The sequence below is a fragment of the Scyliorhinus canicula genome, chromosome 3, assembly GCF_902713615.1.
Source record: "Scyliorhinus canicula chromosome 3, sScyCan1.1, whole genome shotgun sequence".
In the NCBI taxonomy this organism is placed as follows: Eukaryota; Metazoa; Chordata; class Chondrichthyes; order Carcharhiniformes; family Scyliorhinidae; genus Scyliorhinus; species Scyliorhinus canicula.
Window position 1 is genome coordinate 228,126,514 of NC_052148.1, and position 71,353 is coordinate 228,197,866.

The window sequence follows — 71,353 nt, forward strand, 5'->3', positions numbered from 1 at the left end:
GAGAGCAGGAAGCAGGTGCGAGCAGGAAGCAGGAGAGAGGAGGAAGCAGGGGAGAGGAGGAAGTGGGGCTTGGGGCTCCATCTCTGCCCTGTCTCATTGTCCCTTCCACAGGATAACGTAGAATATACAGCACAGAAACAGGCCATCCAGCCCAGCAAAACCAAGCCAGTCTTTCTGCTCCAGTTGAGCCTTTTCCCACCTTTTCCCATCTAAATCTATCATTGCAATTCTCTTTTTCCTCCTTCCACAGTATCCCCTGAAATAAATCGATCATTTGCTTCAACCATTCCCTGTTGTAGTGTGTTCGACAATCTCATCGCCCTTCATTAGTAGTTTCTTCTGAATTCTTTACTGCTCTAACGTCCAGGGAGGTAATCTAACTTGACCAGCTGTATTTCTGCCTTGTTCGTCTTCTTCATGGACAGTGTTCATTATAAAATTAATTTTCACTTTAATATCACCTACATTGAATATGTCAATGTGTTCATTACAAAACCTTCCATTCATTTTAGTTGGAATTAAGAGTTAATTTTGACCACCTGGCTTTGAAAAAGAAAGTAAAGATTCTAATTGAAGTGCTCCGATAGATGTAATTAACAAATAAACACATTTCCAGTTTAATTTTACCATACATTGTTTCATCAATAATAAGCTTTGTTGTAAATCCACACATCCGGAGAAATTCCAAAATGAGCCAACTCCTCCGAGTGAGTCACAGATTTCTGGCTATAAATACAGCATGTGAGCCTCAGTAGGTCAGTCACAGGCAGCAGCAGCAGCACAGCAGCAAGAAGATAAAAGATCACCAAACAAGTAAAGCACAATGAACAGCAAAGATACTCTCGTCGTTCTCGCTCTCCTGGCACTGGGAGTGTTATCCATACAAGGTAAGAAATCTCTAGTTTCACAGCATCTATACAGCATCTATAATGATATGGCTCCTTTTCCCTGCTGACTCTGCTGCATATTGTAGATGACATTGTACAGCAAGAGGAATTCTTCTCAGTATTTATTGAAACATATGGCAATTGTTCAATGTTTGTGTGACTCTTTAGACAGAAGACTTCAGCAGAGTTGGGAGTATATGTAATTAGAATGAATGGGATAGATTTTATCATGGGCTTCCGAACACAAATATCAAGTTGCACGGCTGGTCCCAAGCTGGGACCATAATTATTCAGATTGGTTGCTTGGCTCACTGGATCAGACAGATGATTATCCTCACAGTGCGCCTCCTGTCAGCTGTTGGCAAACCTCCCCAGTGACAGGGAGCCATCCTGGCCAAACTCCCTGCTATCTCACCAATCACTACTGTCTCCGTTTCCTCTACTGGCGGCTGGTAAAATTCAGTCCAACGAGCATGTGTCAAAATCATTGGAAAATTGATGGAAGTTACTAAAATAATTTTGGCACAGGAAAAATTTGAAACTCTTCTTTCGATTAGTTTGAGTGCTACCAATTATTACAACAGGAATGCAAGCCCTCCTTTCAGCTTGGGGTGCTGATTCACTGAGGTTCCTGTTGGACTGCTTGGTATCAGAAATGTGACAGTCAGGAAGAATATTATAGAGGATATCTAGCAGTTTAGTCCCAGCAGAGAATGTGGAGCACATGAGAGGGACACCCTGTGCAAATCTGGAAATCAATCCATTTGTTTAATTTACAGCTGCATCGATTGGAAACACAGGAATGAACCTCCGCTGCCAATGTATCAAAACACATTCAAAATTCATCCACCCGAAGCACATCGAGAACATCGAAATTATACCAAGTGGTCCTCACTGCGGGAACGTTGAAATTATGTAAGTGTTTAATTCCTCTTCAGTTTCCTGTATTGTAAAAACACAGCAATTATTCTAGGTTTAAATAGGAGTTCAAGCTTCTTACAAGAGGGTGAATGGCTAATGATCAATGTCATTCTTCATTTCTTTCAGTGCCACCCTTAAAAGTACGAATCGTGTGTGTCTCCATCCTGATGCTGGCTGGGTGAAGAGAGTCATAGACAGGATGATCAAACAGTAAGTTTCATTCTGTGTATGGTGAGGGTGGGGAGGTTTCTTTTTTCACTGTACTTTTATTGAGTTTCCCACTTTCTGTTAGATCACAATATCTAATTCTGTCCAGTCAGGTGTGGTATAAGTCAGGCCTTCCTACATTTACTCGAACCCAACCTCAGCGAAATACTCTTGATCATTTTCTCATCATATCATTCAGAGTTGAACGGCTGAATTGAAAACATAGGCCCCAATGTGTCAGTGAATCAGTACACCTTGTGACTGGGCACTGACCACTAGGAGAATGCCAGGGATTGCTGGTTTGTGCTGGATTAGACAACTAGAGCAGAAAGCTCCCAGTGTTGGTTACATAGACACAAACCTAGTGAAGGAAAGCAGTCCACACGGTTCCTGCTCCTCGTCACTATCTAGTGAGTGCCCCCGTTACCACGGGTGATCTTGAAATGGGCTCAAGGCAGGTGCAGGATGGGAAATAATAGTCTCATCGTCAAACAGCTCAAGAACACTCCAGGAATGGCCACCCAAAGGAGATGCCAGAGTATATGAAACTATAGTTCCCAGATGGAACAAGATTGTCAACACAATGCTGGGCTGAAGCTGCAGTCAATGTTGAATATGTTAATAGATGACATGACTCTTCAGGGATGATCTTCAATCTGAATGTTTAACATTCTGATTCAATTAAATATATTATTACTTAATATTTCATTCAGCTTCAAGTAAATGTTGTAAATATATCCAGTTAATTTCCGACCTAACATATTTTGAAAGCTTTTTGTATTTCATATCTTTGTATGCCATAAACTTAATTTCTTCATTCTCTCATTTTCCATAGTTCCAAGAAGATGAATTAACCTCGCCGAAGAGAAGCTCAATTTTTCTTGTCAAGAGATTAGAAAACACTGGTAGAAAGTTGGGATTTTCCATCTGCCTGCCTGGCTTGGCGCAGACCCGTCACAGTCAATGAGGTTCAACTTAGCTTGAAGTGTTTCTGTTTATTGAACTGTTTTAGCACCTGGAACACTGAAGCATGAACATTTCCTTCGGTAATTAGGCCCCAGCTCTTTGGAATAATTACTTTTCATTGTTATTCAAACAAATTCTTAACACTTGCTGCCATGTAGCAGTGTTACAGGATGTAGTTACTCAATGGTATATTGTTCAGTATGACAAATTGTCAGTCAAGTGTTTGCTATTTATGTCTATTTTATTATCCAGATATCTCTAAAAATGGTTGATTTTACTACTGGGTTCCAAGAATTATGTTGCATTAATAATTAAAATGTTTATTGATTTGTGATTGTTTTCCTAATAAGAATTTGGGCAGGATTCTCCGGTCCCCCAGCCTTGTGTTTCTCGGTGGCATTCCATTCGTTGGAGGAGGGATTCTATCCTCCTGCCGCTTGTCAATTTGATTTCCCACCGGAAAGATCCATGCCGCCGGGAAATCCGCGAGTGGGAGTGCATTGTCGGGAACAGTGAATTGCAGCGGCTGGAGAATTCCAGCCTTTATCTGAAGCTTTTCTCTTTAATTTATTATTATATTATTAATATGGAATGGAAAGATTGTGGCTGTACATGTCTTGATTTATTTATTTAAAATAAACATTTTAAAAATTGGAATTGTTTTGTCTTGCTTTGCAAGTTGCCAGAATGTCCTGTTTTCTAAAGAATGTGAGAATAATGCAGCAAGCAACAAAAAGGTAGCCGTAACCATTATTGATCCGCAGGTATAGAGTTTTCTTTAAATGACCTTTATCTGTGACTGACACCTTTAAGAAGTGTCCACAGGTGACCTGTGGGGGATAGGACACATGGGTTTGCTGCATTGTTCATTCACATTCCCCGTGTGGCTTTCACTGGTGTAAAACCAACCTAAGGAGCTGATCTACTTTGAAGCTTCTGGGTAGCTTGTTAAAAAATGCAGTAGGATGAATTTCCTCCGCCTTTTCGGAATACTAGCAGGGGCTTTGGCTGAGAAAGGAACTTTGGGCGGAGGCTGCTCTCTACCTTTACAACAACAACTCGCATTATATTACACATTTGATAGAATTTTAAAAGTCCCAAGGCGTTTTCATAGCAGCAAAACATGGATATGGATCGTCGCAAGGAGATAGTTGGGCGGATGGCCAAGCGTTTTGTCACCAAGGTGGGCTCTAAGGAGGGTCTTAAGAGAGAAGAGAAAGATGGAGAGGCTCAAGGAGGCCGTCGCAGTCTGGTTATGGGTGTGTGGACATGAGTTAAGGCCTACAGTCATCAATAATGGGGAGTCCAAAACAAGGTCAGTCATTTAGTACAGAAAGGAGAATATTTCTTCACTCAAAGGATTGTGAATCTTTGGAATTCTCAACCCTAGGAAACAATGGATTCTCAGCCATTAGCCGAGTATGAGCAAGACAGAAGCCAGAGTGTCGGGCAGGCAGTGAGCGAAGGGTTATGAAGATAATGCAGGAAGGTGGAGTTGAAGCTGGTTTAGCTCACTGGGGCTGGTTTAGCTCACTGGGCTAAATCGCTGGCTTTTAAAGCAGACCAAGCAGGCCAGCAGCACGGTTCGATTCCCGTACCAGCCTCCCCGGACAGGCGCCGGAATGTGGCGACTAGGGGCTTTTCACAGTAACTTCATTGAAGCCTACTCGTGACAATAAGCGATTTTCATTTTCATTTTCAAGCTGAAGGGATCAAACATGAGTAAGGGGTATATATGCCAAATCATTGATTCCCTTTGCAGGGGACTAGCTCATTTATTTGGCTTTGACATCACGATGAAGCAGTGGAGAGACATTTTAGGGGGTTTTCCCCTTCCCCAAGCTTCCGGACGCTTTTGAGAGCACGGAAGTCACAATCCTCCAGCACCATCTCACCTGAGACGAGGAAGGGATTCCACTCCATGGATATGCAGCTAGTTTGTGACGGTACTCAGAGCCTCCTTCAGGTCAACACTCCACAACCAAGATTACTTCCCCCCCCCCACCCCCCCCCCCTCCCCATCCCCTCCCCACCCCCCTCCCACCAGCCCCGAAGATTTCCAGGGGTATGGGATTCCCGGCAATAGTCGAGGTGGTTCAAACTCCCAGTTGGAAACTCCCCTGCAATGTGAATTAGATAATGTGATTCAAAACCCAAACTTTGCATGGTTCTGGTGTGCTACATCCATAATTACCAAGATAAAATTAAAAACCACTTCTGCCTTCTGGGTAACTATTTTACAGACCTTTTCCCATCCCAGTACACCAAGATCCCAGCCTGGGGATCCTCCATGGAACACTCAACACCTCACGGGACCTCTGTAATCCAGAACTGGACCACCCCACCTACTCCAAACATTGCCCCAATCAGCCCCCCCCCCCCACCGGCCCACAGACAGTCTCCCCCAATCCACATAGCTCCTCCTGACTGCATTCCCGCCCCAACAGCCCGGTACTCACCCCCCACTGACTGACCCCCCCAAAAACCACCCCCAAATGAGACCCCCAACTGACACAACCTATTGATTGACCGAATGATCCACCAACTGACACCCCTGGCTGCAACCCCCCAACTGACTCACACCCCCCGACTGACCCCCCTGACTGACTCCCCCTGACTGACTCCGCCCCCCCGACTTACTCCCCTGACTGGCTCTCCCCTGACTGACTCCCCCTGACTGACTCCGCCCCCCCCCGACTGACTCCCCCGACTGACTCCACCCCTCACCTCCTCCCAACTGACTCCCCTGACTGCTCTCCCCTCTGGCTCACACCCACCCAGCAGAAACACCCCCAACACTTGACTGACACCCCAAGTCAGAGCCCCAACAACTGACACCCCCACCTGAGAACCTGACTGACACTCACACTGACCCTCTGACTCACCTTCTCACTGACTCCTTCCCCACTAACCCTCCCTGACTGATGCCCCCCCCAACGTACCCCCCCCGACTGATTCTCCCGACTGACCCCCACGACTGATTCTCCCAACTGACCCCCCACAACTGATTCTCCCAAACGACCCCCCCTCGACTGATTCTCCCGACTGACCCCCCACGACTGATTCTCCCAAACGACCCCCCCTCGACTGATTCTCCCGACTGACCCCTCCCCGACTGACCCCTCCCCCGACTGACCCCCCACGACTGATTCTCCCAAACGACCCCCCCTCGACTGATTCTCCCGACTGACCCCTCCCCGACTGATTCTCCCGAGTGACCCCCCCCGACTGATTCTCCCAACTGACCCCCCCGACTGCTTCTCCCGACTGACCCCCCCCCCGACTGTCCCCTCCCCCGACTGACCCCCCCTGACTGATTCTCCCGACTGACCCCTCCCCCGACTGATTATCCCGACTACTCCTTCCTAAGTGACTGCCCGCCGACTGATTCCACCCCCAACTGACTTCGCCCCCGACTCAACCCCCACCACGACTGATTCCCCCCCACCCGACTGACCCTACCCCGACTGACTTCCAGTCTTGCCCTGGCAGTCACCTCCCCGGTTGGCCCAGCCCCAACTTACTCCCCTCCCCAGAATGGCACCCCCAAGTGACTCCATCCTGACTCACCCACAGATTGACTCCCTCCTGATTGACACCCCCTGGTTGATTCCCCCCCCCCACTGACCACTCGACTGATCACCTAATCGACCCCGTCGACACCTTCGACAGACGCCCCCTGAATGAAACCTCCTGACTGACCCTCCCCCGCCATTGACATTCTCCCCCCCCCCCCCCCGGCTGATCCTGTGTCTCCCCCAGCTGACCGACCCCTACTGATCCCCCAGACTGACTCTCCCCCAAGAGACACCCTCAACTGACTCCCTCCTGATTGACCCCCAGTACTTACCGGCACTAAGGGGAGCGAATTGTTCACTGGCAAGATTCTCCATTCCGCTGGCTACGCACCCCCACCCGTGGGTTTGCTGGCAGCATCGGGTGGACACAAGGGAAATCCGATTGGCCAGCGGCAGGAACATAAAATCCCACTGCTGGCAAAGACACTCCACCAAGGGACATGTGGCTGGGGAGGGAGGGAATTCACCTCATGGACTTTGCATTCTTATTTGCATTGGCACAATTAGCAAAACCATACCACACAAAATCATCTTTACACTGCTTTGTTCGCAAGTTAAGTTTCTTCTTTGTAGACTGTTAACCAGAGACCCTGGAGCTCTGTACATAGCTAACATTAGCATTGCTCTGTCCTGCCCAGGGCTCTCCTGCGCAACAATCTCCAAATATGAGATCCTGGGCAGAAGGTGCACTGTTTATTTGTGCCTCTGGCTGTCTCTACCATGTACCAAAATGATCCATCTTCACAGTCCTCTTGCCTTGCTTGCCAGCAGCTAGAAAATGGAAGAAGCTCTTCTCCATGATTTCACACCAAAGCCCGTACATACAGGATGCATAACGTCAAGTGTTCATCAATGGCTCGTGACCTGCGCATTGCTGCCACCTCTGGCCAGAAGGCTATACACAGCCTCATGTTGTTCTCATTTTAAAGCCAGTCATGGCAGCCATTCTTAATTTAAACACCGGTAGTGGCCGTTGGGCGCTTCTCCCTCGATCGGAATCACCGCGGGAGTGCTGCGACTCATCACTCCATGACCCTCCCAGCACCCACCAGGGACACCTCCCCTCAGCCCCCCCCCCCTCCTTTTGTGCTGCCAATTTCTGCTCCTTTGGACCTGGAGACACTGGTTCCTCGCTGATGCTTTTTGTTTTGGTTGGCGATCCGTTGCAGTTTTCAGTCCAATGGCCACATTTTCTATTTTATTCTCAGAATAAAGGCGTCACCGGGCAAAGCCAACATTTATTACCCTTTCCTGGTTCCCCAAAGACATTGGGCCGGAATCTCTTTGCCCTGGGCCGGGCCGGAGAATCCCCGTGACTGGCGCGAATCGCACCACGCCGCCCCGACGCCAGGATGCGATTCTCCGATCCATTGGCGCAGACATGGTCGGCGCACCGCCAGTCAGGGCCCGCTCTACGCAGCCCCCCTGCCGATTCTCGGCCCGGGATGGGCTGAGCAGCCGTCGCAAAAAACCCGAGTTCCACTGGCGCCGTTCACAACTGTTCACAGCCGGCGGGACCTCGGTGTGGAAGGATCAGGGAGTGGCTTGTGGAGGCGGGAGGGGGGATTGACCCCGGGGGGGCCTCCAATGTGGCCTGGCCCGTGATCGGGGCCCAGCAATCGGCAGGCCAGCCTCTCTGGCTAGGGGCCTCCTTCCTTCCGCGCCAGCCCCTGTAGCCCTGCGCCATGTTGTATCGGGGGCGGCACGGAGAAGGGGGCCACTGCGCACGTGAGCATTGGCGCCGGTGGCACTGTGCATGCACGGCCCCCTGTCAGGGCCAGAATTGCTGATCCTGACGCCGTGTTGACGCTGCCGAGAAACGCAACGGCGTTTCCGATGGTCTCAACTTTTAGCCTCAGGATCACAGAATCCCGCCCATTGTATTGAACAAGACCGCTTGTGAGGTCACAGAGGCCAGTTACGAGTTAACCACAATGGTGTGAAGCTGAAGTTGAATATAAACCAGATCAGATAACACGGAACGTTTGCTTCCCTAATGAATCTATGTGGCCTACTCGATGTTCCTGTGACAATCAAACAACTTCCTCACCATTCGCACCGATAAAGGGTGAGATATCTGAGAAATTGAATCTGTTCGGGGCCCACCGATTCACGGGCAGGCCTGTGCCGTGGGGGCACTCTATTGTTCTGCACCAGAGGCCATGGTCCTCCGCCATGCCCGGTGCAAAAGTGAATCCCTCTGAGCATGCGCGGGAATGACGCCAGCACGCGCTGGTGCTCCCGCACATGCGCCGACTCGCACCAGCTGGCGGAGGCCCTTCGGCGCCGGTTGGCGTGGTGCCAAGCCCCTTTCCCGCTGGCTGGCGGGGCGCCAACCACTCTGGGGCGAGCCTAGCCCCTGAAGGTGCAGAGAACCAGGAAATGGTTCACGCCACTCCATCCCGCCGGGACCCCCCGCCCCGCTGGGTACAAGAGAATCCCACCCCTAATTTATCGAGTCCAATGACTCTTTGTCAAAGGTGTGCAGGTTAGGTGGATTGGCCTTGCTAAACTGACCCTTAGTGTACAAAGATGTGTAGGTTATATGGGGTTGCAGGGATGGAGTGTGGGGGTGGGCCTAGATGGGGTGCTCTTTCAGAGTGTCAGTGTGGATTCGATGGGCCAAGGAGCCTCCTTCTGCACTGTAGGAATTCTATGTACTTGACCTCATTCTGAGCAATATACTTGTGGCAGATGTGGCTGTCCATGACAGGATTGGTAGAAGTGATCACCACACAGACCCTAAGGGCCAAAGTGAATCTTCACACTGTTATGGGAGAGGTGTTTTCAGAACCCCAAAATGTATCATGGAGTTCAACCAACCTCTCCCTTTAATGTATTGTTGCTTTTGAAGCACACGGCTTGGTCTCCAGGTGTGGTATTACAATTATGGACACATGGGTTTTTAAACACAAAACAATGTTTATTCCATGAATTCAACTTAACCTTTTCAAATAAACATTGGATCCCTTAACACCCCTTACGTCAAAGATAACCCCGAATATAATACAACACTAAATAATCCTTCAAAATGTTCCTTCAAACCTCCAAAAGACTTAACACCTTTAAACAGAAACACATCAGGTTAAAGACATTACTATTATGATTTTAAATGACCCAAATGATTCAGAGATAGTCTTTTCTGGCAGAGATCACCGCAGATCCAGCTCACTGCAAACACAGACACACCCAAGCTCTTTTCCTCAAAAATGAACCTAAACACTGCAAATTGGCTGAGCTAAAACCCAGCTCCACCCACACTCTGACATCACTTCAGTAATATGAGCTGCTTTATTTCTTAAAGGTACATCGCTTAAACATCAATTTCTTAAAGGTACTCTCACATGACACCTCCCCCCAGAAACAAAAGAAACCATCAATTTCAAGATGGTTTCATTTTTCACTTTTGCACCATCCACTAAGAAATGTACACAGTAAATATAATTTTTCGTTTCACAAAAAAACACACACAAACAGGCATAATAATAAAGTCCATGTTTCCCGTTCTTCCTCCAACCAAAATCCTTCTCGATTGACAGTCTCTTTGAACAAGAAAGTCAATGCACGATTCATCCATTCCTCTACGCCTCGGCATTTCTCTTTAAAGTCAGATACTTTAGTTCAATCTGACCACAGATCCCCTTGCAATTCTCCAGCACAGGAGCATCGGTTATCACAGCTTTCAGGCCATCACATGCCTGTTGAAAGTCCGCTGTCCATTGAAATTTTTAACGTTTCTTTAGCAAGTCCATCAGTGGAGTAATCACGCCACAAAACTTTTGCACAAAGGTTCGATCAAATCCACTCATGCTACGAAATCACATTATTTTCCTTCGTCTTGAGGGTATTGGAAACTCCTCAAGGAAAGTGATTCGGGCTCCTCCAAATTAACTTTCGGCTAGGTTCATCACCAAACCCGTCTCCTGAAGTGGATCGAAGAACTCCATACGATGCTTTAAATGTTCTTTCCATGTCTGGAAGTTGGAAATAAAAGCAGATTGTCCCACTTTCTCACGGCAATCCTTCAAACGTGGGAAAGTGTAAGAGTCCGTTCTTGTAACTGCATTCACCTTTCGATAGTCCACACACAACCGTTGGGTACTGTCTGGTTTAGGTACCATCACTATGGGTGAGCTCCATTGGCTGCAACCCACGTTAATTATGCCATTTTTCAGCATACTCTCAATCTCTCTGTTAACCTATGCCAATTTTAAAGGATTAAGCCTATATGGATGTTGTTTGATAGGAGCAGCATTTCCCACATCTACATCATGTATAGCCATTTTAGTACTTCCCAATTTATCTCTACAAACTTGCCCATGTGATATCAATAACTCTTTCAGGTCAGTTCGTGTTTCCTCTGGAAGGTAACTTTACAATTCATCCCAATTTTTAAGAACATCCTCATTTTCCAATTTAATTTGAGGTATGTCAAATTCACAGTTAACTGGATTTGGTTTGTCACTTTGAGTTAGAATCATTAAAACTTCCCTTTTCTCTCCTTCCCTTTCAAAGTACCTTTTAAACATATTCACGTGACACATTTGGTGAGTCTTCCTTCTATCTGGTGTTTTTACCACATAATTCACCTCACTTAATTTCCTTTCAATCTGATACAGTCCACAAAACCTAGCTTTTAAAGGTTCACCTACCACTGGTAACAACACTAAAACTTTATCTCCACTGACAAAACTAGGAACTTTGGATTTCTTGTCCGCTACTCGTTTCATCACATTTTGTGCAACTTTCAAATGTTGTCTAGCCAATTCACCTGCTTTATTTAATCGTTCCCTAAAATTTGACATGTAATTCAACAGTGTAATTTCAGATTTCTCAACCACCGATTTTTCCTTAATCAATTTAAGTCGTCCTCTTACCTCATGACCAAAAATTAGTTCAAAAGGACTAAATTTGGTCGACTCATTAGGTGCATCACTAATTGCAAATGATACGATTGGAATTCCTTTATCCCAATCCTCTGCATAATGTTGACAATACGCCCTCAACATTGTCTTTAATGTCTGATGCCACCTTTCTAACTCTCCCTGCGATCCTGGATAGTACGCAGTTGATTTAAATTGTTTTATTCCTAAGATATCCATAACTTCTTTGAAAAACTGTGAATTAAAATTTGATCCTTGATCCAATTGAATTTCTGTGGGTAGTCCATATCTAGTAAAGAATTTAAGTAACTTCTCCACAGTCCTTTTAGCTGTAATATTACGGACGGGAATGGCCTCTGGAAACCTAGCAGACACATCCATTATAGTCACAAGATATTGATTCCCACTTTTTGTTTCAGGAAGCGGTCCTACGCAATCAATTAGGACCCTTGTAAAAGGTTCCTCAAATGCTGGAATGGGTATTAAGGGCGCTGCTTTTATCACTGCTTGAGGTTTCCCTATCACTTGACATTTGTGACATGATTGACAAGATTTAACTACACTTTTATGTAGCCCAGGCCAATAAAAATGTTTCTGGATTTTAGCTTGAGTTTTCCTTATTCCCAAATGACCACCCACTGGTACCTCATGTGCAACTCGCAACACCGCCTTTCTATACCCTACCGGCAATACTATTTGATGAACTTCTGCCCACTTTTCATCCGTCTGCATATGTACAGGTCTCCATTTTCTCATCAAGACATCACTTTTACAGTAATAACACTCTGGTATACTCTCAGATTCCTCTTCCGTATATGCTTTCTGATATATCCGTTTTATTTCTAAATATTTCTGTTGTAACTCCGCCAATTTTCCTGAACTAAAAATATCTGCCTCATCCTCCACCTGTTCTTGTTCTTTTTCAACCATCTGATCAAAGATCGATTCTGATAATTGCACTTCAACTTCATCTTCACTCTTTGATTTCTCCTCCTGTTTTAACCTGTGACTTTGCGACCGGGTTACTACACAATCCGGAAAAATCCCAGGATATTCATCCTTCAACCCTTCAGTTGTCTGATTTTCCACTGGCTTATCAACCACAGTAGGCATCATTCCCACCTGTGATCCAGCTATATCATTACCCAAGATAAACTGTATTTCTGGACAAGATAGTTGATCTATTACTCCTACTACCACTTCACCACTCTTCACTGGACTTTCCAACCTTACCTTATATAATGGAATGCTACTCCTCTCACCTTGAATTCCACATATCACCACCTTTTCTGGCAACATTCTTCCCAAACTACATAATTCCTCATCTCTTGCCATTAACGACTGACTAGCCCCTGTATCTCTTAAAATTGTGACTTCTTTACCTGCTCCTCCTGATACACATGAGTAATTCTTTAAAGACATCTGGCAACTTCTTAAAAATTACATATTGAACAGGCTGTACAATTGTTTGCACCTCCTTCGCTTCCCTTGGGCTTTCCTTTACCACTCCAACAAATCCCATTGTTTTATCCTGTTTTACCACATCAGCCTTCCCAGTGCTTTTCTTCAACCACCAACACTGTGACTTTACATGGCCTAGTTTATTACAGTGAAAACATTTGAAACTTTTCATCTTTTTCCACCCTCCTGGATTTCTTTTTTAATCTGAGGTACACTCTCTTTACTGTCTCCCATCAGATCACCTTTACCTTTACCACTTGAGTATTTCTCATGTCCCCAGTTTCTATCCCTCACCGGCTGAAACTGATGTCTGGTAACAGCGGGGAAGAAGCTGTTTTTGAATCTGTTTGTGCATGTTCTCAGACTTTTGTATCTCCTGCCCGATGGAAGAAGTTGGAAGTGTGAGTAAGCCGGGAGGGAGGGGTCTTTGATTATGCTGCCCGCTTTCCCAAGGCAGCGGGAGGTGTAGATGGAGTCAATGGATGGGAGGCAGGTTTGTGTGATGAACTGGGTTGGGTTCACAACTCTCTGAAGTTTCTTGCGGTTTTGAGCTGAGCACTTGCCATACCAGGCTGTGATGCAGCCCGATAGGATGCATTCTCTGGTGCACCTGTAAAAATTGGTAAGAGTCAGTATGGACATGCCGAATTTCCTTAGTTTCCTGAGAAAGTAAAGGCGCTGTTGTGCTTTCGTGGTGGTAGCGTCGACATGGGTGGACCAGGGCAGATGTTTGGTGATGTGTACACCGAGGAATGTGAAGCTGTCAACCATCTCCACCTCGGCCCCATTGATGCTGGCAGGGGTGTGTACAGTTCTTTGCTTCCTGAAGTCAATGACCAGTTCTTTAGTTTTGCTGGCATTGAGGAATTGATTGTTGTTGTTACACCACTCCACTAAGTTCCCTCCTGTAATCTGACTCGATGTTGTTCGAGATCCAACCCACTATGGTTGTGTCGTTTGCAAACATGTAAATAGAGTTGGAACCAAATTTTGCCACGCAGCCGTGTATGCATAGGAAGTATAGTAGGGGACTAAGTACGCAGCCTTGCGAGGCCCCGGTATTGAGGATTATTATGGAGGAGGTGTTGTTTATTCTTACTGATTGTGGTCTGTGGATCAGAAAGTCGAGGATCCAGTTGCAGAGTGAGGAGCCAAGTCCTAGGTTTTGGAGCTTTGATATGAGCTTGGCAGCGATTATGGTGTTGAGGGCAGAGCTGCAGTCAATAAATAGGATTCTGATGTAGGGGTCACTTGTTGTTGAGATGCTCCAGGAATGAGTGAAGGGCCAGGGAGGCGGTGTCTGCTGTGGACCGGTTGTGGCGGTAAGCAATTGCAGTGGGTCTAAGCATCCTTGGAATATGGAGTTGATGAGCTTCATGGCCAATGATAGTGTGTAAAAAAGACATTGAAGTGTCTGATCAGCAGGGTGGAACAGTGGTGCAGTGGTTAGCACTGCTGCCTCACGGCACCAAGAATTCAGGTTTGATCCCAGCCCCGGGTCACTGTTCGTGTGGAGTTTCCGCATTCTCCCCATGTCTGCATGGGTCTCATCCTCACAACCCAAGGATGTGCAGGTGGATTGGCCATGCTAAATTGCCCCTGAATTGGAAAAATTTTAAAAATGAAACAAAAAAGAAGTGTCCAATCAGCCGTGATCTTATTAAATAACAGACCAGGCACGACGGGCTGAATGACCTACTCCTGTTCCTATGTTCCAGGTTGGTTCGGCATGATTTCCCTTTCACAAAACCATGTTGACTCTGCCTGATTACCTTGAACTTATCCAAGTGGCCTCCTTTCACTTCTTTAATAATGGCTTCCAACATTTTCCCTATGACAGATGTGAAGCTAACTGGCCTGTACTTACCCCCTCTCTATCTCCCTCTCTTTTTGAATAATGGAGTTGCGTTTACTACCTTCCAATCTAATGGAACCGTCCACAAATCTTTGGAAAATTCAAACTAAATGCATCAACTATCTCACTAGCCACTTCTTTCAAGAATAATTTAATTCCTGTTTTAATTTGGTCCATGATGATCAGTGTAGAAACTGGGCCTGGGAAGTAAGGTTATCTTGCTGAGAAAAGATCAGAAATCATTGCTGAGGAACAGGACCCCTCCACCACACTCCTGATCAAACAAGCGCCCCACTCCCACTCCCATCTACAGCAGCCTCAGAGCCCCCTACCAGACCTCAACTTTCCGCCTGTGAAGCAAGCCATCTTCAGGAATAGGAGGTGCAACAGTTGCCAGCAGCCCACCCAAACAATGATCAATTTGTGGAGGAGTAAACTTAGTTGAGCTTTTGGATTCCCTTCGCTGGGACAAGTGCGATCAGCACACTATCGGATTCTCACTTTGTGCCGGGAAAACCAGTTTCTACCACTGAGCATGAAAACAATCTCAGTTTCTGCTGAAACCTGTTTGCACTGAATTCTGTGATCCTCGCCAATTAGAAGTTGTCTTTGCCATTTTAATGTAACTACTCGACCCAATGGTAAAGTGAGTGACTGTAAGTTAGAACATTTTCCAGCTAAAAAGAGGTTTATGCAATCATGCCAATAATCAACGTGTAAGCAATCTTTCCTCTAGTTTGTACATATTTTATTTCCTTTTGCTTCAGGGTGGATGTGCAAGTTGTGCGGTTTTTTTTAACATAGTGAAGGAATCTGAAGACATTATTTGAACTATTATCTTTTCCACCGAGAGGGTTTGTGTCAGCTATTGCATTACCTGTATTGTGAACCACAATGGCTCAGAGGTCGGTTTGTATTCACGATCATTAGGTGTGTCACCTGAGAAAAGAGAAATGCAAGAGCGCGGTAAAGGCAGGAAATTACGCAGTGTGGGGTTAATTTGTTATGCTTCAGAAAGGCCATGACTGATGGAAGAGGGATAAACTATAAAGTGATGAAATAACACGTGTAAGATTAAAATGTTGGCTTTTTTAGAGTAATTATCGCACTCAGGTGTCACTGGCAACACTGGTTTTGATTTACAAATGCCTACAGGTCCTCTGGTTAGTCAGCACCGAGACATTTGGCTGCACGTTCAGCCCTTTCACCTGGAGAAAATTAAACAAGCAACGCTCCCAAAATGGTGGACAATGATCCACCAGCATTACGGCTGTCACTGTGGCGACAGCAACGTTCACTGGGGGGACACCAGAGTCAGGCACTACAGGCCTATTTACCATGTTAAGCAGGGTGCTGGGGTCCAGGGTAAGACCCTGATTTGACCGGCATGTATACTCTGGTCATTGTTGGGGGTGAGGGGGCAGTGGAGGAAGGGGAGCTGAAGTGGATCCTAAAGGGGGGACTTATTTTCATTATTGTGGGACCAGGAGGTAGAGGAGTAGACACATGCCCAAACCCAGCGTGGGTCCCGCTATCCCAGTTTGCCTTGCTCGTCTTTAGTTGACTGAATTTGTTCCAGAAATCCAGGGGGCCCTCAGAGTCCATTTTGAAAGCAGCCATTAAACTCAGCCCAAGGTTTAAAGAAATAAAGGTCTTAAAAAGCTCTGAATATCACAATTGCACACAGTAACACAATGTTTGGCTGCAGCCCACTTGAAAATGGACCAGTCCCCTCAGAAGGTATATGGATAGTGGGAACTAGTGGGATACTCACACTGGTGTTGCACTGAGCGGATACACAAATACCGCTCTGCATAAAATGTCTGCAGTGGAATTCTCCGTTCTTGAGACTAAGTGTTGATGCCGGCACAGGTTTCGTGGAGATCCACGAATGCAAAACTGGCGCCGCAACTGTTAAGGGGCGAGATTCGCATGGTCCAAGATTGACACATACAGGAGGCTGACAAGCTGCAGCCGCATAGACGCACTTCACTCCCCACACACACGCCATTCCAGCCAACAAGATGGCAGCAATGATGCCGACTGGAGGCCCTGCTGGACCCGGTGGAGGAGAGGCGGTTGACTCTGTATTCCGGCCCGGGATGGAGGCTGCCAGCCCGCCGCTGACTGCCGTGCCTAGGTGCCTAGGTGCAGATTGCAGAGGCTGTCAGCGGGGTGAGCAATACTGTCCGGACGGGCCAGCAGTGCCTGAAAAAACTGCACAACCTCCTCAGGGCAGCCAGGGTGAGTAGGCAGCACTTTGCCACTGGCACTAACTCATGTCCACACACCCATAACCCGACTATCCCCCCACCCCGGAGGGCGGTGAAAGCCCCATCCTCCACCAGCTGCCGACCCCCATACCAGCCAGTATGGCCGGGTGCCCTGGCCACTGAAGCCACCAACTAACTACCCCCTGGGCTGCATGCGTTTGGACTGTCTAAGACTGTACGTTTTCTGTATCTCCCCTCCCCTCCCCACTCCACAGGGGAAGGGCAGCCATAGCCGGCGGGTGAGGGAGAAAACTGGAGGACTGTCGGACCTGCAGCCCCTCATCAGGGCAGAGCAGAGGGGCCTGGACATGGTCAGCGGCCTGGAGGAAATGGTGGTCGCCGGGGTGGAGGTCGGCCATGGGCAAGGAAGTGAGACCCAGTTGAGTCCCGGTTGCCAGTGACATGTGAGTCAACAACCCACCCCCACCCTCACCCCCACACCACGCTCATCTCCACCTGCACCCGACACCACCCTCACTCCCACCCTCAGCATTGTAGCCATGCTGGCCACGCAAAATGGACACTGAGCCAAAGTAAAATGGAAGACAGAAGGAAAAGCCTGTTTAGTGAGAGCAGACAGTCTGCTCTCAACTAATTAGCATTTTGCAAGCAGCAAACCAGTTTCTGGCCAGGTGCAAGATCTCCAAGCCAAAGGTGTTAATGGCAAAGCGCTTAGCATTCTGATGAGGCAGCCCAGATCCAGGCACGGACAATGGCAACATTTCCATCTCAATGTAACACTTAATTGGTTGCGCAGACAGGATGGCACCAGAGTAACGAATATCGAAACCACCCCCCAACACCGAGGAAGGCCCTCGCATTGGAGGATTTCGAAGGTAACCGTTTGGAAACGCTCCAATCGGTACCGAAAGGTAGAGCCCGCCTAGAAGGGGGCAAGGACATTAGAGAGGGGTATAAAGGCAAATTCCCCACATAGCCCGGTCTGTTAAACCCGTGCTCCGGCTCTGACTGACATCTTGCATCCTGACTCCAGCCGTTGAGCACCAGCCGCCGAAACCGTAAGTTCAACGCTCGCTACGCGATCCAAGCCCACTAGACTCCCAGTACCAGAACGCTTGCTGAAGGCTGCAGTACAAGACCAGGACGAAGGCCTCGTTCTCTGACCTTGCCTGTTCCTGTTAGATAAGTATTCTTTTTTTTTTTTAAATAATTTTTATTGAAATTTTTCGATACAAACATTTACCCCTATTACATTTTAAATTATAACACCACAAGTCCCCCCTGGAAAAACCTCCCCACGCCCTCCCCCGCGCGCACCCCCCCCCACCCTCCCTCCCCCCCCCCCCCCCCCCCCCTCCGCGCTATCAGTCTAGCAACCAAACCGTTTTTCCCTTTCTGCCGATGGCCTCGGGCAGTCCTTGCCCGCGACCCCCCGCTGACGTGCTCCCTTCGTTGCTATCCCCCCCCCCCCCCCCTCCCTTCCCCCCCCCCCCCTTTTTCTCCCCGGGTTGCTGCTGTTTCGGCCTCCGGTTCCTATCTCTGATCCAGAAAGTCAAGGAAGGGCTGCCACCGCCGGAAGAACCCCTGTACCGACCCTCTCAGGGCGAATTTGATTCTTTCCAATTGGATGAAGCTTGCCATGTCGTTTAACCAGGTGTTAACACTTGGTGGCCTTGTGTCCCTCCACTGAATCAAGATCCTTCTCCGAGCTACCAAGGACGCAAAGGCCAATATTCCGGCCTCCCTTGCCTCCTGTACTCCTGGCTCCACCCCAACCCCAAAAATCGCTAGCCCCCACCCTGGTTTGACCCTGGTTCCCACCACTCTCGATACCGTCCCCGCCACCCCCTCCCAGAACTCGTCCAGTGCCGGACACATCCAGAACATATGTACATGGTTCGCAGGGCTTCCCGAACACCTAACACACCTGTCCTCCCCCCCGAAGAACCGACTCATCCTAGTCCCCGTCATATGGGCTCTGTGCAGCACCTTAAATTGGATGAGGCCCAACCTTGCGCACGACGACGACGAATTGACCCTCTCTAGGGCATCCGCCCATGTCCCATCTTCTATCTGCTCTCCCAGCTCCGCTTCCCACTTGTCTTTCAGCTCCTCTATCGGTACCTCCTCCACCTCCTGCATTATTTTGTAGATGTCCGAGACCTTCCCTTCTCCGACCCAGGCCCCTGACAGCACCCTATCACTCGCCCCTCCATCGGGAAGCAAGGGGAATCCTTCCACCTGTCGTCTGGCAAATGCCTTCACCTGCAGGTATCTAAACGTGTTCCCCGGGGGGAGCTCAAATTTCTCCTCCAGCTCTCCCAGGCTCGCAAACCTCCCCTCTATGAACATGTCCCTCAGTTGCCTGATGCCCGCCCTGTGCCAGCTCTGGAATCCCCCGCCAGTGTTCCCCGGGACAAATCTGTGGTTCCCTCTCAGTGGCGCCGCCATCAGACCCCCCACTTCCCCCCTGTGTCGCCTCCACTGCCCCCAGTTTAGATAAGTATTCTGATCACTTAAGTTTAGTTATAGCTTAGTCTCTTAGTGTGCGTATGAGTATTTATTATAACTGTATAATAAATATTGATCGTTTGAACCTTACTAATCGGTGTATCGTCTTTATTACTTTGAACTTGACCTTGGAATACTTGTGACGGTGTCTATACGGCACCTGGCGACTCCAGAGCTGAATAAATACATAGAACAGAGCCTAGTAGTGTTAAGCACACGTCGAATACGGAGGCGTGTTAATACACTCCAATAAACGCGTTTTACAACCACAGTAAAACGTGCAACAGCATCACCCACACTTTCACCCCCCCACCAACGGGGACCCAGGTCGCAGGATGGGAATCACTCCCAATGTACTGTTTGGGAATCCACCTAGACGTAAGGCCAGAAAGTTAGACACCGATTACGTTGGCCAGGGGGCAAGGGCACGGTACACTCCGCGGCCCCAGCCTGGAATGCCCGTAACGGCTACAATGGATGCTGCCCTTGAGTGGGCCATCTGATGTCCCTCCGGTGGGTGGCGTCCGGGTGGAGGGTGTATGGCGGAGTGTGGGGTGCGGGGGTGGGGGCTTAGGGGTATCCATTAGGATAAGTAGAGCAACAATTTAAGAACTTTTTTTAAAATTGAGGAGGTTCAGGTTGCACGACAGGAGAATTCTCCCTGAGGATCTCCAACACATCCTGCATCCGGATCCTGGAATGAACCAATGTCTTGCATCAATAGTTCATTGATAATCATAAGGTAAGGATCTTAAAATGGCAAGATGATTTGTAGCTGTCCAATATGTTGATCGCCAAATAAAACAAGGTCATTTCTTTGCATAGTTTCAGCTCTATGCTGCAATGTACACAAGAACACCCCGAAACTTGCATATTCTATGATGTCCATGAGTCACTTCACCTCCGGCAATGGGTGCTGGCCCTTCTATCTAAAGCTTGAGGAATGAAGGCTGTATGACACTTCACCAATTTGGCCTTTCCCTCCCAGGGTTTCATGGGCACTGACCTCTCGTTCCTTCGAGCTTGGCTTTGTGCAACAGAATTTTCAAATGAGCAATCAGCTTGCAAACCCATCCGTCATAAGTGGCTGATTTTGCTTGAGGAGAAAATGAATGCACCACAGAGATATTCCCCTTCACCCTTTGAGTTGTTGCTTCATCCGCCAGTCGTATGTTTCGAAGGGGAAGAATGAATAAGTCCACAAGGGTTTATGAGCACCATCCAATGATTTAATGAAATATCTGAAAGGAACCCGCTTAAACATGGCAGGCTGACGAACTATAGTCACGTGTGTGACTCGGAGACCTTTCTGGTATGTCCTCTCAGCCAATTGTCTCAGGGGCCTTGCTACATAACTTGGCTGCTTAATGGATAGTAGATGCTCACACCGCACAGCTATACATCAGGGAGACCAGATGTCGGATTACTCATTTGATGGTGAGGAAAGCTACAATTTAGATAACTGGCTGACAAATCAAAGGCAGTGTGAGGTCAGGGGGTTAAACCCTCAGACAATGCAAAACGTGGCAAGTTCACAAAAGCATCGGGTGCCTCAGCCACTCAAATTGTCCTTCCCTGTTCCAGCGTCCTGACATTTCATGAAGAATTTCACCATCCATCCTGATGTCACACTCACAAACATCTACTGGATATGTCACAACCCAGTCTTCTACCTCAGTAGGATGGGAACACAAGCCACATCCATAATATCCATTAAACCTGGCCGTATTCTGCACGTCAGCACAAATGGGAGAATCTACACAGCAGCGATGGAAGCATCTACTATTTACCAGCACCCCCTCAAATCAACCCCTTCTTCTGACAGTCAGCTCACTTCATTGCCAGCATCATCCAGGAACATTTCATTTTTGGATTGCATTTTCTGCACCATAATCCAGCTGGAATAAGATTCCCCAGTTCTGAGTTTTGGAGGAAGCCCATCAATCTAGAGGGGAAAATCAGAAAGAACAGGAGGCAGGAAAAGAACAGAAAGCAGGAGAGAACAGAAATCAAGAGAGAGCAGGAAGCAGGAGAGAGGAGGAAGCAGGAGAGAGGAGGAAGCAGGCGAGAGGGCAGGACGCAGGAGGGAGAGCAGAAAGCAGGAGAGAGAGCAGAAAGCAGGAGGGAGCAGGAAGCAAGAGGGAGAGCAGGAAGCAGGAGATGAGAGCAGGACGCAGGAGAGAGAGCAGGAAGCAGGAGAGAGAGCAGGAAGCAGGAGATGAGAGAAGGAAGCAGGAGAGAGAGCAGGAAGCAGGAGAGAGAGCAGGAAGCAAGCGGGAGAGCAGGAAGCAGGAGAGAGAGCAGGAAGCAGGAGAGAGCAGGAAGCAGGAGGGAGAGAAGGAAGCAGGAGAGAGAGCAGGAAGCAAGAGATGAGAGCAGGAAGCAAGAGGGAGAGCAGGAAGCAGGAGAGAGAGCAGGAAGCAGGAGGGAGAGAAGGAAGCAGGAGAGAGAGCAGGAAGCAAGAGATGAGAGCAGGAAGCAAGAGGGAGAGCAGGAAGCAGGAGAGAGAGCAGGAAGCAGGAGAGAGCAGGAAGCAGGAGAGAGAGCAGGAAGCAGGAGAGAGCAGGAAGCAGGAGGGAGAGCAGGAAGCAGGAGAGAGGAGAAAGCAGGAGGGATAGCAGGAAGCAAGAGGGAGAGCAGGAAGCAGGAGAGAGAGCAGGAAGCAGGAGAGAGCAGGAAGCAGGAGATGAGAGCAGGAAGCAGGAGAGAGAGCAGGAAGCAGGAGAGAGCAGGAAGCAGAAGAGAGCAGGAAGCAGGAGGGAGAGCAGGAAGCAGGAGAGAGGAGAAAGCAGGAGGGAAAGCAGGAAGCAAGAGGGAGAGCAGGAAGCAGGAGAGAGAGCAGGAAGCAGGAGGGAGAGCAGAAAGCAGGAGAGAGCAGGAAGCAGGAGAGAGCAGGAAGCAAGAGGGATTGCAGGAAGCAAGAGGGAGAGCAGGAAGCAGGAGAGAGAGCAGGAAGCAGGAGGGAGACCAGGAAGCAGGAGAGAACAGTAAGTAAGAGGGAGAGCAGGAAGCAAGAGGGAGAGCAGGAAGCAGGAGAGAGAGCAGGAAGCAGGAGAGAGCAGGAAGCAGGAGGCAGAGCAGGAAGTAGGAGAGAGCAGGAAGCAGGAGAGAGAGCAGGAAGCAGGAGGCAGAGCAGGAAGTAGGAGAGAGAAGGAAGCAGGAGAGCAGGAAGCAAGAGGGAGAGCAGGAAGTAGGAGAGAGCAGGAAGCAGGAGAGAGAGCAGGAAGCAGGAGAGAGCAGGAAGCAGGAGAGAGAGCAGGAAGCAGGAGAGAGCAGGAAGCAGGAGAGCAGGAAGCAAGAGGGAGAGCAGGAAGTAGGAGAGAGCAGGAAGCAGGAGAGCAGGAAGCAGGAAACAGCAGGAAATAGGAAACCGCAGGAGGGCAAGCGAGAGCAGGAAGTAGGAGACAGCAGGACATAGGAAGGGGTAGGACGTAAGAGAGTGCAGGAAGCAGGAGAGAGTAGAGAGTATGTGAGAGCATGAAATAGGAGAGAACAGAAAGTATAATAGAACAGGAACTAGGATAGAGCAGAAAGTATGAATGAGCAGGAAGTGGGAGAGAGGAGGAAGTGGGAGAGACAGGAAATGTGAGAGAGTAGGAGACAGCAGGATTCAGGAAAGAACAGGAAGCAGGAGAGAGTAGGAGAGAGCAAGAAGCAAGAGAGCAGGAAGCAGTGGAGAGGAGGAAGCGGGGAGAGGAGGAAGCAGGGGAGCGGAGGAAGCAGGAGAGGAGGAAGCAGAAGAGACGAGGAAGCAGGAGAGAGGATGAAGCAGGAGGAAGCAGAAGAGAGCAGGAAGCAGGGGCGAGGAGGAAGCAAGAGAGAGGAGGAAGCAGGAGAGAGAGGAGGAAGCAGGAGAGAGAGCAGGAAGCAGGAGAGAGAGCAGGAAGCAGGAGAGAGAGGAGGAAGCAGGAAGCAGGAGGAAGCAGGAAGCAGGAGAGAGGAGGAAGCAGGAGAGAGGAGGAAGCAAAAGAGAGGATGAAGCAGGAGGAAGCAGGAGAGACGAGGAAGCAGGGGAGAGGAGGAAGCAGGAGAGAGGAGGAAGCAGAAGAGAGGAGGAAGCAGGAGAGGAGGAAGCAGGAGAGAGCAGGAAACAGGGGAGAGGAGGAAGCAGAAGAGATTAGGAAAGAGGAGAGGGCAGGAAAGAGCAGGGAGCAGGGGAGAGCAGGGAGCAGGGGAGAGCAGGGAGTAGGAGAGAGCAGGAAGCAGGGGAGAGCAGGGAGTAGGAGAGAGTAGGAAGCAGGTGCGAGCAGGAAGCAGGAGAGAGTAGGAAGCAGGTGAGAGCAGGAAGCAGGGGAGAGGAGGAAGCAGGAGAGAGGAGGAAGCAGGGGAGAGGAGGAAGTGGGGCTTAGGGCTCCATCTCTGCTCTGTCTCATTGTCCCTTCCACAGGATAACATAGAATGTACAGCGCAGAAACAGGCCATCCAGCCCAGCAAAACCAAGCCAGTCTTTCTGCTCCAGTTGAGCCTTTTCCCACCTTTTCCCATCTAAATCTATCATTGCAATTCTCTTTTTCCTCCTTCCACAGTATCCCCTGAAATAAATCGATCATTTGCTTCAACCATTCCCTGTTGTAGTGTGTTCGACAATCTCATCGCCCTTCATTAGTAGTTTCTTCTGAATTCTTTACTGCTCTAACGTCCAGGGAGGAATTCTAACTTGACCAGCTGTATTTCTGCCTTGTTCATCTTCTTCATGGACAGTGTTCATTGTAAAATTAATTTTCACTTTAATATCACCTACATTGAATGTGTCAATGTGTTCATTACAAAACCTTCCATTCATTTTAGTTGGAATTAAGAGTTAATTTTGACCACCTGGCTTTGAAAAAGAAAGTAAAGATTCTAATTGAAGTGCTCCGAAAGATGTAATTAACAAATAAACACATTTCCAGTTTAATTTTACCATACATTGTTTCATCAATAATTAGCTTTGTTGTAATTCCACACATCCGGAGAAATTCCAAAATGAGCCAACTCCTCCGAGTGAGTCACAGATTTCTGGCTATAAATACAGCATGTGAGCCTCAGTAGGTCAGTCACAGGCAGCAGCAGCAGCACAGCAGCAAGAAGATAAAAGATCACCAAACAAGTAAAGCACAATGAACAGCAAAGATACTCTCGTCGTTCTCGCTCTCCTGGCACTGGGAGTGTTATCCATACAAGGTAAGAAATCTCTAGTTTCACAGCATCTATACAGCATCTATAATGATATGGCTCCTTTTCCCTGCTGATTCTGCTGCATATTGTAGATGACATTGTACAGCAAGAGGAATTCTTCTCAATATTTATTGAAACATATGGCAATTGTTCAATGTTTGTGTGACTCTTTAGACAGAAGACTTCAGCAGAGTTGGGAGTATATGTAATTAGAATGAATGGGATAGATTTTATCATGGGCTTCCGAACACAAATATCAAGTTGCACGGCTGGACCCAAGCTGGGACCATAATTATTCAGATTGGTTGCTTGGCTCACTGGATCAGACAGATGATTTGCCTCACAGTGCGCCTCCTGTCAGCTGTTGGCAAACCTCCCCAGTGACAGGGAGCCATCCTGGCCAAACTCCCTGCTATCTCACCAATCACTACTGTCTCCGTTTCCTCTACTGGCGGCTGGTAAAATTCAGTCCAACGAGCATGTGTCAAAATCATTGGAAAATTGATGGAAGTTACTAAAATAATTTTGGCACAGGAAAAATTTGAAACTCTTTTTTCGATTAGTTTGAGTGCTGCCAATTATTACAACAGGAATGCAAGCCCTCCTTTCACCTTGGGGTGCTGATTCACTGAGGTTCCTGTTGAAGTGCTTGGTATCAGAAAGGTGACAGTCAGGAAGATTATTATAGAGGATAGCTAGCAGTTTAGTCCCAGCAGAGAATGTGGAGCACATGAGAGGGACACCCTGTGCAAATCTGGAAATCAATCCATTTGTTTAATTTACAGCTGCATCGATTGGAAACACAGGAATGAACCTCCGCTGCCAGTGTATCAAAACACATTCAAAATTCATCCACCCGAAGCACATCGAGAACATCGAAATTATACCAAGTGGTCCTCACTGCGGGAACGTTGAAATTATGTAAGTGTTTAATTCCTCTTCAGTTTCCTGTATTGTAAAAACACAGCAATTATTCTAGGTTTAAATAGGAGTTCAAGCTTCTTACAAGAGGGTGAATGGCTAATGATCAATGTCATTCTTCATTTCTTTCAGTGCCACCCTTAAAAGTACGAATCGTGTGTGTCTCCATCCTGATGCTGGCTGGGTGAAGAGAGTCATAGACAGGATGATCAAACAGTAAGTTTCATTCTGTGTAGGGTGAGGGTGGGGAGGTTTCTTTTTTCACTGTACTTTTATTGAGTTTCCCACTTTCTGTTAGATCACAATATCTAATTCTGTCCAGTCAGGTGTGGTATAAGTCAGGCCTTCCTACATTTACTCAAACCCAACCTCAGCAAAATACTCTTGATCATTTTCTCATCATGTGTCAGTGAATCAGTACACCTTGTGACTGGGCACTGACCACTAGGAGAATGCCAGGGATTGCTGGTTTGTGCTGGGTTAGACAACTAGAGCAGAAAGCTCCCAGTGTTGGTTACATAGACCCAAACCTAGTGAAGGAAAGCAGTCCACACGGTTCCTGCTCCTCGTCACTATCCAGTGAGTGCACCCGTTACCACGGGTGATCTTGAAATGGGCTCAAGGCAGGTGCAGGATGGGAAATAATAGTCTCATCGTCAAACAGCTCAAGAACACTCCAGGAATGGCCACCCAAAGGAGATGCCAGAGTATATGAAACTATAGTTCCCAGATGGAACAAGATTGTCAACACAATGCTGGGCTGAAGCTGCAGTCAATGTTGAATATGTTAGTAGATGACATGACCCTTCAGGGATGATCTTCAATCTGAATGTTTAACATTCTGATTCAATTAAATGTATTACTACTTAATATTTCATTCAGCTTCAAGTAAATGTTGTAAATATATCCAGTTAATTTCCGACCTAACATACTTTGAAAGCATTTTGTATTTCATATCTTTGTATGGCGTAAACTTAATTTCTTCATTCTCTCATTTTCCATAGTTCCAAGAAGATGAATTAACCTCGCCGAAGAGAAGCTCAATTCTTCTTGTCAAGAGATTAGAAAACACTGGTAGAAAGTTGGGATTTTCCATCTGCCTGCCTGGCTTGGCGCAGACCCGTCACAGTCAATGAGGTTCAACTTAGCTTGAAGTGTTTCTGTTTATTGAACTGTTTTAGCACCTGGAACACTGAAGCATGAACATTTCCTTCGGTAATTAGGCCCCAGCTCTTTGGAATAATTACTTTTCATTGTTATTCAACCGAATTCTTAACACTTGCTGCCATGTAGCAGTGTTACAGGATGTAGTTACTCAATGGTATATTGTTCAGTATGACAAATTGTCAGTCAAGTGTTTGCTATTTATGTCTATTTTATTATCCAGATATCTCTAAAAATGGTTGATTTTACTACTGGGTTCCAAGAATTATGTTGCATTAATAATTAAAATGTTTATTGATTTGTGATTGTTTTCCTAATAAGAATTTGGGCAGGATTCTGCGGTCCCCCAGCCTTGTGTTTCTCGGTGGCATTCCATTCGTTGGAGGAGGGATTCTATCCTCCTGCCGCTTGTCAATTTGATTTCCCACCGGAAAGATCCATGCCGCCGGGAAATCCGCGAGCGGGAGTGCATTGTCGGGAACAGTGAATTGCAGCGGCTGGAGAATTCCAGCCTTTATCTGAAGCTTTTCTCTTTAATTTATTATTATATTATTAATATGGAATGGAAAGATTGTGGCTGTACATGTCTTGATTTATTTATTTAAAATAAACATTTTAAAAATTGGAATTGTTTTGTCTTGCTTTGCAAGTTGCCAGAATGTCCTGTTTTCTAAAGAATGTGAGAATAATGCAGCAAGCAACAAAAAGATAGCTGTAACCATTATTGATCCGCAGGTATAGAGTTTTCTTTAAATGACCTTTATCTGTGACTGACACCTTTAAGAAGTGTCCACAGGTGACCTGTGGGGGACAGGACACATGGGTTTGCTGCATTGTTCATTCACATTCCCCGTGTGGCTTTCACTGGTGTAAAACCAACCTGAGGAGCTGATCTACTTTGAAGCTTCTGGGTAGGTTGTTAAAAAATGCAGTAGGATGAATTTCCCCCGCCTTTTCGGAATACTAGCAGGGGCTTTGGCTGAGAAAGGAACTTTGGGCGGAGGCTGCCTCTGCCACTTCTCTACCTTTACAACAACAACTCGCATTATATTACACATTTGATAGAATTTTAAAAGTCCCAAGGCATTTTCACAGCAGCAAAACATGGACATGGAGCGTCGCAAGGAGATAGTTGGGCGGATGGCCAAGCGTTATGTCACCAAGGTGGGCTCTAAGGAGGGTCTTTAGAGAGAAGAGAAAGATGGAGAGGCTCAAGGAGGCCGTCGCAGAGTTTAAGGCCTACAGTCATCAATAATGGGGAGTCCAAAACAAGGTCAGTCATTTAGTGCAGAAAGGAGAACATTTCTTCACTCAAAGGATTGTGAATCTTTGGAATTCTCAAACCCAGGAAACAATGGATTCTCAGCCATTAGCCGAGTAAGAGCAAGACAGAAGCCAGAGTGTCGGTCAGGCAGTGAGCGAAGGGTTATGAAGATAATGCAGGAGGGTGGAGTTGAAGCTGAAGGGATCAAACATGAGTAAGGGGTATATATGCCAGGCCATTGATTCCCTTTGCAGGGGACTAGCTCATTTATTTGGCTTTGACATCACGATGAAGCAGTGGAGAGACATTTTAGGGGGTTTTCCCCTTCCCCAAGCTTCCGGACGCTTTTGAGAGCACGGAAGTCACAATCCTCCAGCACCATCTCACCTGAGACGAGGAAGGGATTCCACTCCATGGATATGCAGCTAGTTTGTGACGGTACTCAGAGCCTCCTTCATGTCAACACTCCATATCCTAGATTACCTCCCCCCCCCCCCCCCCCCCCCCCTCCCCATCCCCTCCCCACCCCCCCTCCCACCAGCCCCGAAGATTTCCAGGGGTATGGGATTCCCGGCAATAGCCGAGGTGTTTCAAACTCCCAATTGGAAACTCCCCTGCAATGTGAATTAGATAATGTGATTCAAAACCCAAACTTTGCATAGTTCTGGTGTGCTACATCCATAATTACCAAGATAAAATTAAAAACCACTTCTGCCTTCTGGGTAACTATTTTACAGACCTTTTCCCATCCCAGTACACCAAGATCCCAGCCTGGGGATCCTCCATGGAACACTCAACACCTCACGTGACCTCTCTAATCCAGAACTGGACCACCCCACCTACTCCAAACATTGCCCCAATCAGCCCCCCCCCACCGGCCCACAGACAGTCTCCCCCAATCCACATGGCTCCTCCTGACTGCATTCCCGCCCCAACAGCCCGGTACTCACCCCCCACTGACTGATCCCCCCAAAAACCACCCCAAATGAGACCCCCAACTGACACAACCTATTGATTGACCGAATGATCCACCAACTGACTCCCCTGGCTGCAACCCCCCAACTGACTCCCACCCCCCGACTGACTCCCCTGACTGACTCCCCCTGACTGACTCCGCCCCCCCGACTTACTCCCCTGACTGGCTCTCCACTGACTGACTCCCCCTGACTGACTCCGCCCCCCCCAGACTGACTCCCCTGACTGACTCCCCCCGACTGACTCCACCCCTCACCTCCTCCCAACTGACTCCCCTGACTGCTCTCCCCTCTGGCTCACACCCACCCAGCAGAAACACCCCCAACACTTGACTGACACCCCAAATCAGAGCCCCAACAACTGACACCCCCACCTGAGAACCTGACTGACACTCACACTGACGTTCCATGTGTGACCCTCTGACTCACCTTCTCACTGACTCCTTCCCCACTAACCCTCCCTGACTGATGCCCCCCCCGACTTACCCCCGCCGACTGATTCTCCCAACTGACCCCCACGACTGATTCTCCCAAACGATCCCCCCCTGACTGATTCTCCCAACTGACCCCCCCCCGACTGATTCTCCCAACTGACTCCCAAACGACCCCCCCTCGACTGATTCTCCCGACTGACCCCTCCCCGACTGATTCTCCCAACTGACCCCCCCTCGACTGATTCTCCCGACTGACCCCTCCCCGACTGATTCTCCCGAGTGACCCCCCTGACTGATTCTCCCAACTGACCCCCCCCGACTGCTTCTCCCGACTGACCCCCCGCCGACTGACCCCTCCCCGACTGACCCCCCCGACTGATTCTCCCAACTGACCCCCCCCGACTGACCCCTCCCCCGACTGACCCCCCGACTGATTCTCCCGACTGACCCCTCCCCCGACTGACCCCCCCGACTGATTCTCCCGACTGACCCCTCCCCAGACTGATTATCCCGACTACTCCTTCCTGAGTGACTGCCCGCCGACTGATTCCACTCCCAACTGACTTCGCCCCCGACTCACTCCCCACCACGACTGATTCCCCCCCACCCGACTGACCCTACCCCGACTGACTTCCAGTCTTGCCCTGACAGTCACCTCCCCGGTTGGCCCAGCCCCAACTTACTCCCCTCCCCAGAATGGCACCCCCAAGTGACTCCATCCTGACTCACCCACAGATTGACTCCCTCCTGATTGACACCCCCTGGTTGATTCCCCCCCCTACTGACCACTCGACTGATCACCTGATCGACCCCGTCGACACCTTCGACAGATGCCCCCTGAATGAAACCTCCTGACTGACCCTCGCCCGCTATTGACATCCCCCCCCCGACCGACCCCTACTGACCCCCCAGACTGACTCTCCCCCAAGAGACACACTCAACTGACTCCCTCCTGATTGACCCCCAGTACTTACCGGCACTAAGGGGAGCGAATTGTTCACTGGCAAGATTCTCCATTCCGCTGGCTACGCACCCCCACCCGTGGGTTTGCTGGCAGCATCGGGTGGACACAAGGGAAATCCGATTGGCCAGCGGCAGAAACATAAAATCCCACTGCTGGCAAAGACACTCCGCCAAGGGACATGTGGCTGGGGAGGGAGGGAATTCACCCCATGGACTTTGCATCCTTATTTGCATTGGCACAATTAGCAAAACCATACCACACAAAATCATCTTTACACTGCTTTATTCGCAAGTTAAGTTTCTTCTTTGTAGACTGTTAACCAGAGACCCTGGAGCTCTGTACATAGCTAACATTAGCATTGCTCTGTCCTGCCCAATTCTCTCCTGCGCAACACTCTCCCAATATGAGATCCTGGGCAGAAGGTGCACTGTTTATTTGTGCCTCTGGCTGTCTCTACCATGTACGAAAATGATCCATCTTCACAGTACTCTTGCCTTGCTTGTCAGGGCCAGAATTGCTGATCCTGAGGCCGTGTTGACGCTGCCGGGAAACGCAACGGCGTTTCCGATGGTCTCAACTTTTAGCCTCAGGATCACAGAATCCCGCCCATTGTATTGGACGAGACCACTTGTGAGGTCACAGAGGCCTGTTACGAGTTAACCACAATGGTGTGAAGCAGAAGTTGAATATAAACCAGATCAGATGACACGGAACGTTTGCTTCCCTAATGAATATATGTGGCCTACTCGATGTTCCTGTGACAATCAAACAACTTCCTCACGATTCGCACCGATAAAGGGTGAGATATCTGAGAAATTGAATCTGGTCGGGGCCCACCGATTCACGTGCAGGCCTGTGCCATGGGGGCACTCTATTGTTCCGCACCGGAGGCCATGGTCCTCCGCCATTCCCGGTGCAAAAGTGAATCCCTCTGAGCATGCGCGGGAATGACGCCAGCACGCGCTGGCGCTCCCGCACATGCGCCGACTCGCACCAGCCGGTGGAGGCCCTACGGCGCCGATTGGTGCGGTGCCAAGCCCCTTTCCCGCTGGCTGGCGGGGCGCCAACCACTCCGGGGCGGGCCTAGCCCCTGAAGGTGCGGAGAACCAGGAAAGGGTTCGCGCCACTCCGTCCCGCCGGGACCCCCCGCCCCGCTGGGTACAAGAGAATCCCACCACTAATTTTTCGAGTCCAATGACTCTTTGTCAAAGGTGTGCAGGTTAGGTGGATTGGCCTTGCTAAATTGACCCTTAGTGTACAAAGATGTGTAGGTTATGTGGGGTTGCAGGGATGGAGTGTGGGGGTGGGCCTAGATGGGGTGCTCTTTCAGAGTGTCAGTGTGGATTCGATGGGCCAAGGAGCCTCCTTCTGCACTGTAGGAATTCTATGTACTTGACCTCATTCTGAGCAATATACTTGTGGCAGATGTGGCTGTCCATGACAGGATTGGTAGAAGTGATCACCACACAGACCCTAAGGGCCAAAGTGAATCTTCACACTGTTATGGGAGAGGTGTTTTCAGAACCCCAAAATGTATCATGGAGTTCAACCAACCTCTCCCTTTAATGTATTGTTGCTTTTGAAGCACACGGCTTGGTCTCCAGGTGTGGTATTACAATTATGGACACATGGGTTTTTAAACACAAAACAATGTTTATTCCATGAATTCAACTTAACCTTTTCAAATAAACATTGGATCCCTTAACACCCCTTACGTCAAAGATAACCCCGAAAATAATACAACACTAAATAATCCTTCAAAATGTTCCTTCAAACCTCCAAAAGACTTAACACCTTTAAACAGAAACACATCAGGTTAAAGACATTACTATTATGAGTTTAAATCACCCAAATGATTCAGAGATAGTCTTTTCTGGCAGAGATCACCGCAAATCCAGCTCACTGCAAACACAGACACACCCAAGCTCTTTTCCTCAAAAATGAACCTAAACACTGCAAATTGGCTGAGCTAAAACCAAGCTCCACCCACACTCTGACATCACTTCAGTAATATGAGCTGCTTTATTTCTTAAAGGTACATTGCTTAAACATCAATTTCTTAAAGGTACTCTCACATGACACCTCCCCCCAAGAAACAAAATAAACCATCAACTTCAAGATGGTTTCATTTTTCACTTTTGCACCATCCACTAAGAAATGTACACAGTAAATATAATTTTTCGTTTCACAAAAAAAACACACGCAAACAGGCATAATAATAAAATCCATCTTTCCTGTTCTTCTTCCTCCAACCAAAATCCTTCTCGATTGACAGTCTCTTTGAACAAGAAAGTCAATGCACGATCCATCCATTCCTCTATGCCTCGGCAATTCTCTTTAAAGTTAGATACTTCAGTTCAATCTGATCACAGAGTCCCTTGCAATTCTCCAACACAGGAGCATCGGTTATCACTGCTTTCAGGCAGTCACATGCCTGTTGAAAGTCTACTGGCCATTGATATTTTTAACGTTTCTTTAGCAAGTCCATCAGTGGAGTAATCACGCCACAAACCTTTTGCACAAAGGTTCAATCAAATCCACTCATGCTAAGAAATCACATTATGTTCCTTCATCTTGAGGGTATTGGAAACTCCTCAAGGAAAGTGATTCGGGCTTCTCCAAATTAACTTTCGGCTAGGTTCATCACCAAACCCGTCTCCTGAAGTCGATCGAAGAACTCCATACGATGCTTTAAATGTTCTTTCCATGTCTGGAAGTTGGAAATAAAAGCAGATTGTCCCACTTTCTCACGGCAATCCTTCAAACGTGGGAAAGTGTAAGAGTCCGTTCTTGTAACTGCATTCACCTTTCGATAGTGCACACACAACCGTTGGGTACTGTCTGGTTTAGGTACCATCACTATGGGTGAGCTCCATTGGCTGCAACCCACGTTAATTATGCCATTTTTCAGCATATTCTCAATCTCTCTGTTAGCCTATGCCAATTTTAAAGGATTAAGTCTATATGGATGTTGTTTGATAGGAGCAGCATTTCCCACATCTACATCATGTATAGCCATTTTAGTACTTCCCAATTTATCTCTACAAACTTGCCCATGTGATATCAATAACTCTTTCAGGTCAGTTTGTTTTTCCTCTGGAAGGTAACTTTACAATTCATCCCAATTTTTAAGAACATCCTCATTTTCCAATTTAATTTGAGGTATGTCAAATTCACAGTTAACTGGATTTGGTTTGTCACTTTGAGTTAGAATCATTAAAACTTCCCTTTTCTCTCCTTCCCTTTCAAAGTACCTTTTAAACATATTCACGTGACACACTCGGTCAGTCTTCCTTCTATCTGGTGTTTTTACCACATAATTCACCTCACTTAATTTCCTTTCAATCTGATACAGTCCACAAAACCTAGCTTTTAAAGGTTCGCATAACACTGGTAACAACACAAAAACTTTATCTCCACCGGCAAAACTAGGAACTTTGGATTTCTTGTCCGCTACTCGTTTCATCACATTTTGTGCAACTTTCAAATGTTGTCTAGCCAATTCACCTGCTTTATTTAATCGTTCCCTAAAATTTGACACGTAATTCAACAGTGTAATTTCCGATTTCTCAACCATCGATTTTTACTTAATCAATTTAAGTCGTCCTCTTACCTCATGACCAAAAATTAGTTCAAAAGGACTAAATTTGGTCGACTCATTAGGTGCATCATTAATTGCAAATGATACGATTGGAATTCCTTTATCCCAATCCTCTGGATAATCTTGACAATACGCCCTCAACATTGTCTTTAATGTCTGATGCCACCTTTCTAACTCTCCCTGCGACTCTGGATAGTACGCAGTTGATTTAAATTGTTTTATTCCTAAGCTATCCATAACTTCTTTGAAAAACTGTGAATTAAAATTTGATCCTTGATCCGATTGAATTTCTGTGGGTAGTCCATATCTGGTAAAGAATTTAAGTAACTTCTCCACAGTCCTTTTAGCTGTAATATTACGTACTGGAATGGCCTCTGGAAACCTAGTAGACACATCCATTATAGTCACAAGATATTGATTCCCACTTTTTGTTTCAGGAAGCGGTCCTACACAATCAATTAGGGCCCTCGTAAAAGGTTCCCCAAATGCTGGAATGGGTATTAAGGGTGCTGATTTTATCACTGCTTGAGGTTTCCCTATCTCTTGACATGTGTGACATGATTGACAAGATTTAACTACATCTTTATGTAATCCAGGCCAATAAAAATGTTTCTGAATTTTAGCTTGAGTTTTCCTTATTCCCAAATGACCTCCCACTGGTACCTCATGTGCAACTCGCAACACCTCCTTTCTATACCCTACCGGCAATACTATTTGATGAACTTCTGCCCACTTTTCATCCGCCTGCATATGTACAGGTCTCCATTTTCTCATCAAGACATCACTTTTACGGTAATAACACTCTGGTATACTCTGAGACTCCTCTTCCGTATATGCTTTCTGATATATCCGTTTTATTTCTACAAATTTCTGTTGTAACTCCGCCAATTTTCCTGAACTAAAAATATCTGCCTCATCCTCCACCTGTTCTTGTTCTTTTTCAACCATCTGATCAAAGATCGATTCTGATAATTGCACTTCAACTTCATCTTCACTCTTTGATTTCTCCTCCTGTCTTAACCTGTCACTTTGCGACCGGGTTACTACACAATCCGGAAAAATCCCAGGATATTCATCCTTCAACCCTTCTGTTGTCTGATTTTCCACTGGCTTATCAACCACAGTAGGCATCACTCCCACCTGTGATCCAGATATATCATTACCCAAGATAAACTGTATTCCTGGACAAGATAGTTGATCTATTACTCCTACTACCACTTCACCACTCTTCACTGGACTTTCCAACCTTACCTTATATAATGGAATGCTACTCCTCTCACCTTGAATTCCACATATCACCACCTTTTCTGGCAACATTCTTCCCAAACTACATAATTCCTCATCTCTTGCCATTAAAGACTGACTAGCCCCTGTATCTCTTAAAATTGTGACTTCTTTACCTGCTCCTCCTGATACACATGAGTAAACATTACCCACACAAGTTAATTCTTTAAAGACATCTGGCAACTTCTTAAAAATTACATATTGAACAGGCTGTACAATTGTTTGCACCTCCTTTGCTTCCCTTGGGCTTTCCTTTACCACTCCAACAAATCCCATTGTTTTATCCTGTTTTACCACATCAGCCTTCCCAGTGCTTTTCTTCAACCACCAACACTGTGACTTTACATGGCCTAGTTTATTACAGTGAAAACATTTGAAACTTTTCATCTTTTTCAACCCTCCTGGATTTCTTTTTTAATTTGAGGTACACTCTCTTTACTGTCTCCCATCAGATCACCTTTACCTTTACCACTTGAGTATTTCTCATGTCCCCAGTTTCTATCCCTCACCGGCTGAAACTGATGTCTGGTAACAGCGGGAAAGAAGCTGTTTTTGAATCTGTCTGTGCAGACTTTACCAGACTTTTGTATCTCCTGCCCGATGGAAGAAGTTGGAAGTGTGAGTAAGCCGGGAGGGAGGGGTCTTTGATTATGCTGCCCGCTTTCCCAAGGCAGCGGGAGGTGTAGATGGAGTCAATGGATGGGAGGAGGGTTTGTGTGATGAACTGGGCTGGGTTCACAACTCTCTGAAGTTTCTTGCGGTCTTGGGCCGAGCAGTTGCCATACCAGGCTGTGATGCAGCCCGATAGGATGCATTCTCTGGTGCACCTGTAAAAATTGGTAAGAGTCAGTATGGACATGCCGAATTTCCTTAGTTTCCTGAGGACGTAAAGGCGCTGTTGTGCTTTCGTGGTGGTAGCGTTGACATGGGTGGACCAGGGCAGATGTTTGGTGATGTGTACACCGAGGAATGTGAAGCTGTCAACCATCTCCACCTCGGCCCCGTTAATGCTGACAGGGGTGTGTACAGTTCTTTGCTTCCTGAAGTCAATGACCAGCTCTTTAGTTTTGCTGGCATTGAGGAATAGATTGTTGTTGTTACACTACTCCACTAGGTTCCCTCCTGTAATCTGACTCGATGTTGTTCGAGATCCGACCCACTATGGTTGTGTCGTTTGCAAACTTGTAAATGGAGTTGGAACCAAATTTTGCCACGCAGTCGTGTATGCATAGGGAGTATAGTGGGGGGCTAAGTATGCAGTCTTGCGGGGCCCCGGTATTGAGGATTATTATGGAGGAGGTGTTGTTTATTCTTACTGATTGTGGTCTGTGGATCAGAAAGTCGAGGATCCGGTTGCAGAGTGAGGAGCCAAGTCCTAGGTTTTGGAGCTTTGATATGAGCTTGGCAGCGATTATGGTGTTGAGGGCAGAGCTGCAGTCAATAAATAGGATTCTGATGTAGTAGTCCCTTGTTGTTGAGATGCTCCAGGAATGAGTGAAGGGCCAGGGAGACGGTGTCTGCTGTGGACCGGTTGTGGCGGTAAGCAATTGCAGTGGATCTAAGCATCCTGGGAATATGGAGTTGATGCGCTTCATGACCAATGATAGTGTGTAAAAAAGACATTGAAGTGTCTGATCAGCAGGGTGGCGCAGTTTTGCAGTGGTTAGCACTGCTGCCTCACGGCACCAAGGATTCAGGTTTGATCCCAGCCCCGGGTCACTGTTCGTGTGGAGTTTCCGCATTCTCCCCATGTCTGCGTGGGTCTCATCCTCACAACCCAAGGATGTGCAGGTGGATTGGCCACGCTAAATTGCCCCTGAATTGGAAATTTTTAAAAAATGAAACAAAAAAGAAGTGTCCAATCAGCCGTGATCTTATTAAATAACAGAGCAGGCACGACGGGCTGAATGGCTTATTCCTATTCCTATGTTCCAGGTTGGTCCGGCATGATTTCCCTTTCACAAAACCATGTTGACTCTGCCTGATTACCTTGAACTTATCCACGTGGCCTCCTTTCACTTCTTTAATAATGGCTTCCAACATTTTCCCTATGACAGATGTGAAGCTAACTGGCCTGTACTTACCCCCTCTCTATCTCCCTCTCTTTTTGAATAATGGAGTTGCGTTTACTACCTTCCAATCTAATGGGACTTTCCCCAAATCTTTGGAAAATTCAAACTAAATGCATCAACTATCTCACTAGCCACTTCTTTCAAGAATAATTTAATTCCTGTTTTAATTTGGTCCATGATGATCAGTGTAGAAACTGGGCCTGGGAAGTAAGGTTATCTTGCTGAGAAAAGATCAGAAATCATTGCTGAGGAACAGGACCCCTCCACCACACTCCTGATCAAACAAGCGCCCCACTCCCACTCCCATCTACAGCAGCCTCAGAGCCCCCTACCAGACCTCAACTTTCCGCCTGTGAAGCAAGCCATCTTCAGGAATAGGAGGTGCAACAGTTGCCAGCAGCCCACCCAAACAATGATCAATTTGTGGAGGAGTAAACTGAGTTGAGCTTTTGGATTCCCTTCGCTGGGACAAGTGCGATCAGCACACTATCGGATTCTCACTTTGTGCCGGTAAAACCAGTTTCTACCACTGAGCATGAAAACAATCTCAGTTTCTACTGAAACCTGTTCGCACTGAATTCTGTGATCCTCGCCAATTAGAAGTTGTCTTTGCAATTTTAATGTAACTACTCGACCCAATGGTAAAGTGAGTGACTGTAAGCTAGAACATTTTCCAGCTAAAAAGAGGTTTATGCAATCATGTCAATAATCAACGATGTGGAGATGCCGGCGTTGGACTGGGGTGAGCACAGTAAGAAGTCTTACAACACCAGGTTAAAGTCCAACAGGTTTGTTTCAAACACGAGCTTTCGGAGCACGGCTTGATTCACCTGAAGAAGGAGCCGTGCTCCGAAAGCTTGTGTTTGAAACAAACCTGTTGGACTTTAACCTGGTGTTGTAAGACTTCTTACAATAATCAACGAGTAAGCAATCTTTCCTCTAATTTGAACTATTATCTTTTCCACCGAGAGGGTTTGTGTCAGCTATTGCATTACCTGTATTGTGAACCACAATGGCTCAGAGGTCGGTTTGTATTCACGATCATTAGGTGTGTCACCTGAGAAAAGAGAAATGCAAGAGCGCGATAAAGGCAGGAAATTACGCAGTGTGGGGTTTAATTTGTTATGCTTCAGAAAGGCCATGACAGATGGAAGAGGGATAAACTTTCAAGTGATGAAATAACATGTGTAAGATTAAAATGTTGGCTTTTTTAGAGTAATTATCGCACTCAGGTGTCACTGGCAACACTGGTTTTGATTTACAAATGCCTGCAGGTCCTCTGGTTAGCCAGCAACGAGACATCTGGCTGCACGTTCAGCCCTTTCACCTGGAGAAAATTACCCAGGAGGCTGACAAGCTGCAGCCGCATATACGCACTTCACTCCCCACACACACGCCATTCCAGCCAACAAGATGGCAGCAATGATGCCGAGCTGGAGGCCCTGCTGGACCCGGTGGAGGAGAGGCGGTTGACTCTGTATTCCGGCCCGGGATGGAGGCTGCCAGCCCGCCGCTGACTGCCGTGCCTAGGTGCCTAGGTGCAGGTTGCAGAGGCTGTCAGCGGCATGAGCAATACCGTCCGGACGGGCCAGCAGTGCCTGTAAAAACTGCACAACCTCCTCAGGCCGGCCAGGGTGAGTAGGCAGCACTTTGCCACTGGCACTAACTCATGTCCACACACCCATAACCCAACTATCCCCCCACCCCGGAGGGCGGTGAAACCCCCATCCTCCACCAGCTGCCGACCCCCATACCAGCCAGTATGGCCGGGTGCCCTGGCCACTGAAGCCACCAACTAACTACCCCCTGGGCTGCATGCGTTTGGACTGTCTAAGACTGTACGTTTTCTGTAACTCCACTCCCCTCCCCACTCCACAGGGGAAGGGCAGCCATAGCCGGCGGGTGTGGGAGAAAACTGGAGGACTGTCGGACCTGCAGCCCCTCATCAGGCAGAGCAGAGGGGCCTGGACATGGTCAGCGTCCTGGAGGAAAGGGCGGACGCCGGGGTGGAGATCGGCCATGGGCAAGGAAGTGAGATCCAGTTGAGTCCCGGTTGCCAGTGACATGTGAGTCAACAACCCACCCCCACCCTCGCCCCACATCGCCATTACCCCACCCTCACCCCCACACCACGCTCATCTCCACCTGCACCCCGACACCACCCTCACTCCCACCCTCAGCATCACCCACACTTTCACCCCCCCACCAACGGGGACCCAGGTCACAGGATGGGAATCACTCCCAATGTACTGTTTGGGAATCCACCTAGACGTAAGGCCAGAAAGTTAGACAGCGATTACGTTGGCCAGGGGGCTAGGGCACGGTACACTCCGCGGCCCCAGCCTGGCATGCCCGTAAGGGCTACAATGGATGCTGCCCTTGAGTGGGCCGTCTGATGTCCCTCCGGTGGGTGGCGTCCGGGTGGAGGGTGTATGGCGGAGGGTGGGGTGCGGGGGTGGGGGCTTAGGGGTATCCATTAGAATAAGTAGAGCAACAATTTAAGAACTTTTTTAAAAATTGAGGAGGTTCAGGAATTTCTGATCAATACTTTCTCTGAATCACAGAAACCCACCTTCACATTATTCTCAAAACAGTCAAGGTATTCAGAGCCATTTCAGAAATATTGAATTCCTTGCTTTTGTTCAAAACGCTTGCAATTTTAAATTCTAATTTAAATAATATTTTTGACACTCTACACTGTTATCCAGGAGACAAATGATAATTTTCTTTGGTATAAAATGTAACAGGATGAATGCATTTAAATTGTTTCGTATTTTGCATATGTGTGAAATTGAAAAGAAGTCAGCAAGCCATCAATTTTATGTATGATTCCGTTCGGGGGCTGCAGAGATTCAAGAAAGCAGCTCACCACCACCTTCTGAAGGGCAATTAGGGATGGGCAATAAATGCTGGCCTTGCCAGCGATGCCCACATCCCGTTCAAATGAGCAGAGGTGTCGTTCAGAGCTACGTAATTTGGAAACTAGGCAACACCGCATATATCATCGTACCTCATTTTAACTTCTTCAGCCACTTCTTCAGCCGGCACAGCTTGCACGACAGGAGAATTCTCCCTGAGGATCTCCAACACATCCTGCATCCAGATCCTGGAATGAACCAATGTCTTGCATCAATAGTTCATTGATAATCATAAGGTAAGGATCTTAAAATGGCAAGATGATTTGTAGCTGTCCAATATGTTGATCGCCAAATAAAACAAGGGTCACTTCTTTGCATAGTTTCAGCTCTATGCTGCAATGTACACAAGAACACCCCGAAACTTGCATATTCTATGATGTCCATGAGTCACTTCACCTCCGGCAATGGGTGCTGGCCCTTCTAGCTAAAGCTTGAGGAATGAAGGCTGTATGACACTTCACCAATTTGGCCTTTCCCTCCCAGGGTTTCATGGGCACTGACCTCTCGTTCCTTCGAGCTTGGCTTTGTGCAACAGAATTTTCAAATGAGCAATCAGCTTGCAAACCCATCCGTCATAAGTGGCTGATTTTGCTTGAGGAGAAAATGAATGCACCACAGAGATATTCCCCTTCACCCTTTGAGTTGTTGCTTCATCCGCCAGTTGTCTGTTTCGAAGGGGAAGAATGAATAAGTCCACAAGGGTTAGGGGCAGCAGGGTAGTAGGGGCAGCAGGGTAGCATGGTGGTTAGCATAAATGCTTCACAGCTCCAGGGTCCCAGGTTCGATTCCCGGCTGGGTCACTGTCTGTGTGGAGTCTGCACGTCCTCCCCCTGTGTGCGTGGGTTTCCTCCGGGTGCTCCGGTTTCCTCCCACAGTCCAAAGATGTGCGGGTTAGGTGGATTGGCCATGCTAAATTGCCCGTAGTGTCCTAATAAAAGTAAGGTTAAGGGGGGGGGTTTGTTGGGTTACGGGTATAGGGTGGATGCGTGGGTTTGGGTAGGGTGATCATGGCTCGGCACAACATTGAGGGCCGAAGGGCCTGTTCTGTGCTGTACTGTTCTATGTTCTATGTTCTATGGTTTATGAGCACCATCCAATGATTTAATGAAATATCTGAAAGGAACCCGCTTAAACATGGTAGGCTGACGAACTATAGTCACGTGTGTGACTCGGAGACCTTTCTGGTCTGTCCTCTCAGCCAATTGTCTCAGGGGCCTTGCGACATAACTTGGCCGCTTAATGGATAGTAGATGCTCACACCGCACAGCTATACATCAGGGAGACCAGATATCAGATTACTCATTTGCTGGTGAGGAAAGCTACAATTTAGATAACTGGCTGACAAATCAAAGGCAGTGTGAGGTCAGGGGGTTAAACCCTCAGACAATGCAAAACGTGGCAAGTTCACAAAAGCATCGGGTGCCTCAGCCACTCAAATTGTCCTTCCCTGTTCCAGCGTCCTGACATTTCATGAAGAATTTCACCATCCATCCTGATGTCACACTCACAGACATCTACTGGATATGTCACAACCCAGTCTTCTAACTCAGTAGGATGGGAACACAAGCCACATCCATAATATCCATTAAACCTGGCCGTATTCTGCACGTCAGCACAAATGGGAAAATCTACACAGCAGCGATGGAAGCATCTACTATTTACCAGCACCCCCTCAAATCAACCCCTTCTTCTGACAGTCAGCTCACTTCATTGCCAGCATCATCCAGGAACATTTCATTTTTGGATTGAATTTTCTGCACCATAATCCATCTGGAATAAGATTACCCAGTTCTGAGTTTTGGAGGAAGCCCATCAATCTAGAGGGGAAAATCAGAAAGAACAGGAGGCAGGAAAAGAACAGAAAGCAGGAGAGAACAGAAATCAAGAGAGAGCAGGAAGCAGGAGAGAGGAGGAAGCAGGAGAGAGGAGGAAGCAGGAGAGAGGGCAGGACGCAGGAGGGAGAGCAGAAAGCCGGAGAGAGAGCAGGAAGCAGGAGGGAGCAGGAAGCAAGAGGGAGAGCAGGAAGTAGGAGATGAGAGCAGGACGCAGGAGGGAGAGCAGAAAGCAGGAGAGAGAGCAGGAAGCAGGAGAGAGCAGGAAGCAGGAGATGACAGCAGGAAGCAGGAGAGAGAGCAGGAAGCAGGAGAGAGCAGGAAGCAGGAGAGAGCAGGAAGCAGGAGAGAGAGCAGGAAGCAGGAGAGAGAGCAGGAAGTAGGAGAGAGCAGGAAGCAGGAGAGCAGGAAGCAAGAGGGAGAGCAGGAAGTAGGAGAGGGCAGGAAGCAGGAGAGCAGGAAGCAGGAAACATCAGGAAATAGGAAACCGCAGGAGGGCAAGTGAGAGCAGGAAGTAGGAGACAGCAGGACATAGGAAGGGGTAGGACGTAGGAGAGTACAGGAAGCAGGAGAGAGTAGAGAATATGTGAGAGCATGAAGTAGGAGAGAACAGAAAGTATAATAGAACAGGAACTAGGATAGAGCAGAAAGTATGAATGAGCAGGAAGTGGGAGAGAGGAGGAAGTGGGAGAGACAGGAAATGTGAGAGAGTAGGAGACAGCAGGATTCAGGAAAGAACAGGAAGCAGGAGAGAGTAGGAGAGAGCAAGAAGCAAGAGAGCAGGAAGCAGGGGAGAGGAGGAAGCGGGGAGAAGAGGAAGCAGGGGAGCAGAGGAAGCAGGAGAGAGGAGGAAGCAGGAGAGAGGAGGAAGCAGAAGAGAGGAGGAAGCAGGAGAGAGGAGGAAGCAGGAGAGAGGAGAAAGCAGGGGAGCGGAGGAAGCAGGAAGCAGGGGAGAGGAGGAAGCAGGGGAGAGGAGGAAGCAGGGGAGAGGAGGAAGCAGGAGAGAGGAGGAAGCAGGAGAGAGGAGGAAGCAGAAGAAAGGATGAAGCAGGAGGAAGCAGAAGAGAGCAGGAAGCAGGGGAGAGGAGGAAGCAGGAGAGAGAGGAGGAAGCAGGAGAGAGAGCAGGAAGCAGGAGAGAGAGCAGGAAGCAGGAGGGAGAGGAGGAAGCAGGAGGAAGCAGGAAGCAGGAGAGATGAGGAAGCAGGAGAGAGGAGGAAACAGGGGAGAGGAGGAAGCAGAAGAGAGGATGAAGCAGGAGGAAGCAGGAGAGAGGAGGAAGCAGGGGAGAGGAGGAAGCAGGAGGGGAGGAAGCAGGAGAGAGCAGGAAGCAGGGGAGAGGAGGAAGCAGAAGAGATTAGGAAAGAGGAGAGAGCAGGAAAGAACAGGGAGCAGGGGAGAGCAGGGAGTAGGAGAGAGCAGGAAGCAGGGGAGAGGAGGAAGCAGGAGAGAGTAGGCAGCAGGGGAGAGGAGGAAGCAGGGGAGAGGAGGAAGCAGGAGAGAGGAGGAAGCAGGGGAGAGGAGGAAGTGCGGCTTGGGGCTCCATCTCTGCTCTGTCTCATTGTCCCTTCCACAGGATTACATAGAATGTACAGCACAGAAACAGGCCATCCAGCCCAGCAAAACCAAGCCAGTCTTTATGCTCCAGTTGAGCCTTTTCCCACCTTTTCCCATCTAAATCTATCATTGCAATTCTCTTTTTCCTCCTTCCACAGTATCCCCTGAAATAAATCGATCATTTGCTTCAACCATTCCCTGTTGTAGTGTGTTCGACAATCTCATCGCCCTTCATTAGTAGTTTTGTCTGAATTATTTACTGCACTAACATCTAGGGAGGAATTCTAACTTGACCAGCTGTATTTCTGCCTTGATCGTCTTCTTCATGGACAGTGTTCATTGTAAAATTAATTTTCACTTTAATATCACCTACATTGAATGTGTCAATGTGTTCATTACAAAACCTTCCATTCATTTTAGTTGGAATTAAGAGTTAATTTTGACCACCTGGCTTTGAAAAAGAAAGTAAAGATTCTAATTGAAGTGCTCCGATAGATGTAATTAACAAATAAACAAATTTCCAGTTTAATTTTACCATACATTGTTTCATCAATAATTAGCTTTGTTGTAATTCCACACATCCGGGGAAATTCCAAAATGAGCCAACTCCTCCGAGTGAGTCACAGATTTCTGGCTATAAATACAGCATGTGAGCCTCAGTAGGTCAGTCACAGGCAGCAGCAGCAGCACAGCAGCAAGAAGATAAAAGATCACCAAACAAGTAAAGCACAATGAACAGCAAAGATACTCTCGTCGTTCTCGCTCTCCTGGCACTGGGAGTGTTATCCATACAAGGTAAGAAACCTCTAGTTTCACAGCATCTATACAGCATCTATAATGATATGGCTCCTTTTCCCTGCTGACTCTGCTGCATATTGTAGATGACATTGTACAGCAAGAGGAATTCTTCTCAGTATTTATTGAAACATATGGCAATTGTTCAATGTTTGTGTGACTCTTTAGACAGAAGACTTCAGCAGAGTTGGGAGTATATGTAATTAGAATGAATGGGATAGATTTTATCATGGGCTTCCGAACACAAATATCAAGTTGCACGGCTGGTCCCAAGCTGGGACCATAATTATTCAGATTGGTTGCTTGGCTCACTGGATCAGACAGATGATTTGCCTCACAGTGCGCCTCCTGTCAGCTGTTGGCAAACCTCCCCAGTGACAGGGAGCCATCCTGGCCAAACTCCCTGCTATCTCACCAATCACTACTGTCTCCGTTTCCTCTACTGGCGGCCGGTAAAATTCAGTCCAACGAGCATGTGTCAAAATCATTGGAAAATTGATGGAAGTTACTAAAATAATTTTGGCACAGGAAAAATTTGAAACTCTTTTTTCGATTAGTTTGAGTGCTACCAATTATTACAACAGGAATGCAAGCCCTTCTTTCAGCTTGCGGTGCTGATTCACTGAGGTTCCTGTTGGACTGCTTGGTATCAGAAAGGTGACAGTCAGGAAGATTATTATAGAGGATAGCTAGCAGTTTAGTCCCAGCAGAGAATGTGGAGCACATGAGAGGGACACCCTGTGCAAATCTGGAAATCAATCCATTTGTTTAATTTACAGCTGCATCGATTGGAAACACAGGAATGAACCTCCGCTGCCAGTGTATCAAAACACATTCCAAATTCATCCACCCGAAGCACATCGAGAACATCGAAATTATACCAAGTGGCCCTCACTGCGGGAACGTTGAAATTATGTAAGTGTTTAATTCCTCTTCAGTTTCCTGTATTGTAAAAACACAGCAATTATTCTAGGTTTAAATAGGAGTTCAAGCTTCTTACAAGAGGGTGAATGGCTAATGATCAATGTCATTCTTCATTTCTTTCAGTGCCACCCTTAAAAGTACGAATCGTGTGTGTCTCCATCCTGATGCTGGCTGGGTGAAGAGAGTCATAGACAGGATGATCAAACAGTAAGTTTCATTCTGTGTAGGGTGAGGGTGGGGAGGTTTCTTTTTTCACTGTACTTTTATTGAGTTTCCCACTTTCTGTTAGATCACAATATCTAATTCTGTCCAGTCAGGTGTGGTATAAGTCAGGCCTTCCTACATTTACTCGAACCCAACCTCAGCAAAATACTCTTGATCATTTTCTCATCATATCATTCAGAGTTGAACGGCTGAATTGAAAACATAGGCCCCAATGTGTCAGTGAATCAGTACACCTTGTGACTGGGCACTGACCACTAGGAGAATGCCAGGGATTGCTGGTTTGTGCTGGGTTAGACAACTAGAGCAGAACGCTCCCAGTGTTGGTTACATAGACCCAAACCTAGTGAAGGAAAGCAGTCCACACGGTTCCTGCTCCTCGTCACTATCCAGTGAGTGCCCCCGTTACCACGGGTGATCTTGAAATGGGCTCAAGGCAGGTGCAGGATGGGAAATAATAGTCTCATCGTCAAACAGCTCAAGAACACTCCAGGAATGGCCCCAAAGGAGATGCCAGAGTACATGAAACTATAGTTCCCAGATGGAACAAGATTGTCAACACAATGCTGGGCTGAAGCTGCAGTCAATGTTGAATATGTTAGTAGCTGACATGACCCTTCAGGGATGATCTTCAATCTGAATGTTTAACATTCTGATTCAATTAAATATATTATTACTTAATATTTCATTCAGCTTCAAGTAAATGTTGTAAATATATCCAGTTAATTTCCGACCTAACATACTTTGAAAGCATTTTGTATTTCATATCTTTGTATGGCGTAAACTTAATTTCTTCATTCTCTCATTTTCCATAGTTCCAAGAAGATGAATTAACCTCGCCGAAGAGAAGCTCAATTCTTCTTGTCAAGAGATTAGAAAACACTGGTAGAAAGTTGGGATTTTCCATCTGCCTGCCTGGCTTGGCGCAGACCCGTCACAGTCAATGAGGTTCAACTTAGCTTGAAGTGTTTCTGTTTATTGAACTGTTTTAGCACCTGGAACACTGAAGCATGAACATTTCCTTTGGTAATTAGGCCCCAGCTCTTTGGAATAATTACTTTTCATTGTTATTCAAACGAATTCTTAACACTTGCTGCCATGTAGCAGTGTTACAGGATGTAGTTACTCAATGGTATATTGTTCAGTATGACAAATTGTCAGTCAAGTGTTTGCTATTTATGTCTATTTTATTATCCAGATATCTCTAAAAATGGTTGATTTTACTACTGGGTTCCAAGAATTATGTTGCATTAATAATTAAAATATTTATTGATTTGTGATTGTTTTCCTAATAAGAATTTGGGCAGGATTCTGCGGTCCCCCAGCCTTGTGTTTCTCGGTGGCATTCCATTCGTTGGAGGAGGGATTCTATCCTCCTGCCGCTTGTCAATTTGATTTCCCACCGGAAAGATCCATGCCGCTGGGAAATCCACGAGCGGGAGTGCATTGTCGGGAACAGTGAATTGCAGCGGCTGGAGAATTCCAGCCTTTATCTGAAGCTTTTCTCTTTAATTTATTATTATATTATTAATATGGAATGGAAAGATTGTGGCTGTACATGTCTTGATTTATTTATTTAAAATAAACATTTTAAAAATTGGAATTGTTTTGTCTTGCTTTGCAAGTTGCCAGAATGTCCTGTTTTCTAAAGAATGTGAGAATAATACAGCAAGCAACAAAAAGATAGCTGTAACCATTATTGATCCGCAGGTATAGAGTTTTCTTTAAATGACCTTTATCTGTGACTGACACCTTTAAGAAGTGTCCACAGGTGACCTGTGGGGGATAGGACACATGGGTTTGCTGCATTGTTCATTCACATTCCCCGTGTGGCTTTCACTGGTGTAAAACCAACCTAAGGAGCTGATCTACTTTGAAGCTTCTGGGTAGGTTGTTAAAAAATGCAGTAGGATGAATTTCCTCCGCCTTTTCGGAATACTAGCAGGGGCTTTGGCTGAGAAAGGAACTTTGGGCGGAGGCTGCTTCTGCCACTTCTCTGCCTTTCCAACAATAACTCGCATTATATTACACATTTGATAGAAGTTTGAAAGCCCCAAGGCATTTTCATAGCAGCAAAACATGGACATGGAGCGTCGTAAGGAGATAGTTGGGCGGATTGCCAAGCGTTATGTCACCAAGGTGGGCTCTAAGGAGGGTCTTAAGAGAGAAGAGAAAGATGGAGAAGCTCAAGGAGGCCGTCGCAGTCTGGTTATGGGTGTGTGGACATGAGTTAAGGCCAACAGTCATCAATAATGGGGAGTCCAAATCAAGGTCAGTCATTTAGTACAGAAAGGAGAACATTTCTTCACTCAAAGGATTGTGAATCTTTGGAATTCTCAACCTCAGGAAACAATGGATTCTCAGCCATTAGCCGAGTAAGAGCAAGACAGAAGCCAGAGTGTCGGTCAGGCAGTGAGCGAAGGGTTATGAAGATAATGCAGGAAGGTGGAGTTGAAGCTGAAGGGATCAAACATGAGTAAGGGGTATATATGCCAGGCCATTGATTCCCTTTGCAGGGGACTAGCTCATTTATTTGGCTTTGACATCACGATGAAGCAGTGGAGAGACATTTTAGGGGGTTTTCCCCTTCCCCAAGCTTCCGGACGCTTTTGAGAGCACGGAAGTCACAATCCTACAGCACCATCTCACCTGAGACGAGGAAAGGATTCCACTCCATGGATATGCAGCTAGTTTGTGACGGTACTCAGAGCCTCCTTCATGTCAACACTCCACAACCAAGATTACTTCCCCCCCCACCCCCCCCTCCCCACCCCCCCCCCCCCCCCTCCCCACCCCCCTCCCATCGGCCCCGAAGATTTCCAGGGGTATGGGATGCCCAGCAATAGCCGAGGTGGTTCAAACTCCCAATTGGAAACTCCCCTGCAATGTGAATTAGATAATGTGATTCAAAACCCAAACTTTGCTTAGTTCTGGTGTGCTACATCCATAATTACCAAGATAAAATTAAAAACCACTTCTGGCTTCTGGGTAACTATTATACAGACCTTTTCCCATCCCAGTACACCAAGATCCCAGCCTGGGGATCCTCCATGGAACACTCAACACCTCACGTGACCTCTGTAATCCAGAACTGGACCACCCCACCTACTCCAAACATTGCCCCAATCAGCCCCCCCCCACCGGCCCACAGACAGTCTCCCCCAATCCACATGGCTCCTCCTGACTGCATTCCCACCCAACAGCCCGGTACTCACCCCCCACTGACTGACCCCCCCAGAAACCACCCCAAATGAGACCCCCACTAATTGACCGAATGATCCACCAACTGACTCCCCCTGACTGACTCCCCCTGACTGACTCCGCCCCCCGACTGACTCCCCTGACTGGCTCTCCCCTGACTGACTCCCCCGACTGATTCCGCCCCCCCCCCCCCCCCCCCCCGACCGACTCCCCTGACTGGCTCTCCCCTCTGACTCACACCCACCCAGCCGAAACACCCCAACACAGAGCCCCAATAACTGACACGCCCACCTGAGAACCTGACTGACACTCACACTGACGCTCCATGTGTGACCCTCTGACTCACCTTCTCACTGACTCCTTCCCCACTAACCCTCCCTGACTGACGCCCCCCCCCGACTGACCCCCCCGACTGATTCTCCCGACTGACCCCCCCCGACTGATTCTCCCAACTGACTCCCAAACGACCCCCCCCCCCGACTGATTCTCCTGACTGACCCCTCCCCGACTGATTCTCCCGACTGACCCCTCCCCCCGACTGATTATCCCGACTACTCCTTCCTGAGTGACTGCCCGCTGACTGATTCCACCCCCAACTGACTTCGCCCCCGACTCACTCCCCACCGCGACTGATTCCCCCCCCCCCCCACCCGACTGACCCTACCCCGACTGACTTCCAGTCTTGCCCTGACAGTCACCTCCCGGTTGGCCCAGCCCCAACTTACTCCCCTCCCCAGAATGACACCCCCAAGTGACTCCATCCTGACTCACCCACGGATTGACTCCCTCCTGATTGATTCCCCCCCCTACTGACCACTCGACTGATCACCTGATCGACCCCGTCGACACCGTCGACAGACGCCCCCTGAACGAAACCTCCCGACTGACCCTCGCCCGCTATTGACATCCCCCCCCGGCTGATCCTGTGTCTCCCCCCAGCAGACCTACCCCTACTGACCCCCCAGACTGACTCTCCCCCAAGAGACACCCTCAACTGACTCCCTCCTGATTGACCCCCAGTACTTCCCGGCACCAAGGGGAGCGAATTGTTCACTGGCAAGATTCTCCATTCCGCTGGCTACGCACCCCCACCCATGGGTTTGCTGGCAGCATCGGGTGGACACAAATCGGACAAATCCAATTTGCCAGCGGCAGGAACATAAAATCCCACTGTTGGCAAAGACACTCCACCAAGGGACATGTGGCTGGGGAGGGAGGGAATTCACTTCATGGACTTTGCATTCTTATTTGCATTGGCACAATTAGCAAAACCATTCCACACAAAATCATCTTTACACTGCTTTGTTCGCAAGTTAAGTTTCTTCTTTGTAGACTGTTAACTAGAGACCCTGGAGTTCTGTACATAGCTAACATTAGCATTGCTCTGTCCTGCCCAGGACTCTCCTGCGCAACACTCTCCCAATATGAGATCCTGGGCAGAAGGTGCACTGTCTATTTGTGCCTCTGGCTGTCTCTACCATGTACCAAAATGATCCATCTTCACAGTACTCTTGCCTTGCTTGCCAGCAGCTAGAAAATGGAAGAAGCTCTTCTCCATGATTTCACACCAAAGCCCGTACATACAGGATGCATAACGTCAAGTGTACATGAAGAGATTGTGACCTGCGCATTGCTGCCACCTCTGGCCAGAAGGCTATACACAGCCTCATTTTGTTCTCATTTTAAAGCCAGTCATGGCAGCCATTCTTAATTTAAACACCGGTAGTGGCCGTTGGGCGCTTCTCCCTCGATCGGAATCACCGCGGGAGTGCTGCGACTCATCACTCCATGACCCTCCCAGCTCCCACCAGGACACCTCCCCCCCCATCCCCTCCTTTTGTGTTGCCAATTTCTGCTCCTTTGGAACTGGAGACACTGGTTCCTCGCTGATGCTTTTTGTTTTGGTTGGCGATCCGTTGCAGTTTTCAGTCCAATGGCCACATTTTCTATTTTATTCTCAGAATAAAGGCGTCACCGGGCAAAGCCAACATTTATTACCCTTTCCTGGTTCCCCAAAGACATTGGGCCGGATTCTCTCTGCCCTGGGCCGGGCCGGAGAATCCCCGTGACCGGCGCGAATCGCACCACGCTGCCCCGACGCCGGGATGCGATTCTCCGATCACGCAGGGCTCTACGCAACCCCCCTGCCGATTGTCGGCCCGGGATGGTCTGAGCGGCCGTCGCAAAAAACCCGAGTTCCACTGGCGCCGTTCACAACTGTTCACAGCCGGTGGGACCTCGGTGTGGAAGGATCAGGGAGTGGCCTGTGGAGGGGGGTGGAGAGTGGGTGGATTGACCCTGGAGGGGGCCTCCAATGTGGCCTGGCCCGTGATCGGGGCCCAGCAATCGGCAGGCCAGATTCTCTGGCTAGGGGCCTCCTTCCTTCCGCGCCAGCCCCTGTAGCCCTGCGCCATGTTGTATCGGGGGCGGCACGGAGAAGGGGGCCACTGCGCTCGTGAGCGTTGGCGCCGGTGGCACTGTGCATGCACGGACTCCGTGGCGCTCAGTTCATGCCGGGATCAGTAGCTGGAGTGACATGGTCCGCTCCAGTGCTGTGCTGGCCCCCTGTCAGGGCCAGAATTGCTGATCCTGACGCCGTGTTGATGCCGCCGAGAAACGCAACGGCGTTTCCGATGGTCTCAACTTTTAGCCTCAGGATCACAGAATCCCGCCCATTGTATTGGACAAGACCGCTTGTGAGGTCACAGAGGCCAGTTACGAGTTAACCACAATGGTGTGAAGCAGAAGTTGAATATAAACCAGATCAGATAAGACGGAACGTTTGCTTCCCTAATGAACATATGTGGCCTACTCGATGTTCCTGTGACAGTCAAACAACTTCCTCACCATTCACACCGAGACCAATAAAGGGTGAGATATCTGAGAAATTGGATCTGATAGAAAGAAATAAAGGGACGATATTTCAAAATTGGCTGGATGCAAATCAGAAAAGTCAGCCAGTCCAGAGGAGATGCATACTAGCTTGCTGAGAAAAGTAAAGATGAAGAAAGTGGAGGCTCTCATCCACATTCTACCAATGCCCCTTTGATCTGGGGGTTGTGCCAGAGGCCTGAGGGAGCCTGATTAACTGTTTTTAAAATGAAAAGAGAGGGATAAAGTGGTCGGTCAGCCTAACATTAATGATGGGGAGCACTGTGGGAATGATCTGAGGCCACATTAATCATCATTTGGAAAAATATGAGGTAACGGCCGACACAGATTTTTTAAAGGAAACTTGAATTTGATCAACTTGCTGCAGGTAGTGTGGCTGAGGTCCAGTATATGGACGTTCAAAAGTCCTTTGATAAAGTGCTGTATTTTAGGAATGTTATCAAAATTGAAACCACTGGGTTCAAAGGGCAATGACATTGTGGATATGAAATTGGGCAAGAGAAAGAAAGCAAAGTACCATCGTGAATGGTTGTTTTACAAACTGGAGGATACTAGACTGAGGTGTCCTCTGCTCTCTGATATAAAACTCACAAATATAATGAACAGCACAGAGCTATGCAAAACTATAACATGAATGAAACTGTACAGACCATTCAGCATCAACCAGGCATCAGACACGACATAGGCTCACAGTGTCCGGTCAACTCTGCAAGGACCCCTCACTATCACCTAAAACTGGGAGAGCTGTCTCAGCCTGGCCAAGCAACATCCTGATATCATCACACTCACCAAATCGCTTCTCTGACTCCTCCATCACCACCCCTATGTGTGTCCTGTCCCACCAACAAGGAGATATCTACCAATGTTTATGGCATAGCGATAAACTGATAGTCAGAGGCGATGTGCCCTGGAGTCTTCAGCATTGACTCCAGACCCCGCATGTTCTTTTGGCATCAGGTCAAATATTGGCATGGAAACCTCACTCTGATTATAATCTACCGCCTCCTTCAGTTGATGAGTCAGTCCACCGCCATGTTGAACACCACTTGGAAGGAGCAGCAAAGGCACAGAATGTCCCCGGATGGGACACTCCAATTTCCATCACCAAGAGTGGTTGGGTAGCACCATTACAGTCCAGGTGGGCCAGATTCATGGGCAGCACGGTAGCACAAGTGGATAGCACTGTAGCTTCACAGCACCAGGGTCCCAGGTTCGATTCCCCGCTGGGTCACTGTCTGTGTGGAGTCTGTACATTCTCCCCGTGTCTGCGTGGATTTCCTCCAGGTGCTCCGGTTTCCTCCCACAGTCCAAAGACATGCAGGTTAGGCGGATTGGCCATGATAAATTGCCCTTAGTGACCAAAAAAGGTTAGGAGGGGTTATTGGGTTACGGGGATAGGGTGGAAGTGAGGGCTTAAGTGGGTCGGTGCACACTCGATGGGCCTCATGGCCTCATTTTGCACTGTATGTTCTATGTTATTCTGCAGGACAAAGCGACCAGACAAGGCCAGAGGCAGGTGATGAAAGTAAACACGATGGATTAACCTTTGGGATGCCATGGTAGCACAGTGGTTATCACTGCTGCCTCACAGGGACCCGGGTTCAAATCCAGCTTTGGATGACAGTCTGTGGAGTTTGCACTTTCTCCCCGTGTCTGCGTGGGGTTCCTCTGGGTGCTCCAGTTTCCTCCCACAGCCCAAAGGTGTGCAGCGAAACAGAAAATGCTGGAAAATCTCAGCAGGTCTGGCAGCATCTGTAGGGAGAGAAAAGAGCCGATGTTTCAAGTCCAATGACTCTTTGTCAAAGGTGTGCAGGTTAGGTTGATTGGCCTTGCTAAATTGTCCCTTAGCGTCCAAAGATGTGCAAGTTATGTGGGGTTGCAGGGATGGAGTGGGGGGGGGGGGCCTAGATGGGGTGCTCGTTCAGAGTGTCAGTGTGGATTCCATGGGCCAAGGAGCCTCCTTCTGCACTGTAGGGATTTTTTGTACCCTACCTCATTCTGAGCAATATACTTGTGGCAGATGTGGCTGTCCATGACAGGATTGGTAGAAGTGACCAACACACAGACCCTAAGGGCCAAAGTGAATCTTCGCACTGACAGAAGCCTCTTTAGTATTGTGTGGCATGACCACCATGCTAAACGGCTAGATTCAGAATAGATTTAGGTATTCAACGACAGTCTGTAACCTCATGGCCAAGCATATCGTTCATTCTACCATTACCAACAAGAAGGGATCAATTCTCATTAAATAAGAAGTAAAGATCAAAACTTTGAAGTTCTACCACACCCAGTTGTGAATGTTGCTGGACAATTAAACAATTGAGAGGAGATGGAGGTTTCATGAGTAGCCCGTCCTCATTGATAGAGAAGATCAGCGCGAGGGCAAAAGCCAAAGCTGGATACATTCACACCCATCTTCAGCCACAAGTGGATGAGTGGATGATCCTTCTCAGACTCCCCCGGAGGTCCCAAACATTGCAGAAGCCAACTTCAACCAATTTGATTAACTCCACATCATATCCCCAATGGCTGAACATCCTGGATACAACAACCCTGGCCCTCCGAGTTTGTCGGACCCTCACTGCTGCCACCTGTCCTGCAGCCTCTGGCTGGTCCTCTGGTTTCTCCCTGGGATCGTCCTCCAGTCCCTGCTGGTCCAGCACCGCCTCATCGAGACACAGTGATGGCATTGTTAGCCGCATGCGTGGTTCACAGTGGTGGGGGTGGGGGGGGGGGGGGTGTAGGAAGAGTTTTGGGGGGTTGGAGGGAGAGGGTGGGTGAAAGGAGGGTTGTGGGCCGCATGGAGATTTGGAGGAGGTGGATGCTCACATGGGGGCAGAAAGGTCTCAGCGGGTGGAGTGGGGGCATTGGTGTCTAATCACCCATGCTGCCTAGTGTAGGTCATTGACCTTTTTACGGAACTGGAGGCCTGTCCTCCTGGTAATGCTCCCAGAGCTTACAGTCGCCGCCATCTCGTCCCAGGCAGCACTGGCTGTCTTGTGGTTCACCCTCCGGGACCCTCGGAGGAACATGACATCCCTCCTGACCTCCACCGCATCTAGGAGCCTGGCCAAGTCTGCACCGCCGAATCTTGGGGCGGGGTCTTCTCAGCATTGTGGTTGCAAGCTGACTGGGTTTCGCTGTGCGAGTGTTGTTTAAGCACTGCTTGACCTTGTTAGCAAGGGGGTTGGCGAGTGAGCTCCCGGTGAATCGGCTGGCGAGCCTTCATTTGCAGCGAGAAGTCCATGAGCCGTTGTTAAGTGGACCAATTAACGTTGAATGATGTTGCTGGCCTCGCTGGGGTAGCCCGGAAGATCACAGCAGTTCCCGCTCACTACCACACTTAGAAATCTTTCCAGAGAATCATGACCATAAACTGTGCATTTTATATTAAATAAAGCTTAGATCCCAGACACTCATTTAGGAAGTCTTGAATGACAAAGGATCCACGATTGTAAGAGGTATAAGGTTTAGTAATGGGTGAGTTGATATATTACCCTTGGTGGTAATATGTCATTGTTCTTTGCCTTTTGATCCAGAATGGTCCGTTGAGTTGATGACAAAGAAACCACCAATTATTAAATTGAAAGAAAACTAATTTATTGGATAACGTTTAATTAAATGAAGTTCGCACATGCTACTGAGCTATAGTTAATAAGAAAGTAATCAGGGCGGCATGTGGTGCAGTGGTTAGCACTGGGACTGTGGCGCTGAGGACCCGGGTTTGAAACGCGGCTCTGGGGAACTGTCCGCGAGGAGTTTGCACATTCTCCCCATGTCTGCGTGGGTTTCACCCCTACAACCCAAAAGACGTGCAGGTTAGGTGGATTGTCCATGCTGAATTGGCCCTTAATTGGAAAAAAAATAATTGGGTACTCTAAATTTATTTTAAAATAAATAAATAAATAAATAATAAAGTAATATTGAATCTGTCTAGCAGTAATCAATAATCTAAATCGTCACTAATAATATCCTCGTGTTAATTCTCTCTAAACTAATCTACTCCTCGTGCTGTTCTCAGGCTTTACTAACCACCTAATTCCCTGAGGTCTGATTTATATACTCAGAACTGGTGGTGCCCTCTAGTGTTTGAATTACACAGAGATATATAATTAACCCTTCACTAGCTTGCCAGCATACATGTCATTACAAAGTTTTCCATCAGGGGGGGTAACTGGAATCTGTTTAACTGTGTAAGCACAGGATTGGTAATCTCCCTCCAGCGAGAGCTGATTCTGTGTCCTGCAGTTAGATAGTTTTTCCTCCTCTGGTTGCTTAGTCAGAAATAGATGTGTAAGATTAATCATACAGGTCAGGGAATTCTTAAACTGTTGATGCCCAACGTGGGGCTTGCGAGGTTTATCCTCATAAAAATATTTAAAACATGATGCGAGAAAAAAAAGTGTGATTCCTAATAGAACGGGTTTCAACCTGAACACATGGCAAATAAACAAAATGCAGGAAAAATATATAGAGCAGCCCAAGAAATAGATGAAGTGGTAAAAGCAGAGGTCCCTCAATGGGTTAACAATTTGCAGCCAGAATTTTTTGGCATCCAGAGACTGCTTATTAGTCAAGCTTCGACATGAACAATCTTGGCAGCAGTTCTTGCTGTCACAAGATATCTTCTTTCGGAGAGACAGAGCTTACTGTAGTAGCAAGTATTTGCCTGCTTGATTAATATTAACAGACTACCCATTCTAATTAATAGGACCTCTCAACCAAGCAAAAGTTAAGCCAGTTCTTGCAATGATCTTTATGCCAGCTTTAACAAAATAGTTTCTTTTAAAAATGGTAGCTAAGAGACAGTGGACTCCTAGCAGCCTATGAAAAAAAACATCTGTCAGAAGAGTTAAAAAGGGGCTGACAGGGACCCCGGTTCCATCAACGTAAATTATTCTCAGGAGAACCCCCTCAAGGACCCCCTTGACAACCACCACCTAAACAGCAGTTGTGGTGAAATGCGTCACCATATATACACAAGGGGTTAATGTAAATACACTACAACTAAGTAAACACTAGAGGGAGCACCGGAGATGTCATGACATGCAGACATACAGCTAATGAACACATAGAATAGGACACGACCAATGGGCAGTCAAGACACCTAGAGGTGACACTACCACAAGGGGGCATTAAACAACCCATATAAAAGGACAGGGCACACATGCTCTGTCTCTTTCCACAGTCAGACACTTAGAGAGAAGGACAGGGGCAGATCAGAATCATCACGCCCACCACGTGGCTTAGAGCAGACTGGTTAGTTAGACTGAGTTACTATAGCAAGATTAGCAGGAGAGTCAAACTCATAGAGAACTGTGTTAATGGTTCAATAAATCACATTGAACTTACGTCAAAGTCTGGAGTATCTTTTGGTCAAAGCTGCATCGAGTTGCAGCCTGTGTTATCCCAGAGTACATAACACAACATGGTACCAGTAGTGCATGTTGAATCTATATAATTCGTAGACATAGAACATAGAACAGTACAGCACAGAACAGGCCCTTCGGCCTTCGATATTGTGCCGAGCAATGATCACCATACTCAAAGCCACGTTTCCACCCTATACCCGTAAACCAACAACCCCCCCCCCCCCCCCTCCCCCCCATAACCTTACTTTTTAGGACACTACGGACAATTTAGCATGGCCAATCCACCTAACCCGCACATCTTTGGACTGTGGGAGGAAACTGGAGCACCTGGAGGAAACCCACGCACACACGGGGAAGACGTGCAGACTCCGCACAGACAGTGACCCAGCCGGGAATCGAACCTGGGACCCTGGAGCTGTGAAGCATTTATGCTAACCACCATGCTACCGTGCTGCCCCCAATTCAACTCAGCAAGATCCGTGACTACCAGCAACAGCACCCAGGCAAGATAATCGAGATTCTGGTTCCTCAGCAGCTCAGGTACCACGGCAATCTCTGCCAACTGGGGTGCATTCAAGCAGAGATTTGAGATTTACCTGGTAGCATCCGACCTAGATGGCGTGGCCGATGCTGAGAAGATAGATCTTCTACTCACCATTGCGGGTAAAAGTGCAACAGAAATCTTCAACTCCTTCAAGTACTCCAAAGGGCAGGACAAGAGAGACTTCCAGACAGTCCTGGACAAGTTTGAAAACTACTGCGAGGTAAACACAAAGAAAATCGGTAAAACTGGCGCCTATACTCACCACGAGGCAAAGGTAGGCTTGCAGCAGGGGCGAACGGCAGTTTTGATTGGCAGCCATCTTGTGCAAGGAGCCGCACATGCGCAGTTCCCGAGAAGACGCGAACCGGCAAAACAGTGTTGCATTGAGAGCGCACAGATCGACTCCACAGCGAGATCACTGCATGACTCCACATAGGGAATGATGCCAGACTCCACAGAGAGAGCAATTCAAGCCTCCACAGCGAGCTCGTTGACAGACTCCACGATGGAAGCAACGCAAGACTCCAGAGCGCAGACCTTGCATGAACAAGACCATGAAGGTCCAGCAACTTTATCTGACCAACCAGCAGCAGACGATGCAAGTCTGCCACGCTCAAGTGCACAGCAAGACGACTATGACAGTCTAACCAAATTATTTGAGCCACCAGAAGAAGACTCTGACAGTCTGCCCAGCTCATCTCACCGACAAGAAGACACTGAAGGTCAACCCACTGTATGTGCGACAAGTGACAAAGGCTTCACAATTCCCATACAAGATGTACGGCATCTCAGCGAGACTGACAGATCTCAGCTAGTATGTACATAGGCATTCAACAATCAAAGTGAGGCTACTAGTGACTCCAGTGATACTACGTTAATTCAAACCTCATCTACTCGAGCCTCTCCACAAGAACCTGAAATGACTCCAGACGGGGAGCATCAAGAAACCAAAGGTGATTCAGGTGAACCAGAAAGGGCTCCAGACGGGGAGCATCGACAAGTCAAGGATGATTCAAGTGAACCGGGCATGACTCCAGACGGGGAGCGTCGAGGAATCAGAGACGGCACGCTCAATGAAACCAGATGCCATAAAGGACACTGACACAAGTAACTTTGTGAAGGACTCGAATTCTCCACTCGGTGTGGTCATTGAGCGCAACAAACACAACAACAAAACTTACAATTACAACAACACAGACAACAACAAGAAGCGTACCAAAGGCACCAACGTAAACAACAAGCATGATAAAAACAACAACGCTGGAACAACAACTGGCAAGACATGGTATAACTGCCAATGCAGGACACTGTGAAAGCACAGCTCAAGTCAATGGCAAGTGTGCAGACATACCATGGCATGATAACACATCTTACAAATTCACATTTGCTCCACTACACACAAGCAGACCAGTTTTCAAGGCAGCTGACAAAAGGCATCAATGCCACAAACACAGACACCAGTCCAGGTCAGACAGGAAAGATGACATCAAGAATCGCTACCACAAGCATCGAAAAAAAAAGAGCCCAAATCAGACAACAAAGTGATTTGACCATTTGAACACCTCCTGATGACTTCTTGGTTACGTACACACTAGGACACTGACGGCGTTCACAAGAGAATTACAACATCAACATCGACACTTCCATAACAGCACAAGAAAGCCACTTGACCATATAAATTAATGAACTTTGGACTCATACATATTATTTGGTATTGTATAATCATCATTGTCATCATGACTTGTACATGTCATCACTTATCTACTTATTTTGTTCAATTTTCTTTAACACTACAGAAAATATGTAACACAAAAAAGGGGGGGATGTGGTGATATGCATCACCATATATACACAATGGGTTAATGTAAATAGACTACAACTAAGTAAACACTAGAGGGAGCACTGGAGATGTCATGACATGCAGACATACAGCTAATAACACATAGAATAGGACATGACCAATGGGCAGTCAAGACACCCAGAGGTGGCATTGCCACAAGGGGGCATCACACAACCCATATAAAAGGATAGGGCACACATGCTCTGTCTCTTTCCACAGACAGACTTAGAGAGAAGGACAGGGGCAGATCAGAAGCATCACACCCACCACGTGGCTTAGAGCAGACTGGTTAGTTAGACTGAGTTACTATAGCAAGAGAAGCAGGAGAGTCGAACTCATAGAGAACTGTGCAAATGGTTCAATAAATCACATTGAACTTACTTCAACATCTGGAGTATCTTTTGGTCAAGGCTGCATCGAGTTGCAGCCTGTGTTATCCCAGAGTACATAACTCATCAGCAACCCCCCCCCCCCACCCCCCCACCCCCCACCCCCAATGACAGAAAGGCCTTAATTAAACATTGACAGATCGGCAAACTCCAGGACAAGTCCAGACTAATATGGTTAAATCTAAACAGACAAGGAGACATGAAGATCAGACTCAACAATAGGAAATTGGAGAGCAGCACGGCGGCGCAATGGTTAGCACTGCTGCCTCATGTCGCTGAGGATCCGGGTTCGATCCCAGCCCCGGGTCACTGCCTAAGTCTCACCCCCACAACCCAAAGATGTGCATGGTAGGTGGATTGGCCACGCTAAATTGGCCCTTAATTAGAAAAAAAGGAATTGGGTCCTTTAAATTTATTTTTAAAAAGCAATAGGAAATTGGCATACCCAATCCAAACCAGGAGAATTAGTACCCATATGTTAATATTAAAATCAGAGATAAAATTGGAACAGCATTAATTGACACAGGGGCAGATAACTCAATTGTAGATCCCCTTATAAATTTTAAGTCCCTGCTGGAGGAGCCCATACAACCAATAGAAATAATTGGAACCACTGGGGCAATCACAATGGACTCAAATTTTTTAATTGCCCCATAAAATTAAATGCAATTCAGCACAATTTAAAAACTGCGATGTTCAAATATCAGACAGCTCCTTGTGGTAAAAATGCTTTGTTACTAATAGGAGCTAAAGATTCAAAATTGTTTTGTTAATACCAGTCCAGTCAATTCTGAAGCAGATCAGAGAACTGGACATACTTTGAAACAGTTTGAATATCATACAGGCAGATCTACAAAGGCAAGTTCCAACACCACTTGAACAATTACTGGGAAAACTAGCAGCAGCACTACGATCACTGTGGCGAACTGGGAACAGAACTAACCACCGAGGGGTTAACCCATTTCCCGTTCAGGAATTCAATGGCATTTAGAAATTCACATCAAAATCTTTTCAGCCAGAGTAATGGAGACGCTGTCAGACTAACTTAACATGGCTGATATCTATCTAACCGCAAACAATTTTAATCAACTTTGAACTCACTGATTACGTTTTTAAATGGTTCTATGATAATGGCTATTTAATCAATCATAACATTCTGATCTTTGCAGACAGGAAACCAGCTTCCTCTGTGTCTGAGCCACAGACACAGGCAGAGATCTGAAAATGAAAATGAAAACCCGCTTATTGTCACGAGTAGGCTTCAAATGAAGTTACTGTGAAAAGCCCCTAGTCGCCACATTCCGGCACCTGTCCGGGGAGGCTGTTACGGGAATCGAACCGTGCTGCTGGCTTGTCTTGGTATGCTTTCAAAGCCAGTGATTTAGCCCAGTGAGCTAAACAGCCCCTGACAGATGGGTTTCGAGAAAAAGTCGCCCAACTGCGCATTAAAGTTAAAGGGCGGGAGTCACTGATCCCGCGCCGGGTCAGAGAATCGCCAGGGGGGCACGAATCCCATGATACCGCTTTGACGCCGGGCCGCCGATTCTCCGGCACCGGTGCGGTAGTGGCCCGCTGAGCGATTCTCCGCGCTCAATGAGCCAAATACCCGCCGGATTCGGCCGAGTACTGTTGCTGTATTGAGAACAGTAAAGCCAAACATATAGGTATTACACGTCCCTGGACTCACCAATTGCCAACAGCACAGCTATAGAAGTAACTTAGCAGATGAACAGGCAAACAAGCTGTAGGAATGGACCTAACTGTGGTTAGGAAGGCCAGGGTCAATGTCAATACTAGGCCACAAGAGGCAGAGAATCAAGATGAAGAGCTACAAATACTGCTGGACGCTAGTAAAGAAAACGTGCCTGGTTATCCGTTAAAGTATCTCTACAAAACAAATCAAGAAGGGAAGGTTATTGACATAAAGGCCCAAAAAATCAGACCGAGTGACCCCTCCTAAAACAAAACGATTGGGACTAATAAGTGAAGCTCATCAAAGTTCAGGCCATCTCCATGGAGGTGCTCAAGCAACATGTGCAAAAATTAGGAATGCACTACAGGTGGCTATATATGTTAATTGATTGTAAACGATTTGTTGCAAATTGCAAAGAATGTCTCCTCCACAACAAAGAAGCAGTCAAGAGACCAGATAAACTAATGGTAAAATGGCAAATTGATTATATTGGACCATTTACCCCTTCCTTGGGTAGCAAACCTTATGGGCAAAAGAACTAATGCATCTTGGTAGTGGTAGATTGTACTGTGTTTACTTGGTTCGTCCCCATCATTCATTGTTCAGCACTCACCCATAACTCTCCCTAACTTACTGTTCAATATTACAGGATTTCCAGCCTGAATACATGCAGATCGAGGCTCGGCCTTCATTGGTAAGGATTTTGAGGGCATGTGCGAACGATCAGTACTCTATACCACCCCAGAGTCAAACTCAATCAGTGGGATGTGGAGCGCAGGCATCAAAAAAGTTAAAAGATGTCTCGCAAACTGATAATGAGCTATCCTGGTACCCAAAGTTCAAATGTGTCTTCATAACATGCCTTCAGCTAAGTTGGCCGTGTGCCAGAATATAACACAATACCGATGAATTTATGGGATACACGTGAAAGTACAGTGGACTAAACAGCTGGCTTGTAATGCAGAACAATGCCAGCAGTACGGGTTCAATTCCCGTACCGGCCTCCCTGAACAGGCGCCGGAATGTGGTGACTAGGGGCTTTTCACAGTAACTTCATTGAAGCCGACTTGTGACAATAAGCGATTATTATTATTATTATCCCAACATGCACCAATACGCCTTCCAGAGCCTGACTCAGAACTCACTAGAGAACTGATATCACGAATGTCTGAAACCCCTGAATTAAAAATTCCACACAAAATTAATAATGAATCAACAGTAAATGAAAAATCAAAAGGTATCCTCAAGAGGGTAACTCAAGAGCTCCTCACAATTAATCAGGTCAAAGATCAACCCTTACAGGCATCCAATTGCAGCCAGTTTGCCCCACTGGCAGAGGGATAGCTCAGTTATCACAGAACATACCTATGTGGAAATGGACTTTGGGAACTCAATTCCACCAGTGACACCTGGCGAATTAAGCTCTGAAAAGCCACCTGGGAGGCGTGGGACATGCCCGATCCTGGGAAAATGGCTCAGTAAAAAAGGATGTCAAGGCTTTTGTCGATGGTGTATGATAACTGTATTATCATCCTTGAATCAGAGCCTTATTTGTATGGACAACCCTCCAACAGACAGTTTTAGTAGGTGAAGAACTTCAAGTCCCGGCACAACTACCTTTGGGCCAATCATGGATGGTACGGTAGCGCAGTGGTTAGCACTGTTGCTTCACAGCACCTGCGTACCAGGTTCAATTCCTGGCTTGGGTCACTGTCTGTGTGGAGTCTGCACATTCTTCCCTTATCCGCATGGCTTTCCTCTGGATGCTCCGGTTTCCTCCCACAACTCCCAAAAGACGTGGGGCACGATTCTCCTAAACGGAGAGAAACAGCCGACGCCGGAGTGAAACCCGGAGTGTTTCACTCCGGCATCAGAGGCCGCTCTTCGCCCCCTATTCTCCCCCTCCCCCCCCCCCCACCCCGGGGGGCTAGGAGCGGCGGTGCGCGAATCTCAGCTGCCGGGCCTTGACGCTTGCATCAAAGCGGCGTGCCGAGAATGACGCGTCTGGCGGCGCCTAAGTGACGTCAGCCGCACATGCGCAGGTTGACCAGCTCCAACCCTCATATGCGCGGTGGCCGTCTTCCCCTCCGCTGCCCCGCAAGACATGGCTGCTTGATCTTGCGGGGCGGCGGAGGGAAAAGAGTGCGTCTCTTAGAGACACCGGCCCGACGACCGGTGGGCACCGATCGCAGGCCAGACATCTGATGAGCACGCCCCTGGTGCTCGATCCTCCCTCCACCCCACACAGGCCCCACACTTACCTGTCGCGCGCTGTTCACGCCAGCAGTGACCAGGTGTGGTTGCCGCCGGCGTGAACTGGTTGGGTTCGTCAGGCCGCTCGGCCCATCCAGGCCGGAGAATCGCCGGTCACCGTGAATAACGGCGAGCGGCGATTCTCCGAGTGGCGTCACGCAAAACGCGACACGCCATTTTCGGGGGGGGGTGGGAGAATCACGGGGGGTGCCAGGGCGGCGTGTCGTGATTCACATTTCCCCCAGAAATAATCTATGATATGATAGGCTGTTCTTACAGATCCTGAGAAATACCTCTTGGATCGGTATGACATTGTTATTTCAGAGAATGGACAGGAATTGAAAAGATAGAGCCAAATCTTGGCTCTCACTTTAAATTCTCTCATTGTACACCTGTACTAGGTGACCATAATGGCTATATCATAAGACACAATTGCCTCATCAATCTCTATCATCACAACTTAATATATGCTTGCACAATACCATCTTGGCATCACATGCTGTATGGAACAGCACCTTCAGAATTTAAATTTAAAAAAACAAACATACTCCAAAGTGCAGGCAATGTTACGATGGCATGTTCTTCTCTAATATATGACATCTGGTATTATCAATCAGGAGACCCAGATAAAGCATGGGAAGACAAAACTTCACAATGCCTAGATCACTGTGATCAGGAAACAAATGGCACAATTTTGATGGGAAAACTCAAAAGAGAATATTATTCTTGTGATAGTCACCACTGATGTATATTCTGTATATATACATGTGTTTTACAGGAAGGCCCCTGTACTACAGGTACGGGGGTAGATTCCTGCCTGCTGGCTCTGCCCAGTAGGCGGAGTATAAATATGTGTGCTCCCCTTACAGCAGCCATTTCGTCAGCTGCTGTAGGAGGCCACACATTCTACTCTCGTTTTCTCATAATTGATGGTGCATCAATTCTTCCTGGCTATTCTTCCAGTCAAGATAAACCAAAAGAGTAGCAATAACAGCAGCCAACAAAATGCAGCACCCTCATGTCTCTGTTCCTCATACTGGGACCAAACCAGACACGCATCCTATACGTCTAAATTCATTAACCCTAAATCCCGCCAATAGTACTTAGAGTAAATTAAACTATGAGAGCCATTGTTATACTAATAAGTTTGACTCAATTGACTTGACTCGACCCTCTAATCGATATTCAGTATTCTGTAAGTATCGAAGGACACTCAATAGAACATAGAACATAGAACATAGAACAGTACAGCACAGAACAGGCCCTTCGGTCCTCAATGTTGTGCCGAGCCATGATCACCCTACTCAAACCCACGTATCCACCCTATACCCGTAACCCAACAACCCCCCCCTTAACCTTACTTTTTTATTAGGACACTACGGGCAATTTAGCATGGCCAATCCACCTAACCCGCACATCTTTGGACTGTGGGAGGAAACCGGAGCACCCGGAGGAAATCCACGCACACAGGGGGAGGACGTGCAGACTCCACACAGACAGTGACCCAGCCGGGAATCGAACCTGGGACCCTGGAGCTGTGAAGCATTTATGCTAACCACCATGCTACCCTGCTGCCCCTAATAGCTGTCACTGTGACACACCCAGGTGGCAGACTAGCGAAGATACTCGGCGCGTGGCCTGGGCATATAATAACTTTTCCATTTATTATTGGAAACCTGCTAATCATTCTAGTTACACCGTCACAGCTGTCTACTCCATAAAATGGTATTTTAAACACAACTCCTTGGTAAAGAGGACAGATTTGTTCAAAACCCTTCTCATATTACCTCCTGAACTAATCCATAGAAGTCTTAAGGTCAACTATACCAATAGACTGTGAAGATGCTTACAATGATAACCTAACTGTGGAAATAGTACCTCAGCAACCACCAGTACACTGAAATCTTCACTGATTTCTCTACTTGAGGCTCCACCACCCTATAGGGACATAATGAGAAATGACCCTTGGCAGAAGTTATTACCCCTGCATCAAAGAAAACAAATACAGCGGACCTGATTCTCCGATTCTGAGGCAAAGTGCTGCGCATCCGTGGCGCAAATCAGCGGCGCCCCCTCATCGATGCTGCAACTGGTGAGGTACTATAGCCGCGCCATGCAAAACTCCCGGCTTCCACTAAATAAATGGCCGGAGAATGGCATGCGCACGGCGAAGACTGCAGTGGTCGCGCCATAAAACATGGCGCCGGCTGTGAGCGGACCAGACTGACCTGCCAGATAGTGTCCATAGTGTCCCCCTGGATACACCCTGGCCACCCCCTGCCAGTCCCCACAACCCTCGCAGAAGCCCCCCCCCCCCCCACCCCCGGCCAGCAGCACGGCTCCTGCCTGATTGTGGTGGCGCCTGGGTTCCCGCATGGCTGGGACCAGAAGGGAACCACGCCATCATAAACGTGGCCCATCGGGGGCAGAGCATCATGGGAGGGCCGTCAGGTGACGCACTAAGCCTATCCCAACGGCGTGCGGTGCGTGACACGATGACGCCGTTTTGGAGGGGGCGGAGCATACAAAACCTGCATCAAACAGGCACTGCACCCGTAAAAAGGGATACTCCGCCCGATCACCGATTACAAAATTGGTGTCGGGGAACGGAGAATCTCGCCCAACGTATTTGTTAGCATGATCCGCCTGTAAAAGACAGAGATTGATGAGTGTACAGTTAAAAGGCACAAAACATTTAACCTCAGCCATCTCTTCAGTCGTACAAACTTTAGGAATATTCCCCCAGTGTTTAAGTGAGATCACTTCAGATCGGCAAAACATATCTTCCTCTGTCTCTATAATAATAAGCCTGACAATCGATTCACCTGAGCTGCTTCAAGATCAAACATTGGCAAACATTAAATCTAAGTATGTAGCTGAATTAATTGAAAACACCCGGCAGCAAATAGTCAAAGGAGAATTTCCACATCCTCTTGTTTCCACCATCTTTAAATATCTCTCTCCTAGCCAGCAGTTAATTGTGCTGCAGAAATCCACTTCTAGAGTTATGTTACTCAGAGTGGGAAAAATTGAACAATGCAAACCTGACAGAATCAATACTCTGTGGTGGGTTAAATATAGAGTACGGAAAATGTCTTTAATAGTGTCCGTGACAAATATATAGCCAGACCCGTGTTATTTCCGACTGTAAAACTGTGTCCATTTCAGACAAATTGCTTCCACATGAAATTTAACAGTCCATGTATGAGTTCACGCTCCGTACACTTTACTTGATCAGGCTGGACTGAATAGAAGTTCCTTGTAGCCATTGGAATTTTTTCCACTAACATGTGTATAGGGACAACCCTGCATCTATGCTTTGATTGGCAAAAACACCATGATTGTAGGAATAAGTTAATAAGATAGAGGAGCAGAATTAGGTCATTTCGCACACCGAGTCTGCCCTGCCACTCGATCATGGCTGATCTCATCCTGGCCTTGACTTCACCTTGCTGCCTGTTGTGTTCTGTGATCCCACCGTTGTAATGAGGTACACAGAACATCTAATTGTTCAACTAGAACGATGATTTATTAGCAAACACATGGAAAGATAACGAACAAATTCCAAAACAGACAAAGTTACTAAATGAATTTAGTGAATTCTCCTGGAGCTACTTTAAGTTCAACTATCCTGTTGTACGTCTTACTACCAACTGGCTAGTATCTCAAGTCACTTGACGGATGTCTGCGCCACCAGGTGATTGGGGGTCGCATTACCAACTATATACTGAACTGTGCACAGGCATATCACCACCTGTTATCCATAACCCTTCAACCCATTACCAATTAAAAATCTGTCTAACTCCTCCTTAAATTTATTCACTGTCCCAGCATCCATCGCACTCTGGGGTAGCGAATTCCACAGATTCACAATCCTTTGGGAGAAATAGTTTCTCCTCAACTCTGTTTTAAATTTTCTACCTCTTAGACTAACGCTAAGACCTCTCGTTCTAGAATGCCCCATAAGAGGAAGCATCCGCCACACGCCTACTTTATCCACAACTTTTATCATCTTGTATACCTCAATTTGATCTTTCCTCATTCTTCTAAACTCTAGAGAGTATAGGCCTAAACTGTTCAATCTCTCTTCATATGACAAACCCTTCATCTCTGGAATCAATCTAGTGAACCTCCTCTGAACTGCCTTCAATGCCACTACATCTTTCCTCCAATAAAGGGGACCAAAACTATTCTTCAGATGTGGACTCACCAACGCCATGTATAGTTGCAACAACACTTCCTTACCTTTATACTCAATACCTTTAGATAAAAATGCCAACATTCCATTTGCTTTCCTTATTATCTGCTGCACCTGAATGCTCGTTTTCTGTGACTCTTGCACAAGGCCACCCAGATCCCTCTGTAGCAGGGCACCCCAAAGTCTCTCCCCATTTAGATGATAAACTGCCTTCCCATTTTTCAGATTAAAATGCATGACTTCATACTTATCTACATTAAACTCCATTTGCCAAATTTTGGCCCACTCTCCTCACCTATCGATATCCATTTGTAAGGTTCTTATTTCCTCATTGCAACTAACTGTCTCACCTACTTTTTGGTGTAATCTGCAAATTTGGCTACAGAATCTTCTAATCCCTGTATCCAAGTCGTTTATATAGATTGTAAATAGCTGGGGCCCAAGGATCGAACCCTGTAGTTACGTCTTGCCATCCAGAAAAAGACTCATTTATCCCGACTCTCTGTCTTCTGTCTGTCAGCCAGTCTTCTACCCAAGGAATGCATCCTGTTCAGTGATTGCTTTCCCAATCTTGGAAAAACACTCTTGAATTCACACTCTGGGCAATGGATCAGCAGCGATACTCACCACTGAGTATTTTGACGACTGTCAACTTGCTCCAGGTACACGAATATTGACTCTGCACGAGGATGTAACTTGCTGTGGCAATGGCCTTAAAAAAGACCGATGACAATGAGAAGAAACCCCCAGATCCCCGGCGAATCACTTTCCATCCACCATTTGGATTTCCAAAGTAACCACTCTCCTAACACACATGTATCATACCCGCCTCACAGTCACCTTCGCTAACTATGACTTGACTGAGCACATTGGGCATGTCAACTATTTATTGTCACAAGTTCAGCTCATTACCCTGTGCATGCCCCAGACTGGATATGAGCCCTTGGATTTACTGCTCAAGATATTTTCCCCACAATGGATTCCATCTTTTGAGGAATTATACACTGCGCTGATGTTAATGACTATTTTACAGGACTATTTGGAACTTTTATGAGTATTCCACATTACGCACTCCCTCTTGGCAGAACAGTTTGTTTGATTTTGCTCATTTCCTGTTTTCACGGATAAACCCTAATCATGTCCTCAGTGTTTACAGCCTATTTTAAGGATTGGGCCGAGAACTTAAAATTCCTAATTAGGAAATCCTTCCGCTCTTTAGATTTTGCAATGCCCCTATAGCATTGTAGCCACCTTGGTTGGCTACTTCCCGATTCCAAGATGGAGATCCGCTAAGAATAGAACATAGAACATAGAACAGTACAGCACAGAACAGGCCCTTCGGCCCTCAATGTTGTGCCGAGCCATGATCACCCTACTCAAACCCACATATCCACCCTATACCCGTAACCCAACAACCCCCTCCCCCTTAACCTTACTTTTTTATACACTACGGGCAATTTAGCATGGCCAATTCACCTAACCCGCACATCTTTGGACTGTGGGAGGAAACCAGAGCACCCGGAGGAAACCCACGCACACAGGGGGAGGACGTGCAGACTCCACACAGACAGTGACCCAGCCGGGAATCGAACCTGGGACCCTGGAGCTGTGAAGCATTTATGCTAACCACCATGCTACCCTGCTGCCCTCATGCAGGGAATGCAGGGAGAAATGGCCAAGGACAGGAAAACAAGCAGGTACAGGGTTTCCTGTGTATTAAGACTTGCAGAACCCAGACAGAACCAAAACCAAAAACCATCTACATATTAATGAGCAATCCCCAGGAACAATTGGATACATTAAAGCAATCAAGACCAAACCAGACTCCTCGGCGCCAGCAGGAGCCAAGACAAAGGAAGGTCAACGGACACTTAGGAACCGCCCAGCGATCAGGGAACAGCTCCAGTATTGGAGAAATCAATTCAAATGATCAGAACTTAGCCCAATCAATTGGAACCAGCACAGGGCCCGCCCACAAGGGCATGAAACCCCTGGGGACTATAAAATAGAGTCCCCAAGTTCAGTTTGATCTTCTTGGCAGGGTCTCTCAGCAGCTCGAAACAACCCTTGACCATGACCTGCCTAGCAGCTGCACCAACCAAGTAAGTCTCCAGTCAACGCACGCTATGAGATAGGCGCTCCTAACCATTAGTCCATACCAGCTGGAAGCCTGCAGACTCAGAATCGAACAAAAGGCCATTTGGTCCCCTGACCTGGTGGGCCAGTTTCCAAAGCTAACTATTGGCCTTTTAGTGTTAGAGATAGTCTAGTGAGTAGTATTTTATGCATGAGTAGCGATTGACTGTGTATATAATAAATGTGTTTGATTTGAAACTTACTAACTGGTGTATTGAGTTATTGATCAGCACTTGAACTTGAACCTTGTGGTGGTATCATAAAGATACCTGGCGAATCTAGAGCAAAGATTATAAAACAGAGCAAATTAAGTAAAGCACAACGAGCAACAGCATATAACACCTTACAAATGATGCCTCATCAACGAGCAGATAGGAATCCCTATAAGATGATTGATCTTCACGAAGAAGGATCTCTTTGCACTTCAAGGCAATTGTCGTGTGTCCACGCTGTAATCTACGTGGTCTCTTACGACTTAATTATTCTCTCCCTCGGAGACCATGGCACTCCTTTTGAGGTACATGGGCCACAAACATGTTCTCAGCATTATGCCACCATGTTACAGTCCTCCATGGGGCTCAGGTATTGTGATGGCTATCTCCTATCTGGAGTCCATGTGGCTGAGCTTCTTGGTGAGCACTTCAGTTCGCACCTGTGGTGGCCCCAGCCTTTACCAGTCAATTAATTCATCATCATCTTTCTGGTCCTTTCCCACCACAAATACCTATTACTATCATTCCTTCATGCCTCCATAGCGATAAAACTGGTCTCATACTAGGACCATCCCTTGCAGCTCCTTTGAAGTTAGGAGATATCTGGAGATGAGGTCGGATTTGAAAAGTGAGCCAGATGCCACTGGTTCATCTTCGCCACCTCTATCTGTTTCAATTCACAGCCCAGAGGATGACCTCGCAACAGTCGGACGTTTCAGCGAGGATTAGCACACCCGATTTCTCTGCTATAACATACGAGGATGTCATAGCGATCATCAATGATATTGGAATTCCTGACCCTTATTTCTTTTATTTTTTTAATAAAGTTAGAGTACCCAATTAATTTTTTCCAATTAAGGGGCAATTTTAGCATGGTCAATCCACCTAGCCTGCACATCTTTGGGTTGTGGGGGCGAAACCCACGCAAACACGGCGAGAATGTGCAAACTCCACGCGGACAGTAACCCAGACCCAGGATCGAACCTGGGACCTCGGTGCCGTGAGGCTGCAGGGTTAACCCACAGCGCCACCGTGCTGA

At 47.5% G+C, this 71,353-nt stretch overlaps 4 protein-coding genes across 4 annotated transcripts; all 4 read left to right on the plus strand.

Annotated features, from left to right (window-relative positions):
• The first annotated feature begins 724 nt into the window (after positions 1-724).
• Positions 725-3,632, plus strand: LOC119963346 (interleukin-8-like). The gene is made up of 4 exons (XM_038792351.1): positions 725-887; positions 1,667-1,802; positions 1,935-2,018; positions 2,851-3,632. The coding sequence occupies exons 1-4, from the start codon at positions 824-826 to the stop codon at positions 2,867-2,869; spliced, it is 303 nt and encodes a 100-aa protein (XP_038648279.1). The 5' UTR covers positions 725-823; the 3' UTR covers positions 2,870-3,632.
• Positions 3,633-17,130: 13,498 nt separating this feature from the next.
• On the plus strand, positions 17,131-23,438 carry LOC119963665 (mediator of RNA polymerase II transcription subunit 2-like; the record flags this gene model as incomplete). The annotated part of the gene is made up of 3 exons (XM_038792985.1): positions 17,131-17,138; positions 21,645-21,753; positions 23,379-23,438. Coding segments are annotated over exons 1-3 (177 nt in total), but the record flags the coding sequence as incomplete, so codon positions are not given.
• A 1,077-nt stretch (positions 23,439-24,515) lies between these two features.
• Positions 24,516-27,373, plus strand: LOC119963347 (interleukin-8-like). The gene is made up of 4 exons (XM_038792352.1): positions 24,516-24,666; positions 25,446-25,581; positions 25,714-25,797; positions 26,586-27,373. Exons 1-4 carry the CDS (start codon positions 24,603-24,605, stop codon positions 26,602-26,604), a joined length of 303 nt encoding a protein of 100 aa, XP_038648280.1. The 5' UTR covers positions 24,516-24,602; the 3' UTR covers positions 26,605-27,373.
• Positions 27,374-44,287: 16,914 nt separating this feature from the next.
• On the plus strand, positions 44,288-47,187 carry LOC119963348 (interleukin-8-like). The gene is made up of 4 exons (XM_038792354.1): positions 44,288-44,438; positions 45,218-45,353; positions 45,486-45,569; positions 46,400-47,187. Exons 1-4 carry the CDS (start codon positions 44,375-44,377, stop codon positions 46,416-46,418), a joined length of 303 nt encoding a protein of 100 aa, XP_038648282.1. The 5' UTR covers positions 44,288-44,374; the 3' UTR covers positions 46,419-47,187.
• Positions 47,188-71,353: the final 24,166 nt, after the last annotated feature.

What these genes read in the sequence shown, in the direction of transcription:
- LOC119963346 (XM_038792351.1), top strand. Translation starts at nt 824, where the DNA reads ATGAACAGCAAAGATACTCTCGTCGTTCTCGCTCTCCTGGCACTGGGA. An exon ending in GGGAGTGTTATCCATACAAG is followed by an intron (nt 888 to 1,666) that starts GTAAGAAATCTC and finishes TTTAATTTACAG; the next exon opens with CTGCATCGATTGGAAACACA. An exon ending in TGCGGGAACGTTGAAATTAT is followed by an intron (nt 1,803 to 1,934) that starts GTAAGTGTTTAA and finishes CATTTCTTTCAG; the next exon opens with TGCCACCCTTAAAAGTACGA.
- LOC119963347 (XM_038792352.1), top strand. Translation starts at nt 24,603, where the DNA reads ATGAACAGCAAAGATACTCTCGTCGTTCTCGCTCTCCTGGCACTGGGA. An exon ending in GGGAGTGTTATCCATACAAG is followed by an intron (nt 24,667 to 25,445) that starts GTAAGAAATCTC and finishes TTTAATTTACAG; the next exon opens with CTGCATCGATTGGAAACACA. An exon ending in TGCGGGAACGTTGAAATTAT is followed by an intron (nt 25,582 to 25,713) that starts GTAAGTGTTTAA and finishes CATTTCTTTCAG; the next exon opens with TGCCACCCTTAAAAGTACGA.
- LOC119963348 (XM_038792354.1), top strand. Translation starts at nt 44,375, where the DNA reads ATGAACAGCAAAGATACTCTCGTCGTTCTCGCTCTCCTGGCACTGGGA. An exon ending in GGGAGTGTTATCCATACAAG is followed by an intron (nt 44,439 to 45,217) that starts GTAAGAAACCTC and finishes TTTAATTTACAG; the next exon opens with CTGCATCGATTGGAAACACA. An exon ending in TGCGGGAACGTTGAAATTAT is followed by an intron (nt 45,354 to 45,485) that starts GTAAGTGTTTAA and finishes CATTTCTTTCAG; the next exon opens with TGCCACCCTTAAAAGTACGA.